The following is a 72,089-nucleotide window of genomic DNA, read 5'->3' as shown; positions in this document are numbered from 1 at the left end:
CAGACGATTGCCTGTGTTATCTGGTTGACTCATTGAGTACCTGACGTGAAGTACTTATGCAGTGGGATGGCAAAAGGATGCCAACCAACTGACCAAGAAGGCATGGATGGAGGTGGCTGCCCAGGTGAATGGGCATGATGTGGTACACCGCATATGGATGCAGTGCCGAAACAATTCAATGATCTTCTGCGCTCAATACTGACTTGGCATGGAACTGGGTATATATAGATGGGTGTATGCATCATGGGAGCTGTCAGAGTACCTTGCACAGACTTTCAGAATCTGGGTCTTGTGGTCTCATACTATCTGCATGCAGTAATAATCCTTTCTATTCAAGAAGGCACCCACTGATCTGCTGGCATCTTGATGGCCATGTGTGTAGTCTGTTGGGCCCTGAATGCAGCAGAACCCAGCAATAGCTGCAATGTTTCTGGCTGACACAGCTTGGCTGGCTTGGTCCATCCAGTCATGAATGAATGTGCAGACCCGCCTGAACAGAGCTTCACTTAAGAGCTTGTTATAACTGGACACCCCACCACAGATCTCCATTGGCCCCTGAAAATTTCCAGGTGCAAAACAATTGAGGGCCACTGTGACCTTCAGAGCCAGTGGCATTGGCTGCCCACCCACACAATTGGAGGTGACCTCCAGCCCAATCATAGATCATAGAATCCGACAGTGCAGAAGGAGGCCAATCAGCCCATCGAGTCTACACCGACCACAATCCCACCCAGGCACTATGCCCATTACCCCATGCATTTACCTTATCTAGTTCCCCTGACACTAAGGGGCAATTTTTAGCATGGCCAATCCACCAAACCCACACATCTTTGGAGTGTGTGAGGAAACCGAAGCACCCGGAGGAAACCCACGCAGACACGGGGAGAATGTGCAAACTCCACACAGACAGTGACCCAAGCCGGGAATTGAACCTGGATCCCTGGCGCTGTGAGGCAGCAGTGCTAACCACTCTACCACCGTGCCGTCTCATGTGGCATAATGATGTCACGGTGTCCCAAGAGAGGCGGAGCCTCCTGTGGCACTGGACCTTTGACATGTTGAGGTGGCTGGATCACTGCCTGTACACTCTGGCAGAAGGATAGTGGCATCTTCTGCAATGCTGTCCACCTTGTTCTCCCTGCTGGCCCTGTTCACAAAGGAAATACTTCAGAAGAAACCACAGGAAAAGATCCGAAACCTCAGCAATGAAGCAGCAGCAAACAATGCCCCCTTTTATCCCGGCCTTGGATGAGAAATGTGAAAAAACAGGATGGTTGCTTGCCCTTGTGACGAGTGTGAAATCATACGGGCAACTAAAACTGCCTTCAATTGCCCTATGAATTGCTTAAAGTGGTTGATTAATTGTTGGTGGGCCCTCTTTGACTCCTGCATATGCTCGCTGACGGTATTGTCATACAAGTGTGCGATGATGTTGGGATGTGTGTCTGATGTCTTCTCACGATATTTCACTGTCTTCTGTGTTGGTGTCATTCCCACAGCTGCCACTTAAATTCCTGTCCTAAATGTTTCTCCACAACTCACGTCCACAGAACTGCCATTACTTAGTTATAATTATGAATGACCCCCTAAGTAAAAATTCACATGTAATAGTAATAATAATGCTGACTTTTAAAAAACATAACTTGCATTATAAAACTTAACCTTCAGGGAGATTTGATTCTAAACAGAAGCAAATAGATAGATCAATTGAAACAAATTGACAAAATAATTACCAAGAAAGGATGCATTTTGGAAGCTAAACTAAAATCAGTAATCATTCACAATTACCTTGAGAACTTTTCCAGGAAAAAGGTAAAACCTTTAAAACTCAACGGCTTGTGGCCCAGTAGATTAGATGAGAACTATTTCCATTTCCAGAATCCAGCCTATACAATGTCCAAGAGATACAGCTGGGCTGTTGGGACCTTCCGTGTCGATCAGCAACACAAAGGATTGTTTAAACAGACTTCTTTGTTTATGCCAGAACAGATAATCAGCACTTGCATCAGAATGTTCTTTATTGAGCCAACTACCTAACACAAGGTTTGACCTGCTGAGGAAATCTTTTCCCAAGATCATCAGCTGCAGCTCTCTTGTTATCCAGCATGCAGATTTAATCATCAAGTGTTTTACACAGAGAGTGGTGAAAATGTGGAACTCACCGCCACATGGAGTAGCTGGCACAGACAATATAGATGCTTTTAAAGAGAGCCTTGAGCTAGAGAGGAAGAGGGATTGAGGGTGGGGAAGTAATTAGAGTGGAAGGAAGTTACTGTGAAGTATAAACACCAAATTGGCCAGTTCTAGTGCTGTAAATTCCATGTAGTTTTTTTGGTGAACTAGGATGCTGAAAACTGTGTTAGTTCCTTGCAGATCTATCTCTCCCCAATAGGCAAGGCCAATTTCAGCAATTATTCACATTTGTTATGCTTGTTGTACTTGCACTTCTTTCTCATCTAATGTAAATGATCATTATCTAGAATCTTGCTCAATTTGAAATAACGATGAATAGTTACACAGCATCTTTTTCAACCACCAGACATCTCAAAGCTCTTTAAGGGTAGGCATTCTTGTAATTAGGAAAAATGCAGTAGCCAATTCGCTCATAGCAAACATGCACAAACAGCAATGTGATAATCACAGAATCAGAACATCCTGACAGTGCAGAGGGAAGCTATTCGGCCCATTGAGTCTGGCGCAGAGTGTCTCTGAGAGTGTCTAACCCAGACCCTCTCTCCCGCCCTATCCCCACATTCATCCTGGCTAATCCATCTACCCTACACATCTTGGGATGCTAAGGGGCAATTTATCATCGCCAATCCACTTAACCTGCCCATCTTTGGGCTGAGAGAGGAAATCAGAGCATTCAAAGGAAATCCATGCAGACATGGGGAGAATGTGCAAATTCCGCACAGTTACCCAAGGCTGGAATCAAACTCAGGTCTCTGACGCTGTCAGGCAGCAGTGCTAACCAATATGCCATCTTGCCACCTCTAATAATGATCAAATGACATTGATTGAAGATTACATATTAGCCAGGACACTGAGGATAACTTCCTTAATCTTTGAAATAGTGTCGACTGGTGTTTTACAACCACCCGAGAGTGCCTTGGTTTCATAATTCATCTGAAAGAGAGCACCTCCAAGAGTACAGCGCTCCCTCAGTACCGCACTGGACTGTCAGTCTAAATTGTTGTGCCCAGAGCCTGGAGTGGCTCTTAAATCCATAACCTTGTGACTTGGAGGTGAAAATGTTACCAACTGAACTATGGCTCTCAGGAGTGCTTTACTTAACCCTGTCATTTTGTGATTTGTGCCTTCATAGCACTGCCAACATGGTACACTTCCCTCATCAAGTCGAGTCAACGTCCATTCATGTGGATTTCTCTCTCCAGGGGACAGTGAATCATGGTGGTATAAGCAGCTCTCCAATAATTCATCCAGTTGCTTTTTCCTTCATGTGTGGTCACCTGGGCTTGGAGAGCATCATTGCCTTGCCCAATGCTGTCATTGCCTCTTCTCCACACAAGTGTGCTCTCCAATTTTGTCATTTTGTCACTATTATCAGTAATCTTTTGGGCGGCATGGTGTCACAGTGCTTAGCACTGCTGTTTCACAGCTCCAGAGACCCAGGTTCAATTCCGGCTTTGAGTGACTATCTGTGTGGAGTTTGCACGTTCTCCCTGTGTCTGCGTGAGTTTCCTCCGGGTGCTCCGGTTTCCTCCCACAGTCCAAAGATGTGAAGGTTAGGTGGATTAGCCATGATAAACTACCCCTTGGTGTCCAAAGATGTCTGGATTGGCCATGGGGTAATGTGCAGGATTACATGGGCTAGGGTGTGGGGGAGTGAGCCTGCGTAGGGTGCTCTTTTGGGAAGTTGGTGCAGACTCGATGGGCCGAATGGCCTCCTTCTGCACTGCAGGGTTTCTATGACAACACGATGGTTCTATGGAAATGATAACCATTTGGCATTCAATTCCGACATTAGGTTACTATGTGGAGTTTGCACATTCTCCCCGTGTCTGTGTGGGTTTCCTCCAGGTGCTCCGGTTTCCTCTCTCATTCCAAAGATGTGCAGGTTAGGTAGATTGGTCATGCTAAACTGCCCATTTGTGTCCCACAATGTGTAGTTTAGGGAATTTAATGGGGTAAATACATGGGGTTATGGGGATTTGGTGGGGGTTGGCCTGGGTAAGACGCTCTGTCAGAGAGTCGGTGCAGACTCGATGGGCTGAATGGCCTTCTTCTGCACTGTAGGTGTTCTATGATTCTATGAAAGGTGAGAAAAAAAGTTTGCAATAAAGGGATAAGATTTCAGCCTCTCAATAATGCCACCCGTTAAAACAGCTAGGTTTTAAAAATATCACAAAAGAGTTGTTTTTTTAAATTTTGGATTAAATTGAAGGCTGACAATTGATTTTCCCAACACCTAAACTGTACTCTACAAAATACAATACCACGCCACAAAATAACATGATTATAATAATTTCCATCTAACTGGAGTGTACTTGACACAGGTCAACTTAAGGGCTTTTCATTGCCTTCTAAGGTCTAACAATTTGAAGCTACGAGGTAAATTCAATACTCCTGCATACCATGAGAAGCCATATTATTCACTGAGGACACAAATCTGAAGTAGGATGAAGTAAGAAACATTGTTCAGTGAGTAAATACCATGCACTAAGCTACGTAAAATAGAAATGACCCATGATTGATTCTTGAGGCTTTTCTGGATTAGTTGGGCCAGTGATGGTCAGCATTCAAATTGGACTTCCCATCCAGGACTATGAGGGAAGAACTGGCCGTAAGTTCTACTCGTGATCATTATGCAGTGTCCCACCTGGAATTGCACAGTTGGACATGGCTATAATGATAAATAGCCCACTGAAGTTGGTGCTAGAGGTTCATCATCATGTATGGAACATCCTCCAGCATAAGTTAACACCTTCAGGAGAGGAGGGATAAAAGGAACAACATCTTGCAGGGAAAGCTTCCTGGAACAAAAAAAGGTCTGATTTGTTTGTAGCACAATAATAGGCATTACGAATGTTAACTTTGGTATGATATGATTATGATGAGTGAATACAAAAAGTCCTTCTCAATGACTAGAGTACTTGTTTCTCCACTAGAGGACGACAGAGTGCAGGAAACACAAAGATACTTTGTTAAGGGTCCTCGTATCCACGGAAACAATAGGCTCAAACATTAATCTGTGTTGAAACTTGTAAACATACATATGGCTCTTTAAATAATCCATTTCCTAGGATGCAATAGAAGAACATTCATTCTGCAAAATACGGCTACCTAGGTCTATTAAATAAATATATGAACAATCTGTTCTAAATTTTTTAATCGGTTACTCACATTTCCTAATTTAAAAAACAAACATGACTATTATTGTTGTTGAAAAATACCCATTGGCAGGTCTGGGCTATTACCAGATTCCATGGGCTGAATTTTACCGTCCCGTTTTATGGGAATTGGAGCAGCCGAGAGGCAAGCAATGGGAAGGTCCGTTGACCTTGGGTGGGATTTTACGGTTTCAGGACGAACGAGGCCATGAAATCCCGCTCCATGGCCTGATGACAAATCTCATCCTGATCACACTCCTGTTCAAAATTCATACAGTCAAATAAATGAATGTAAAGTTGACAACTCTGCCACTCTGAGTGTAACCTGGACTGAGAAGGGCTGGCCAAATATGGAGAGCTAAGGTACAAAAGTCACCTTAGTACAGTCTAATGAATGATTAAATGATTGAGCTGAAGTGGGAAATGACTTTGATTATGGCTGGAATACCTTGACCTCGCCTGTGGCTGGGATTTTCCAGTCCTGCTGCGGTGAATGGAACTTTGGCAAGCCTGCACAGATGAACAGCGGGACCATGGAGGAGATTCTATTGGAGCCCACAAGGACCACTACCCAATTAAGGTTGGCCACCTGCCTTTCCGAGCTGCTCGGCCAATCAGAGGACTGGCAGCTTACTTGCATCCTCAACAGCGACATCAGTAGAGGTAGCCAATGGTGAGGGTGCAGACGGAGGGAGAGGGCAACTCCATGCTGAGGCAAACTCAAAGGGCTGGTGAGAAATGTTATGAATATGTCAGGACGAGATAGAAAGGCCCAAGCGATCAGAGGAATGAACATTCAGACATTAGTGTTGGAGCCTTGGGCCATTGTCACCGGAGCAACTCTGAATGGGACATGGAACCTCAGGAAAGGAAGGTCAATGCAGGAAGTTGCTGAGAAGCTGCCTATATGCACCTGACAGTCTCCCCACACTCTGGGGTCCATTCCAACACTAGGGTATTTAATGGTCATTATGAGGCCACTTAATAGGAGTAATTGACCACCTGCCTCTATTTGGTGGTGGCTGAGCTGCAGCTGTTCCTGCCATTTGAAATATCCCATGGTGGTAGGAAGATGTTGGGCTTCCCTCCCTGCACCTTCCATTTGCATTTTACCAACTCTCCCAGCTCCCAGCCTGGTGCCAGAGAGTAGGTAAAATCCCGGCCTGGGTGTTGGTCGGGTCATAGATTTCCAAAATCTAAAGGTAGTATGGTCAGATTTTCCAGCTACATGCAGAATTATTAGCTTGAGATCTGAAAACGGCATAATCTCAAATAAGTTTATTGGTGTTTTCCAATTGAATTTATGCTTCACAAATACGAAGGGAGAAAATGTTGGTGGTCACCATTTCCACTGATAGGTGTTAAAATATCTAAATGGTTTCTAAATGGAATAATATCTAATAAAAATAATATCTAAATAGAATACTTTTCTTGCTAATAGGAAAATATGCAGTGATACATTCTTAAGATAAGGCACTGAATTGATTTTTGTAGTTACTCAAAGTGACATTACTGTAACTAAATTTGCACACAATAGTCTGTATGGAACATGAAGATATCACAACTTTATATGTGCGAGTCGTCATTTGAAATATGTTCATGGTTGATTTAGGAAGAACAAAGACTATTTGAAAATATGATGTGGAGATGCCGGCGTTGGACTGGGGTGGGCACAGTCTCACAACACCAGGTTAAAGTCCAACATGTTTATTTGGTATCACGAGCTTTCGGAGCGCTGCACCTTCATCTGGTGAGTATTTGAAAATAGGCTTTGCCACACATCCTTGAATTCAGCTTATTTCCATTATTTTCTTACAAGTGAGATACAACGACAAGGTTTATGCCAGCTACCAAGACTTGAAATTGTAGGAGCTTCTGATAATTAAGTCTCACTTGGGATATATAGATCAGTTTTATCACATAACTAAACCTCTAGATTGGGCTCTTAGCATCAGGTGAAGTGGATTGACCACACTAAATGTTTCCTCAGTGTACCCGAACAGGTGCTGGAGTGTGCCAACTAGGGGATTTTCACAGTAACTTCACTGAAGTGTTAATGTAAGCCTACTTGTGACATGAATAAATAAAGTTAAACTTAGGAAATGTAAATCTCTGCTGCTCACACACGTGGAAGTGGATGTACATAACAAAGAGAAAGCATTAGTTATATAGAGTGACATTCTTTTCAACCTCAGCGTTTCCCGAAACACTTTCCAGCTAATGCAGTATTTTTAAATCTGTTGCAATGTAAAACTGAAGACAGGAAGCATAGAACAGGAATTCACCGAAGGGAAAGAAGGAAATCAGATGGAAATGAATGGAAAAAAATGAAAACTAAAAAGAAAAATAGAATAAATGAACAAGGGATGGAAGAAATCAGCAAGCAAGGTAAAAGAAGAAGGCCTGCTTTTAAATTGCTCGAAGATATGCAATATTAGCCTATTAGTGGGACTCAAAAAGGCGTATGGCCTACTTGCCTTCATCTGTTGGGCAGAGTATAAATATTAGCAAGTCATGTTGCAGCTGTATAGAACTTAGGTTAGGCCACATTTGGAATGTTGTGTACAGTTCTGGTCGCTTCACTACCAGAAGGGTGTGCAGGCTTTTTAGAGGGCACAGAAAAAGTTTACCAGGATGTTGCCTGGTTTGGAGGGTTTTAGCTATGAGGATAAATTGGACAAACTTGGTTTGTTTTGACTTGAATGCCGGAAGCTGAGGGGCGACCTGATATATGTTTATAAAATTATGAGAGGCATGGATAGAATGGTGAGTCAGCAGTGCTAACCACTGTGCCACTGTGCCGCCTCTTGCACAGCCTCAAAGACAAATATATTCTTTCCTAGGTACAGGGACCAAAAGTAAGTTTCTTTTTTAAGTTTATTTATTAGTGTCACAAGTAGGCTTACATCAACAGGACTGAGTTGAGGAGGGACTTCTTCACATAAAGGGTTGTGAATCTGTGGAATTCCCTGCCCAGTGAGGCTGCCTCATTGAATGTTTTTAAGGCAAGGATAGATAAATTTTTGAACAGTAAAGGAATTAAGGGTTATGGTGAGCGGGTGGGTAAGTGGAGCTGAGTCCACAAAAAGATCAACCATGATCTTATTGAATGGCGGAGCAGGCTCGAGGGGCGAGATGGCCTACTCCTGATCCTAGTTCTTATGTTCTTAACACTGTGAAAATCCCCTGTGTATAGCACTCTAGTTGCACTGTGTATAAGCACAGATTCTAAAGTAATCAAAATAACTAATAAGGGATTGTCTAAAAGATTAAGTACAACTTTTTCAACTTTGGTTAACTGGCATGGGCAGTCGAAAAGTCACAATGGTGCAACTGGAGCTGCTTTTTTGAGAGCATGGCAGGTTAGCTGCGGTTCTGGATGTTTGATTATAACACTGGAGTTCTGAGTTTAAAAGTTGCTCCATTCTTCAGCACATCCTCAACTTGCTAACCGCATAAAACAGAACACATCTGAAAAAAGAGAAATTGCTTCTCAACACGAGTTGCTACTTCCTTAATTAATAGGACATCTGATCCAACTGTTGTGGCAAAATTCTCTCGTTGTCTGCAATCAAAAGGAAACAGATGCAGTTCTATTTATTCATAGCCCATCTGCATATTAGAATGGCCACTAACAAAAGACTTCCACTGATCAGGTATCAAAACAGGATCATTTGAGCATTTTATTTCTCGCAATCTAAAATTCCTTCTGTTTAGTAATACATGAAATCATTGTAAAATATGCTTTAGGAAACATTCACTCTGCACTTTGTGCCAGGATAGCCAAATGAATTTCAGAGTTTTACTTTTACCACAAGGAGTAATTAGATTTCTTTCATGTGAGAAAATTAGCTGGTTTTCGCATGGTAACATGGGTAGCATGCATTTCTGGCCAACATTCAAATTTTATGGATAGTAAAAGTTTGTATGGCAAACTTAATTAAAAATGCTTTCTGAACAAAATTCTTAAACCGTATGAGCCTGATTATCATGTAGATAATTTCCCAGTCCTGCCTGCTGTTCTTCTTTTATGGTCTTTGTATCCCGCTGTTGCTATTGGGTGTCTATGTTTGCAGCTAGCAGCAAGGCTCTTTTGGCACCATTTGAATTTGGAGTTACATCAAGGTGAAAGTGCAGTCCACTTGTGCCAACTGCATGGTTGCATGCTGTGCTTCACTGAATGGGCCACTAATGCCTTGTTTGCCAGAACTAAGCAGTACATCACCTTTCCCATTGTTCTTAAGAGTCAACATGATAGCTTGGGGATTTGTAAAAGCGTTCCACTCCCCAGGGCATTATTGATTGCATGTACATTATGGGGCACCAGCCAGAAACATTCATAAATAAAAGTGACTACAACTTCAGAAATGTGTAGTTAGTGGATGATCATAGAAACAGAATTGTGCATGTTTCTTCAAGGTGCCCAGGCAGCTGTCACAGCACATTCATCCTGCACCAGCGACCATGCCCCCTAATATTTGCCAGGAATATGGTTACGTTAGCAGCCAGAGATCAAAGGATAGCTATTGCAGACATTAGCTCATGACACATTCACAGCCTTGCCACTTCAGAGGAACACCGTCACAAATCAAAACCAGGGAACCACCAGAATCTCCCTAAAATAAAGTCTCCCATATTGTAGAGGCATGCTGAGCAGTCTCGATGCACAGAGAGGCCTTCACTTTGAGGAAACACAGCAGCAGCCGTCCACATGAGACGAGGAAAACCAAATGGAAGACAAGGAAGCAGAAAAAGTAAGAGGGCCACCTGAACACTTTTCAGCAAAGTACGTGAGGGAGCAGCCATTTGTTCAATGACATTCTCATTCTCCTGCCCTGAGAATTTACATAGAAGTCCTCTGTTTAACATTCCTTTCAACCATCTCTGCCCAGGATTAATGAACATTCAAACCACTCAGGTAACTTCTATATCAATAACATAAAGAAAATGCAGATGCAGAAGTTACTCTGAAGCTACGCTGCAGGTCAAAGTGCCAAAAGTGATATAGATGATTCATTTAATGCCAAACATAGTAATTACTTTCATTCATTTCTTGCCCAAGTCTCAATCCATTGTCTTTTCTTTGAAGACAATGTCCTAACTCAGTTACTCCTCCTAAGAGGTGTCTCCTCATTGTCCTTCACCAAGCTGGTGGAAGGCGGCTGTACCTTATGTGAGGAGTCTTGAGATGTAGTGCTCAGGCTTTGTGCTGCACCTTGACTGACACCAGAGCACTGGGCCAGATACAATATGGCTGATGTTGTTTGAAGGGATGGTGAAGGAGCAGGGGTGCTGACATCTTGAGAGAGAAATACATACTGTTCACATGCAACTGCCGTTCCTCTGAGACTTGTACTCATCATTTCTGTGGAAGAGCAGACTGCAGAAGATCAATGAATCTTTGATAAACTCTACAAATGTGATCCACCAATCTGTCTAAAATAGATGCTTGCCATTTCAAGCTGGAGACTAAACCTTGTTTCAGCTTTGACAGAGCTGCAAAGTGAATATGGATTCCTGCTTTGTGAGATTGGCTGCAGCATTCCAGCAAGTGACCACACTCACCAAAATCCACTCCAGTATGCTGATACCCCCAAGTTGATATTATACTTTTGATTTGATTTGAGTTATTATTGTCACATGTATTGGGATACAGTGAAAAGTATTGTTTCTCGCATGTTATACAGACAAAACACACCGTTCATAGGGGAGAAGGAAAGGAGAGGGTGCAGGTGCGGAAAGGGTACAGACCGGAAGTAGGTTCCTCCATACTTTCAGCCGTGGTGATGAAACATTTTGGCAGGTCTTCCAATCCCTTATACATCAGCTTCTATAATGCCACCTCTTTTTACAATGCTGCGCCCTGACATCGTGCTGCTGTTAGCTGCCAAGCTTGCTGTTCCAGATGCAGGAGCCTGGGTTCCTGATCTCCATGACACCCTACTCTGCGTTGGTAAGGCTGATGGTATTGGTGACTTCTCCCCCAATTAGTTGCTCTGCTTCACATTATGAGCTGTCTTTTCCTGCAGAAAGAGAGGGTGACATTGAGTTGCTGTTGAAAAGATCAGTAAAGGGCCCATGCATAAAGTGAATGCTTCAAGAGATGGACAAGAGATAAATAGATTGAGGATGGGGAGGTGGTGGAAAGTGGAAGAAGTGAAAACAGCGTTGGGAGGTGTTGGTGGTTGCAAGTGGCAGTACATATGGAAAAAGAATGGTGTAAGTGTGTAGGGTGAAGCAAGAAGAGAAAGTCATGAGTGTGCTTGCAATGAGAAAGTTTGTGTGATTGCATATCCTTTCAATTAGCCACTTGACCACATCCTTCTCTGCAGCTCTAATTGATGCTATCTGAGAACCTAACAGCCAAACATGGGCAATACACTTTGATTCATTTGCCTAAGCTTGCTTCTGTGTTCTGCCCTAAAAGTGTGTTGGCTTCCTCCTATGTGCGCATTTGCATTCTCCAGGATCATCCTGTAAAATATGCTACAAGTTACAAAAGGAGCAAGAGAAACATTTTACTTTGACAGCAGTCCACATTGGCTTATGAAGATACTGACTTTCAAATCACAACTTGACAATGCAGACACTCAGTAAAAGGCCAGCAATTCTGAATCGAGACAGGGAATGGCAGTGTTCTTGTGCCTCTATTGGAAAGCAATCAGAGATACAGAACAGATATTCCACCCAGAGCCTCCAGCAGTGAGCAATTGACAATATTTTGACATGCATCTAGGAGCACATATCACAGAATAACAGAAACCCTACATTATGGGAAGAAATGAACATTTATCACCCCAGTGTTATTGGCTGGCTTTTTTGTGAATTTTAATGTAAATTATAATTTGGTGCAATAAACAACAACTTGCATTTGTATAGCAATTTACTTTTCAACAAATAAAGAATGATAATGCTTTTTCTTTACTTATTTGCAGGATGTGGGCATCGCTGGCGAGGCCAGCATTTATTGCCCATCCCTAGCTGGCTTTGAGAAAGTGGTGGTGAGCTGCCTTTTTGAACCGCTGCAGTCTCTGAGGTGTAGGTACATCCATAGTGCTATTAGAGAGGGAGCTCCAGGATTGACAAAAGTGAAGGACCAGCAATATATTTCCAAGACAGGATAATGGATGATTTGGAGGGGAACTTCCAGGTTGGTGTTCCTTTGTATAAGATACCCTTGTCCTCATAGATGGCAGCAATCGTGGGTGTGGAAGGTGCTGCCTGAGGAGGGTTGGTGAGTTCCTGTAGTGCATCTTGTAGATGGTAGACACTGCTGCCACTGTTTGTCAGTGGTTGAGGGCTTGAATGTTTGTGGAAAGGCTACCGATCAAGTGGGTTGCTTTGTCCTGAATGGTGTTGAGCTTCTTCAGTGCTTTTGGAACTGCACTCATCCAGGCAGGTGGGGAATATTCCATCACAGTCCTGACTTGTGCCTTATAGATAGTGGACAGGTTTTGGGGAATCAGGAGGTGAGCTACTTGCTACAGGATTCCTAGCCTCTGACCTGCCCTTGTGGCCACAGTATTTATATGGCTAGTCCAGTTCATTTTATGGTCAATGATGACCCCCAGGATGTTGATAGTGGGGGTTCAGCAATGGTAATGCCACTGAACGTCAAGGGATGATGATTAGATCCTCGCTTCTTGGTTGTTGGGCAGAGGCACAGTGGTTAGCACTGCTGCTTCACAGTGTATCCCTGGACATTGTGGGAGGCTAGGGAGGAAATTGCGGGTCCCCTAGCCGAGATATTTGAATTATTGATTGTCACGGGTGAGGTGCCTGAAGATTGGAGAGTGGCAAATGTTGTGCCTTTGTTTAAAAAGGGCTGCAGGAAAAAGCCTGGGAACTACAGGCCAGGGAGCCTCACATCTGTGGTGGGTAAATTGTTGGAAGGTATTTTGAGAGACAGGATCTACAGGCATTTAGAGACGCAAGGACTGATTAGAGACAGTCAGCTTGGCTTTGTGAGTGGAAAATCATGTCTCACAAATTTGATTGAGTTTTTTGAAGGGGTAACCAAGAAGGTAGATGAGGGCAGTGCAGTTGATGTTGTCTACATGGACTTTAGCAAGGCCTTTGACAAGGTACCGCATGGTAGGTTGTTGCATAAGGTAAAACCTCACGGGATCCAGGGTGAGGTATCTAAATGGATACAAAATTGGCTTCTTGACAGAAGAAAGAGGGTGGTTGTAGAGAATTGTTTTTCAAACTGGAGGCCTGTGACCAGCCTCAGGGATCAGTGCTGGGCCTACTGTTATTTGTCATTTATATTAATGATTTTGATGAGAATATAGGAGGCATGGTAAGTTTGCAGATGACACTAAGATTGGTGGCATAGTGGACAGTGAAGAAAGTTATCTCCAATTGCAACGGGATCTTTTGGCATTTTGGTAGATTGAACCAGGGCAGGACTTACTCAGTTAATGGTAGGGCGTTGGGGAGAGTTACAGAACAAAGAAATCTAGGGGTACATGTTCATAGCTCCTTGAAATTGGAGTCACAGGTGGACAGAGTGGTGAAGAAGGCATTGGTTTCATCAGTCAGAACATTGAATACAGGAGTTGGAATGTCTTTTTGAAGTTGTACAAGACATTGGTAAGGCCACACTTGGAATACTGTGTGCAATTCTGGTCACCCTATTATAGAAAGGATATTATTAAACTAGAAAGAGTGCAGAAAAGATTGACTAGGATGCTACCGGGACTTGATGGATTGAGTTATAAGAAGAGGCTGGATAGACTGGGACTTTTTTCTCTGGAGCATAGGAGGCTGAGGGGTGATCTTATAGAGATGTATAAAATAATGAGGGGCACAGATCAGCTAGATAGTCAATATCTTTTCCCAAAGGTAGGGGAGTCTAAAACTAGAGGGCATAGGTTTAAGGTGAGAGGGACAATTTTTTCACACAGAGGGTGGTGAGTGTCTGGAACAAGCTGCCAGAGGTAGTAGTAGAGGCGGGTACAATTTTGTCTTTTAGAAAGCAATTAGATAGTTACATGGGTACAATGGGTATAGAGGATATGGGCCAAATGCAGGTAATTGGGATTAGCTTAGGGGTTTTAAAAAAAAGGGCGGCATGGACAAGTTGGGCTGAAGGGCCTGTTTCCATGCTGTAAACCTCTATGACTCTATGACTCTTCACAGTCATGATGTGGAGATGCCGGCGTTGGACTGGGGTGAACACAGTAAGAGTTTTAACAACACCAGGTTAAAGTCCAACAGGTTTATTTGGTAGCAAATACCATTAGCTTTCGGAGCGCTGCTCCTTTGTCAGATGGAGTGGAAATGGAGAGCACATTTCCACACCATCTGAGAAAGGAGCAGCGCTCCGAAAGCTAATGATATTTGCTACCAAATAAACCTGTTGGACTTTAACCTGGTGTTGTTAAAACTCTTACTGTCTTCACAGTGCCAGGGACCCGGGTTCAATTCTGGCCTCGGGTGACTATATAGAATTTGTACATTCTCCCCGTGTTTGCATGTGTTTCCTTTGGGTGCTCTGGTTTCCTCCCACAGTCAAATGTGGATTGGCCATGCTAAATTTCCCTTTAGTGTCCCAAGATGTGTAGGTTAGGGGGAATGGCGGGGTAAATATGTGGGCTTATGGGGATAGGGCTTGGGTAAGAATGCTCTGACAGAGCGTCGATACAGACTCGACGGGCCAAATGGCCTCCTTCTGCACTGTACGATTCTATGGTCATTGCTTACCTTTTATGTGGTGCTAATGTTACTTGTCACTTGTCAGCCAAAGCCTGGACATTGTCCGGGTCTTGTTGTATTTGGACACGGACTGCTTCAGTATCTGAGGAGTCATGAATGGCACTCGACATTGTGCAGTCATCAGTGAACATCCTCAATTCTGACCTCATGATGGAGGAAAGGTCACTGATGAAGTAGCTGAAGATGGTTGGACACTACCCTCAGGAACCCCTGCAGTGATGTCCAGAAACTGAATCTGTTAGAGTTAGAAATCAAGGAATCTCTTACACCTCGCAAAGCCAAAAGTGTTATCAGTAACTTCTGAAATGCATATTTATTGTCTTAATTTGACATTGTAAAAATAGTTTATCAGAATGTTATCATATTAAACAGAAGTAAAAGTTTATTTTCTTCAGGTTTAAAGAAATGAAGAAAAATGACCATATTGTAACAATTATGGACGGGATTTTAGGCCTTGCTCGTCCCAAAACCATAAGATCCCGCCTGAGGTCAATAGACCTTTCCATGTTCCGTCCCTCGATCGCTCCGATTCCCATGGCGGGCGGGGCGGTAAAATTCCAGCCCATATCTTGAATCTGGGCAACAGATCTAAATGAGCAAACATGCCCTTGTAACCAGAATAATCATGATGATATTTTTGTCATAGCTATTAATGAACTCTGAGCCAAAAAGCGATATTGCACATGTAATTTTCAACATCTGACAAGAGCAATCCAATTTATAGGCTGCTGAGGTAATAAAATTCTTTATGTGGCACATTAAATTTAATTTTCCTTTATCTTTTTTGGCTGTGTTTTGGTTTTAGTATGGATGAGGCGATCCAAGGGCCCTCAGTAAGAACATGTAAGTGAATAATGATTTTATTAAGTATTCAATGTGTTGTTATAAAACCATTTTTTTATATTGAAAATGACTATATTTATTGAATGGGCTGAAAACCACCCGAAAAGTTTAAGAAGATTGAAAAACAGCATTTTTAATGACTTCATCAGCAGCTACTAAGGTGGCTGCACATTTACAAAACTATACCTTACAAATTACATCAGAAAGGACAGGCTGTCTGTAAGTAGCCCACCAGAGTCAATCAACTTAGATGAGTGTGAACGACTCATCTCTTACTGACATCCAGACATAACCTATGTATTCAGCTGGGTGTGGATCAAACTATTTCACTCAATCACTTCGGCAAATGGATCCTGGCTGAGAAGGGAATTCCCAGAATCTAATCATTTTTAAATAATGGATCCAAAATCACTTTGCTATGACCATGTTTGGTAACTGGCCAGTTTTGTGAGAAAGTCATGTGATTAGCAAGCTTTTTGAATTTTAAGGAACTGTTTCCCGGCCAGTCAGAGTGAGACTAGAAAGACTGAGTTGGCACTCTCTGGGCAAAATTTTACTGGCACATCCACCTGAAGTTTGTACGATCCTGCCCGAGGCCAACGGAGAATGCTGTTCCCCGAGCCTCGCCCGCCCCTGGAATCTGGACAGGCGTGCCAGTAAAATTCCAGCCTCTCTCTCTCTCCAGCCATCCTGCAAGTTTGTGCCCTGCCTGTTTTTTGACCAACCCCATGTTGCAGGCAGTGCCTCTGAATCAACCCAGCAAGTGCAGAAAAAAAGTCAGAAATTGCCTGTCAACATTTTTAAATTGTCTCAACGTAGAATCTGGAAAGACCATTGAGCCCAATTTGAAGCCATGTGAATCAGCAAGTGCCAGAATCCGTGTACAATTGACATTTTTTGGATTCAAACAATTTAACCTATGGGGGAGGTGGAAGATGTGTGTATGTGTGTTCTGGTGCATTTTGTTATTTTGTTTCGACTAGGTGTTAAATACAGTAAATGTTACGCCTTTATCTTTTAAAACTTCCAAAAAAGCCAGTCCATGTGTGTTTTTTTACCATCACAGCACTTACACAGTGAAGCACTCATTGAATTTGCAACTTAATTATTGAAAAACGAAACCCTGTTTCTTGAGGGATAGGAAAGGGGTGGAGGTGGGGGGTCAGCTGCTACCATTTCTGACCTGGACATAACAGTGTAAAGATCATGGGGATGAATTTCTGTGGGGTTTCTCCCATTTATCTGCTTTTGCTATTTTTTTCTGGAGTTTCTGCAGCTCTTCCACACAGGTGAAGGGAGATTCGTCACATTTTCTCACACAGATAGACCTCGGAACTTGTCCCGTGTTATGACGATGAAGGAAAAAACAATGGAATATATGCAGGGAAATATTGGACTTTAACAACACCTGAGTTTTATATTTTAAAATGGACACAAACCCCGAAGCTGGCTGAGAATTTGCCACTGACAAGAATGGCTGCAGGGTGTTTCTCTGAGGGATAATGGAACCCCTCCCTGTTTCCAGAAAAGGTATTTCTAAAAGCATCCAAAGACTGATTACCATCTCCAGTACAGTTGAAGGAACATAATGACTATCTCAACACAAAGACCCTAGTGTAATTACCTAGACGGACTAGTGTATTCAAGTTTCCAGTTGGCATATACAAAGAATAGGTTAAAAGCTGGCTGAGGGAGCTTGATGTGGAGATGCTGGCGTTGGACTGGGGTAAACACAGTAAGAAGTTTAACAACACCAGGTTAAAGTCCAACAGGTTTATTTGGTAGCAAAAGCCACACAAGCTTTCGAGGCTCTAAGCCCCTTCTTCAGGTGAGTGGGAATTCTGTTCACAAACAGAACTTATAAAGACACAGACTCAATTTACATGAATAATGGTTGGAATGCGAATACTTACAACTAATCCAGTCTTTAAGAAACAAAACAATGGGAGTGGAGAGAGCATCAAGACAGGCTAAAAAGATGTGTATTGTCTCCAGATAAGACAGCCAGTGAAACTCTGCAGGTCCACGCAACCGTGGGGGTTACAGATAGTGTGACATGAACCCAATATCCCGGTTGAGGCCGTCCTTGTGTGTGCGGAACTTGGCTATCAGTTTCTGCTCAGCGACTCTGCGCTGTCGTGTGTCGCGAAGGCCGCCTTGGAGAACGCTTACCCGAATATCAGAGGCCGAATGCCCGTGACCGCTGAAGTGTTCCCCAACAGGAAGAGAACAGTCTTGCCTGGTGATTGTCGAGCGGTGTTCATTCATCCGTTGTCGCAGCGTCTGCATAGTTTCCCCAATGTACCATGCCTCGGGACATCCTTTCTTGCAGCGTATCAGGTAGACAACGTTGGCCGAGTTGCAAGAGTATGTACCGTGTACCTGGTGGATGGTGTTCTCACGTGAGATGATGGCATCTGTGTCGATGATCCGGCACGTCTTGCAGAGGTTGCTGTGGCAGGGTTGTGTGGTGTCTTGGTCACTGTTCTCCTGAAGGCTGGGTAGTTTGCTGCGGACAATGGTCTGTTTGAGGTTGTGCGGTTGTTTGAAGGCAAGAAGTGGGGGTGTGGGGATGGCCTTGGCGAGATGTTCGTCTTCATCAATGACATGTTGAAGGCTCCGGAGGAGATGCCGTAGCTTCTCCGCTCCGGGGAAGTACTGGACAACGAAGGGTACTCTGTCCACTGTGTCCCGTGTTTGTCTTCTGAGGAGGTCGGTGCGGTTTTTCGCTGTGGCGCGTTGGAACTGTTGATCAATGAGTCTAGCGCCATATCCTGTTCTTATGAGGGCATCTTTCAGCGTCTGGAGGTGTCTGTTGCGATCCTCCTCATCCGAGCAGATCCTGTGTATACGGAGGGCTTGTCCGTAGGGGATGGCTTCTTTAACGTGTTTAGGGTGGAAGCTGGAGAAGTGGAGCATCGTGAGGTTATCCGTGGGCTTGCGGTACAGTGAGGTGCTGAGGTGACCGTCCTTAATGGAGATGCGCGTGTCCAAGAATGCAACCGATTCCGGAGAGTAGTCTATGGTGAGCCTGATGGTGGGATGGAACTTGTTGATGTCATCATAGAGTTGTTTCAGTGATTGTTCACCATGAGTCCAAAGGAAGAAAATGTCATCGATGTATCTAGTGTATAGCATCGGTTGAAGGTCCCGTGCGGTGAAGAAGTCTTGTTCGAACCTGTGCATGAAGATGTTGGCATATTGAGGTGCGAATTTGGTCCCCATGGCTGTTCCGTGTGTCTGGATGAAGAACTGGTTGTTGAAGGTGAAGATATTGTGGTCCAGGATGAAGCGGATGAGTTGTAAAATTGCATCTGGAAACTGGCAGTTGTTGGCGCTGAGCACTGAGGCCGTTGCAGCAATGCCATCATCGTGGGGGATGCTGGTGTAGAGTGCCGAGACATCCATTGTGACGAGGAGCGCTCCTGGTTCAACTGCTCCATGTGTGCCGAGTTTCTGTAGGAAGTCCGTCGTGTCGCGACAAAAGCTGGGGGTTCTTTGTACAATGGGTTTCAGGATGCCCTCGACATAGCCGGAGAGGTTCTCGCACAGGGTCCCATTGCCCGATACGATGGGACGGCCGGGTGTGTTTGCCTTGTGTATCTTCAGGAGGCAGTAGAGATCTCCAACGCGGGGAGTACGTGGGATGAGAGCACTGGATTGGTTGTAAGTATTCGCATTCCAACCATTATTCATGTAAATTGAGTCTGTGTCTTTATAAGTTCTGTTTGTGAACAGAATTCCCACTCACCTGAAGAAGGGGCTTAGAGCCTCGAAAGCTTGTGTGGCTTTTGCTACCAAATAAACCTGTTGGACTTTAACCTGGTGTTGTTAAACTTCTTACTGAGGGAGCTTGCCAGGGCTGGCCTGCTTGCCTGCCTGCCCTGCTGATCTTTCTGTTTGCGAGTCCTGTGAGGAAAAGCAACTGGATGTTTTTCACACTGAAGTTGTGTGATACAGTACCAGAAGCAGTGCTGCTGCAAAAAGGAAATCGGCACCTTTTGCAGGAGTATCTAAAAGCTCTGGTTGGGAATTTCTGGCCCTTTCTATTGGCAGCACAGGAAGACTGAGCACCGGCATTGACTTGGAGCCCAATTGATTCCTCAGTACACAAGGAGGTAAAATTCAACTTCAGTGAATTGACTTCTTGTTATATACAAAACCTGAATCCATCTCCATTGGCTTCGAGGGAGAGTAAAATTGGGCAGGCAGCCAATCGGTTCCTGCTAGAGGCTTGCCTGGTGAGTTGGATTAAAACTGCCCTCAGAGGCAGGTTAATAAAGTTTAAAAAAATAATTCACAGGGCGTGGGCATCGCTGGCTGGACCAGCATCTATGTCCCATCCCTAATAGCCCTTGAACTGAGTGCTTTGCCCTACTTTCCATTTCAGAGCACATTTAAGAGTCAACCGCATTGCTATGAGTCTGGAGTCACATGTAGGCCAGACCAGGTAATGATGGCAGATTTCTTTCCCGAAAGAACACAATGAAGCAGATGAGTTTTTACAACAATTGACAATGGTTTCATGGTCATCATTAGACTTTGATTTCCAGGTTTTTTATTGAATTCTAATTCCACCATCTGTCATGGTGGGATTCGAACTCAGGTCCCCAGAGCATTATCTGGATTATGCATCCTCTCCCTCCTGTCTGGGTGCAGGGGCACACTGATCATGGCTGGGAGGGCTCATAGACCATGGCTGAGTGTTGTGCTGGCACTAGTTTTGGGCTGCACTGCCACTTCATGGTTCATCGTCTTCAGGGTGGTGGAAATCAATTGCCAGAACAAAAAGATCTTCCACATCTGCTCTTCATTGCTGATGTGGAGATGCCGGCGTTGGACTGGGGTAAACACAGTAAGAAGTTTAACAACACCAGGTTAAAGTCCAACAGGTTTATTTGGTAGCAAAAGCCACACAAGCTTTCGAGGCTCTGAGCCCCTTCTTCAGGTGAGTGGGAATTCTGTTCACAAACAGAACTTATAAGACACAGACTCAATTTACATGAATAATGGTTGGAATGCGAATACTTACAACTAATCCAGTCTTTAAGAAACAAAACAATGGGAGTGGAGAGAGCATCAAGACAGGCTAAAAAGATGTGTATTGTCTCCAGACAAGACAGCCAGTGAAACTCTGCAGGTCCACGCAACTGTGGGAGTTACAAATAGTGTGACATAAATTCTGATTCTAGGATCGCATGATAAAGACTCAGGAGGAAAAAAGCAGAAATATTTATGTGAAATAGTGTGACATAAACCCAATATCCCGGTTGAGGCCGTCCTTGTGTGTGCGGAACCTGGCTATCAGTTTCTGCTCCGCGACTCTGCGCTGTCGTGTGTCGCGAAGGCCGCCTTGGAGAACGCTTACCCGAATATCAGAGGCCGAATGCCCGTGACCGCTGAAGTGCTCCCCAACAGGAAGAGAACAGTCTTGCCTGGTGATTGTCGAGCGGTGTTCATTCATCCGTTGTCGCAGCGTCTGCATAGTTTCCCCAATGTACCATGCCTCGGGACATCCTTTCTTGCAGCGTATCAGGTAGACAACGTTGGCCGAGTTGCAAGAGTATGTACCGTGTACCTGGTGGATGGTGTTCTCACGTGAGATGATGGCATCTGTGTCGATGATCCAGCACGTCTTGCAGAGGTTGCTGTGGCAGGGTTGTGTGGTGTCTTGGTCACTGTTCTCCTGAAGGCTGGGTAGTTTGCTGCGGACAATGGTCTGTTTGAGGTTGTGCGGTTGTTTGAAGGCAAGAAGTGGGGGTGTGGGGATGGCCTTGGCGAGATGTTCGTCTTCATCAATGACATGTTGAAGGCTCCGGAGGAGATGCCGTAGCTTCTCTGCTCCGGGGAAGTACTGGACAACGAAGGGTACTCTGTCCACTGTGTCCCGTGTTTGTCTTCTGAGGAGGTCGGTGCGGTTTTTCGCTGTGGCGCGTTGGAACTGTTGATCAATGAGTCTAGCGCCATATCCTGTTCTTATGAGGGCATCTTTCAGCGTCTGGAGGTGTCTGTTGCGATCTTCCTCATCCGAGCAGATCCTGTGTATACGGAGGGCTTGTCCGTAGGGGATGGCTTCTTTAACGTGTTTAGGGTGGAAGCTGGAGAAGTGGAGCATCGTGAGGTTATCCGTGGGCTTGCGGTACAGTGAGGTGCTGAGGTGACCGTCCTTAATGGAGATGCGCGTGTCCAAGAATGCAACCGATTCCGGAGAGTAGTCTATGGTGAGCCTGATGGTGGGATGGAACTTGTTGATGTCATCATAGAGTTGTTTCAGTGATTGTTCACCATGAGTCCAAAGGAAGAAAATGTCATCGATGTATCTAGTGTATAGCACCGGTTGAAGGTCCCGTGCGGTGAAGAAGTCTTGTTCGAACCTGTGCATGAAGATGTTGGCATATTGAGGTGCAAATTTGGTCCCCATGGCTGTTCCGTGTGTCTGGATGAAGAACTGGTTGTTGAAGGTGAAGATATTGTGGTCCAGGATGAAGCGGATGAGATGTAAAATTGCATCTGGAAACTGGCAGTTGTTGGCGCTGAGCACTGAGGCCGTTGCAGCAATGCCATCGTCATGGGGGATGCTGGTGTAGAGTGCTGAGACATCCATTGTGACGAGGAGCGCTCCTGGTTCAACTGCTCCATGTGTGCCGAGTTTCTGTAGGAAGTCCGTCGTGTCGCGACAAAAGCTGGGGGTTCTTTGTACAATGGGTTTCAGGATGCCCTCGACATAGCCGGAGAGGTTCTCGCACAGGGTCCCATTGCCCGATACGATGGGACGGCCGGGTGTGTTTGCCTTGTGTATCTTCGGGAGGCAGTAGAGATCTCCAACGCGGGGAGTACGTGGGATGAGAGCACGGAGGGTGTTCTGAAGGTCCGGATCAAAGGTCTTGATCAGAGTGTTGAGTTGACGGGTGTGTTCTTTGGTCGGATCTGCAGGTAACTGTCATTGCTGAACAGAGAGGGAATTGAACAGGCGATTGGTGGAAGCAAGCAGTTCCAGGAGTCTGGGCTGGCACAAAGACAATCTCCTGTTCAGCAAACTGCTAAAGGAAGAACAGACCCAGGTGTAGGAGGAGGGTATTGAAGCTGCAAGGGGGGAGCAATGGCCATTGTGCCAGCTTTCCACTCCACTCCATCTGACTTCCACTCCATCAGATTTCCACTCCATCTGACGAAGGAGCAGCGCTCCGAAAGCTCATGGCATTTGCTACCAAATAAACCTGTTGGACTTTAACCTGGTGTTGTTAAAACTCTTACTGTGTTTACCCCAGTCCAACGCCGGCATCTCCACATCATTGTGCCAGCGGCAGACTGTGCAGATAAATGTGACATTTAGGCAAGATGAGTAAGGGGATGACACAGACACAAATGGTTAGAACTTTAAAAGAAGAGAAGCAGAGAGTCTTTATGATAAGTTACTAAAGTTTATAAAAATAGAGCCTGAGATCTTAGATTTGATAAATCAAGTCAATGAGAACAAAAGCAAAAAGGCACCCAAATAATTGTTTAATGCCCAAGTAAAATATTGTGGCTATAAAATTCAACGGTAGTGGTGCTAGTTTTGGCCTTAGGGACATTGTGTTGGGAGAAAAAAATGATGTCTACGTTGTTTCTGATCATTCCCATGTGGCTTGTGCTGAATGTGATCTTGATGAGGTTAAGAGTATGGATGCTCTCTGCACGTGGTGGACACATACAGAGTAGACAGATTGTGATGTCAATCAATGTTTAATTTGATGCCAGACCTGCCATTTTGGACCTCGTCACTTAGTTTAATGCCCACATTTAAACACGTACTGCTGAATGCATGCAGCAGCATGAAGGAACCCTCCCACCAATGCTTTTAAAAGGGTCTTGAATTTTTAAAATTTGTTTTGATGACTTTATACTGGGTCTGTTGGATGTTGTGAAATTTCTGGGTGTTTGAAGGAGTTGATAACAGTTGGTAGAGTGTGTAGGGAATGGTGTTGCATTTGGGGAAAGCGTGCTTGTAACTGCAAGAGCTCTGAGCACACCACTTGCTCACAGTCATGGGCCCACCTCGGATCTCCTGGGAGCGCTCCTCCATATGTCCACTGGAGACAGATGCAGTTGTTTCAGTGATTGTGCTTGATGAAGGCAAGTGGTCACAAGAGATATATCATGTTTTGGAACCCTGACTTGCACCTTTAGGAACAGGGGAGGCAATGGCCTGGTGGTATTATCGCTAGACTATTAATCCAGAAACTCAGGGGCGGTACAGTGGTTAGCATTGCTGCCTCACAGCGCCAGGGACCCAGGTTCGATTCCCGGCTTGGGTCACTGTCTGTGTGGAGTCTGCACGTTCTCTCCGTGTCTGCGTAAGTTTCCTCTGGGTGCTCCGGTTTCCTCCCATGGTCCGAAAGATGTGCTGGTTAGGTGGATTAGCCTTGCTAAACTCTCTCTCAGTGTACCCGAACAGGTGCTGGAGTGTGGCAACGAGGGGATTTTCACAGTAACTTAATTGCAGTGTTGATGTAAGTCTAATTGTGACACTAATAAAAAAAACTAATCTTCTGGGGACTCAGGTTCGAATCCCACCACAGCAGATGATTAAATTTGAATTCAATAAAAAATATCTGGAATTAAGAATCTAATGATGAATAAAAAAGCGGAGAGTGCTGCCAATGATCATGAACGTGATCATAGTCCTCAGATTCTTCGAGATTGGCTCCTTGTCATGGATGTGCCGAGTAACAGACAGTACCAAGAATGTAACAAAAACTAACGGGCAGAAGCCACCAGCATTTCAAAACATGGTGGGATACTACCTGTAATAATTCCTGTTCACCAGTTTGGTTAATAACAACTGCAACATTTATTTACATGTAACTATAATACAGAGGCTTTCAGTCTCATGGCTGCCAGTCAGCTTCCAGAATCAAACTGATATCGAAGCCCACGATTACTAGGGTGACCCCCACCCCCCGCCCCCCCATCCCCCGCCCCCCCGGTCCCCGATTGGTTATCCGCTTTTTTATTCATCATTAGATTCTTAATTCCAGATATTTTTTATTGAATTCAAATTCCATCATCTGCTGTGGTGGGATTCGAACCTGGGTCCCCAGAACATTCGTTTTTTTTATTTATTAGTGTCACAATTAGACTTACATTAACACTGCAATTAAGTTACTGTGAAAATCCCCTCTCAGCAGATTGCCCCATAAAGGGGACAACTGCCACACGACTGGAAAGCCATGGACAACTACAAGAAGCAGCAACATTGAAAGAAGTCTCACAACATCAGGTTAAAGTCCAACAGGTTTATTTGGAATCACAAGCTTTTGGAGCGCTGCTCCTTCATCAGGTGAGCACCCAATGCGTTAATTTTAACACATCCTCTGAGTGAGGATGGAGGGAACTTCAGAGGAAAGAAATTTAGTGGAAAATCAGCAGCTGATTCTCCATGAACCTGTCTCGTGATACTGTCAATTTCACCCCCATTGTCTCCTTTAGCCTAACATTTCACAATAAATCCTTTAAGCTGCTGAATTATTTTTACAGAAATGTCATTTTCTTTTGTGAACTAATTAGAATTGTCAAGTCAGCTCGCAAATTCAGGACATCATTAAAAAATAGTGTGCATGCCCAGGCAATAATAACCAACTTGATTAATAAAATATCACCCGGTATATTTTCAAAAGTAACTCAAAACAGATAGAGATATTCCAGACTGAAGTCTCATGTCAGGATCCAGATCATGTTTATAAATCTCTCGATCTCTCTTGTGTTTCTGACTGTCTTACAAACCCTCAGTCAGATTACAGTGTAGTTCACTGCCTGCTATCTACCTCTGTATCTGAATTGGCTCTGCAGTTACTGAGCATTTCTAAATTTTGTAATTTTATCATGAAGGGTTGAAACTAGGCAACGGTGTCACGGTGGCACAGTGGTTAGCTCTGCTGCCTCACAGAACCAGGGACCCGTGTTCAATTCCGGCCTCGGGTCACTGTCTGTGTGGAGTTTGCACATTCTCCCTGTGTCTGCGCGGGTTTCCTCCGGGTGCTCCAGTTTCCTCCCACACTCCAAAGATGTGCAGGTTGGGTGGATTGGCCATGCTAAATTGCCCCTTAGTGTCCCAAGATGTCTAGTTAGGAGAATTAGTGGGGTAAATACTTGGGGTTATGGAGAATAGGTCTGGATGGGATTGCCCCTCAGTGTCAGGGGGATTACGTGGGGTTACAAGGACAGGGCCTGGGTGGGATTGTTGAGTCTTTGTGATTGAGTCTTAGTTGCCCTCTGAAATGACCTAGCAAGCTGCTCAGTTCAAGGGCAATTAAGGATGGACAATAAAAGCTGGCCATTCACATTGCAAGAATGAATTTTAAAAGTCCTCCGACTGTTTCTTTTCCTTCCTGGATTTCTCATTTCCGATCTTTGGTGATGGGCTATTCACTGATAATACAGACCCCCAGATTTCCATATCTGTTTCAACAACCTTCTTGGCAATCGGTCCTCATTGATCCACTGGAGCAAGCTGAGAGGGGTGATTGAAAAGCAGCAGTGCTGGTAAGAGATTAATTGGATTAATTGAATTGTTTATTTATTTAATTAGTCAGCTAGTGTGTGTGTTTTTTTGGCCTTTACTTTAACAGCAGTTTTTCAAGTTTAAAGTGAAAACTAGAAGTGGGCAGCAAAGGAGTCTGGGAAGGGTTTTTATTTTAACTTTAAAAGTCAGTTACCTGGGTGGTTCCCCCTCAGTAGTAGTTTTTTTTTCTCTCGGGCCCCTAGCCCTATAAATTGGTGCAGAGGAGATACCCGATCCTCTACACTGGTAGAGGATCCCACCCTTCCATCCTCCTCTAACCTAATTATAAGTGTGGGGAAGTTTTTTGTTTTCTTTTTTTTCTTGCTGGTAATGGCTTCAGGGATGGCAGTTCAGGCAGTATGCTGCATCTCCTGTGGGATGTATGTGGTGAGGAAATCCAGTAGTGTTTCAGGAGATTTTAGTTGTAAGAAGTGCATTAGATTGCAGCTTCTGGAGGAGCGTGTAAAGGAGATGGAGGGGGAGGTAGAGGAACTCCGCATAATTCGGGAGGCGGAGGTGGAAGTTGATAGGAGTTATAGAGAAATAGTAACTCCTAGAAATGAGGCTTGGGTCAATGCCAGGAGGAGGGGTAAGAAGCAATCGGGAAGACAATCCCCTGGGGCGGTTCCCCTCCATAATAGGTTTTCGGTGCTGGAGGCTACAGTTGAGGAGGAATCAACTGAGCATAGAGAGCAGATCTCTGGGGGTGAGCCGAGTGAGAAAGCTCAGGTGGTTAGGGGCTGTAAAAGACTGGGCCTTGTGATTGGGGACTCCACAATTAAGGGGACAGATAGGAGGGTCGGAACTAAAGGTAGGGACTCAGGGTTGGTGTGTTGCCTACCAGGGGCTGGGGTCCGGGATGTGTCTGACAGGGTATTCAGGACTCTTAGGGGGGAGGGAGATAAACCACAAGTTATTGTACATGTGGGGACACACGACATAGGGAGGATAGGGGAAGGGGATATTAGGCAGGGATTTATGGAGTTGGGGTGGAAACTAAAGGCCAAGACTGACAGAGTGGTTATCTCTGGACTCTTGCCTGTACCACGGGATAGTTTAGAGAGGAATAGGGAGAGGGAAGGTTTGAATTCATGGCTGAGGGGATGGTGCAGGAGGGAGGGGTTCAGGTACTTAAGCAATTGGGGCTCGTACTGGGGAAGGTGTGACCTCTATGAGAAGGATGGTCTACACCTTAATCAGAAGGGGACCAATATCCTGGGGGGTAAATTTGCTAAGGCCATGCAGGGAGGTTTAAACTGATTCGGGGGGGGGGAGGGATCCTGAGTAGTGGGGCTGAAAGTGAGGGATGCATGGATGGGGACTGCAATGCACGGCATTGCAGAGGTGGGGTGGAGCAGGGTTTGAAATGTGTATACTTCAATGCCAGGAGTATTCGCAATAAAGTGGGTGAACTTGCAGCGTGGATCAGTACCTGGGACTTCGATGTTGTGGCTATTTCAGAGACATGGATAGAGCAGGGGCAGGAATGGATGCTGCAGGTCCCGGGGTTCAAATGTTTTAGTCGAAGTAGGGAAGGAGGTAGAAGAGGGGGAGGGGTAGCATTATTGGTCAGAGATTGTATCACAGTGTCAGAGAGGAGGTTTGATGAGGACTTATCTGTTGAGGTAGTATGGGCGGAGATTAGAAATAGGAGAGGAGAGGTCACCCTGTTGGGAGTCTTTTATAGACCTCCTAAAAGTTCTAGAGAGGTTGAGGAAAGGATTGCGGAGTCAATCCTGCTTAGGAGTGAAAGTAATAGGGCAATTGTTATGGGGGATTTTAACTTGACTAATATTGACTGGAATTGTTATAGCTCTAGCTCGTTAGAGGGGTCAGTTTTTGTTCAAAGCGTGCAGGAAGGTTTTTTGACTCAGTATGTAGACAGGCCAACTAGAGGTGAGGCTATATTGGATCTGGTGCTGGGAAATGAGCCAGACCAGGTGCTAGACTTGGAAGTTGGTGTGCATTTTGGTGATAGTGACCACAATTCGGTTACGTTCACCTTAGTGATGGAAAGGGATAGGCATGAACCTCGGGCCAGTGGTTTTAGCTGGGGGAAGGGTAATTATGAGGCTATTAGGAGAGAATTAGGAAACATAGGTTGGACTAGGAGATTACAGGGACTGGGAACGTCCGACATGTGGAGTTTTTTCAAGGAGCAGCTACTGCGAGTCTGTGATAGGTATGTCCCTGTCAGGCAAGGAGGAATTGGTAGGGCTAGGGAACCGTGGTGCACCAAAAAAGTTTCTTTGTTGGTTAAAAAGAAAAAGGAGGCTTATGTTCGGATGAGACGTGAGCACTCGGGTAGTGCACTAGAAAGCTTTAGATTGGCTAAGAGGGAGTTGAAGAGCGAGCTTAGAAGGGCTAAAAGGGGACATGAGAAGACTTTGGCGGATAGGGTTAAAGAGAATCCTAAGGCGTTCTATAGGTATGTCAAGAACAGAAGGTTGGTTAGGGCAAGTTTAGGGCCAGTTATAGATGGCAGAGGGAAGTTATGTGTGGAACCGGAGGAGATTGGTGAAGCATTGAACCAATATTTCTCTTCGGTGTTCACGCAAGGGGACATGAATATAGCTGAGGAGGACACTGGGTTGCAAGGGAGTAGAATAGAGAGTATTACAGTTGATAAGGAGGATGTGCAGGATATTCTGGAGGGTCTGAAAATAGATAAATCCCCTGGTCCGGATGGGATTTATCCAAGGATTCTCTGGGAGGCAAGAGAAGTGATTGCAGAGCCTCTGGCTCTGATCTTCAGGTCGTCGTTGGCCTCTGGTATAGTACCAGAAGATTGGAGGTTAGCGAATGTTGTCCCATTGTTTAAGAAGGGGAACAGAGACTTCCCCGGGAATTATAGACCGGTGAGTCTCACTTCTGTTGTCGGCAAGATGTTGGAAAAAATTATAAGGGATAGGATTTATAGTTATTTGGAGAGTAATGAATTGATAGGTGATAGTCAGCATGGTTTTGTGGCAGGTAGGTCGTGCCTTACTAACCTTATTGAGTTTTTTGAGAAAGTGACCAAGGAGGTGGATGGGGGCAAGGCAGTGGACGTGGTATATATGGATTTTAGTAAGGCGTTTGATAAGGTTCACCATGGTAGGCTTCTGCAGAAAATGCAGATGTATGGGATTGGGGGTGATCTAGGAAATTGGATCAGGAATTGGCTAGCGGATAGGAAACAGAGGGTGGTGGTTGATAGTAAATATTCATCATGGAGTGCGGTTACAAGTGGTGTACCTCAGGGATCTGTTTTGGGGCCACTGCTGTTTGTAATATTTATTAATGATCTGGATGAGGGTATAGTTGGGTGGATTAGCAAATTTGCTGATGACACCAAAGTCGGTGGTGTGGTAGACAGTGAGGAAGGGTGTCGTAGTTTGCAGGAAGACTTAGACAGGTTGCAAAGTTGGGCCGAGAGGTGGCGGATGGAGTTTAATGCGGAGAAGTGTGAGGTAATTCACTTTGGTAGGAATAACAGATGTGTTGAGTATAGGGCTAACGGGAGGACTTTGAATAGTGTGGAGGAGCAGAGGGATCTAGGTGTATGTGTGCATAGATCCCTGAAAGTTGGGAATCAAGTAGATAAGGTTGTTAAGAAGGCATATGGTGTCTTGGCGTTTATTGGTAGGGGGATTGAATTTAGGAGTCGTAGCGTTATGTTGCAACTGTACACAACTCTGGTGCGGCCGCACTTGGAGTACTGTGTGCAGTTCTGGTCCCCACATTACAGGAAGGATGTGGAGGCTTTGGAGAGGGTGCAGAGGAGGTTTACCAGGATGTTGCCTGGTATGGAGGGGAGATCCTATGAGGAGAGGCTGAGGGATTTGGGATTGTTTTCGCTGGAAAGGCGGCGGCTAAGAGGGGATCTTATTGAAACATATAAGATGATTAGAGGTTTAGATAGGGTGGATAGTGATAGCCTTTTTCCTCTGATGGAGAAATCCAGCACGAGGGGGCATGGCTTTAAATTGAGGGGGGGTAGTTATAGAACCGATGTCAGGGGTAGGTTCTTTACCCAGAGGGTGGTGAGGGATTGGAATGCCCTGCCAGCATCAGTAGTAAATGCGCCTAGTTTGGGGGCGTTTAAGAGATCCGTAGATAGGTTCATGGACGAAAAGAAATTGGTTTAGGTTGGAGGGTCACAGTTTTTTTTTTTAACTGGTCGGTGCAACATCGTGGGCCGAAGGGCCTGTTCTGCGCTGTAATGTTCTATGTTCTATGTTCTATGTTCTATTTACTGTTTGTACAAACAAAAAATTCTTATTCCCTAACTTGTTCTAAAATCAGATTACACGGATTCATATTTTAACATTTTCATCCTCTAACATCCATCATTTTAAATGTAGTTCCTGGATCCACTGGATAACCTCAGTGTTACATTGACTCACATTTCCCTTCATCTCACCTCAGATTACCTAGTTTTTATGCATCATTAGACTTCTCTGTGAGAGGAAAGCTGTGTGATTCACACCACTGGCTCCTGCCGCAGATGCTTTAGTACTGGGCTCCTGTTTGCACAGCTGACAAAAGGCCTTTTCATAAACACCAACTGGATAAAATTGTAAAACCCCACCAAGTCTGGAATTTGTGCCAACCATTCACTGTTATTGTACTCAAGTATTTTCTTTTTTCCAATATATTACGGAGGGTTTGAGCTCATGCTCCAGTACAGTATGGAAGAAGTGATTGTCAGACTTGTTGTTTTTCAGTTGAGATGTTAACCTGAGGTTCCACATGCTAACTTTGGGTGTTTTGGTTAGATGTTACATATCAAATGAGACTGAAGTGGAGCAGGGAGTTTCCAATGGAAAATCCTAAACTACATTCCTTCCTCAACCAATAGCAACAAAAATACACACATTAGTTAGTCATTCACGAATGAGAGCCAGTAGCCATTTGAGAGAACTGCCCCATTTAGTCTCACATCCTGGTTTTTTCCAATAATCTGCAAGTTAGTCTTCTTTAAGCACATTCCCAATTGCCTTTTGAAAGATCCTATAGAATCTGATTCCTGCACCACCCCTCCAGATAATATATTCCAAAACTAACAACTCTCTGTGTGCAAACATTTCTCCCCATTCCCTTCTAGTTCTTTCGCCAATTATTTCAAATCGATGACCAACACACTGGCCAGAGGAAATAATTTCTCCCTACTTTCTCGGTCAAAACCCTTCATATTTATGAATACCGACATTAGGTCTCCCCATAACCTTCTCTTCTCCAAAAAGAACAATACAGCTCCAACACCATTACAGAACTGAAGTGCCTCATTCCTCATCTCATCCTGGTTAAGTTCTCTAAGGCCTTGACATCCTTCATGATCATCCCCAGTACTCATGCACAGTACCCCAGCTGAGGTATAACCCGAGATTTGGAAATGTTTTGCATGACTTCCTCATTTTTGTATTAATAGTCACTTGGTAATACACAACCTGAATATTGCTGAAAAGAGAGACATGTTGCTGAAGCTTTTCATCTTACACTCATCAGCACAAATGCAAGAATGCCAAATCTCAAATGATCAGAAAAATTTATACTACAGGAGAAAAAGGTGCTGACTGGTTGGCAAGTCTACCTCAAATTGATGAAGTTTTGTCATGGGAAAAGCAATGGGGAACCAAAGGCTCCCCGAGTTCCCAGATATTAAAGAAAAAGCACACGACTTGAAAATATTCCTTTTGGGAGATTGGATCCCTGCATATAGAGGCTCAATATTTGGTCAGAAATTCCGCCTGAGCTGTCAATGCGATTCACTCTATTTCTCTCGCTGAAACCGACACTGCCAGAATTTGGTAAGATCGCCCCCCCCCCCCTTCCCCTGTTGTTTTTCCGTTGTGACTGGTAAGAGCCCTTTTCTCCTGGAACCACTTTTGCAGAAAATCCATACACTTTTCATTAGAGTCTCTGTTTGCTATTGACATTAACACTTTTCTAAACAGTATGCAGACTTAGATGAAATGGAATAAAGAAGAAAGGAGATCCCTGTTGTAATCCCTGTTGTAATATGACTTTATTGGACACCAGCATTTTATCACTGAAAGGGAAAGATGCCATGTGATCCAGTCTTAGTTTCACTTTTACTCTGAGCAGAGCACACACACATAGCACTGATGCCTTTAAGCTTCATACCTATGTACAACTGTTCTCATGTGCCTAGTCTTAATAAATGAGCCCGCAGCATGTTTACCAAATTCCATATGAGCGATTGGTGCCTTGTGTCTTGTACAATAAATAAGCCCAAGGATTGCCATTATAATAACATGAGATTGCCTACTCCTTTTGGCAGCCTATATATGTTCTCTGCTTAGTCCCCAATCCTAGTATCACATGATTTCTCTCCATATTACAAAGAATATAGAAAACTAGCTCATGTCTTGCATAGCTTCCCTTAAGCTACTGTTTCATAGCTGAGATGATTCACTTTTAATGTCCCAGCCATTAACCCCTGAATGCTGCATCTTCCATTTTGATGAGATATGAAGGAGGTGCCATTTAGGGATGCCATTGTCTGTTTTGGGGCATCTCCTTGGCATGGAATGTGACTTCACAGGTGCAAATGAGCAGCTACTTCAAGTCAATGAGCGGAATTTTCCTGTCCTGCCCACCACGGGAATCGTAGCAGGTGAGGGCGGACCATGCAAAAGTCCATTGACTTTGGGCGGGAATTTCTGGCCTTGGGATAAGCGCGGCCGGAAAACCCCGTCCAATATTTTTTGTTTAGCAAAAGTGCTTTTTTTAAAAAGGCCCTTTAGGACCAGTTGATGAAATTGCAAATTAACATTCCATATAGTACATCTTGAAGTAAATCGCCAGGACAACATTGAAATGTTAGTCTGGATTATATGTTCAGTTCCCAGGAGTGTGGCAGCACTGAGCCACAGCTGACAACCTGTAAGATACCTAAAGCAGTTGGGATATCATGTACGGTGCTTAGAGTTAATAATTAATATTAACATTCTTGCAAGAAAAATGTTTTAAAGTAGAGCATTTCTTTTCTTCAGATTATCCTTCCCCGACGTGAAATTACTGTTGAGTTAAAATAAAGGTTATTTCAATATAGTAAAAGGTAGATCACTTGAGTATTAGAAATCTACTTAATCCATGCTGAATAAATTACAGGGTGAAATCGCAAACCAGTGAACGAAGCTCAAACAAAGCTTTCCAGTTTCAGTCAACATAATGTGTTCCTCAGAGCTACTATAAATCCTATTTACAAAGAAAATGGAGAGATAACCTTTAGCTAATAATACAAGAGTTCTTGCTCATGAATTCTATTCATTATTAGATAGGAAGTGGTACTGCTGTTAATCAGAGCCAAATTTGCATTTTCTAACTATAATATATTTGTATTGGTGCTTAATAGACTTCCTTTTAAATCTCTTTGCCCAAGGCATTTTATTAGTATACATGAATCCATCCTTAATGGATCACTGAGCACAAATTGCCAGCAGCTCGGACCATTAAAAATTCACCTTCGGCCTAACCATGAACAGATTTCTGTAACACTGCACTTTCATAACAGCATTTCAGAATAGAGTGTATACTGCTTGACTTTTCTGGATATTGATTGTAAAATTGATTTTTAATTTTTTGTTAATGGACACCATTGCCCACTTAAAGTTGACATCTTTCTCTGCCCCGTGCTAGATATGAACAAAACAATTCCCTAACGGTAACAATTGAATACAACAGCAGCGAACTAATTACTGTACAGTACTGTGATAAGGGAGTGCCCTTTAGATTTTGTATGTTTGTTACAGAAATCCAATCATATGCACTAATTTAGCTCACTTATAAGAACAGTCCCCCTCCAATCTTAGAAAAGCTTTTCTCACTTAAGATAAATAAAATTGTCAGGGTGCAATTTAGTAATGAAACGTTTTACATTACAAAACCTAATTCAGTTTGCTTCTGATACATCAGCAGCCATCCAAGCAACAACCAAGAACACGGTGGTAAAAACCAACAAGCACCCAGCCAACAAGCTTTACAACAACAATGTTTATAGCATGAATCATTTGAAGACTAGTCTCTTAGATCACCCTCCAGAGTGCAGTGATAATTTTTTTTATTTGTTCATGGGATTTTGTTGTCACTGGCAAGGCCAATATTTGTTGTCCACCTCTAATTGCCCTTAAGAAGATGGTGCTGTATCACCACATTGAACTGCATCGATCTGTGTTGTGCAGGTACATCCACAGTGTTGTCAGGGAAGGAGTTCAGGATTTTGACCAAGCGACGATGAAGGAATGCTGGTATTTTTCGAAGTCAGGATGGTCTGTGACTTGTAGGTGTAGATAAGACAGGTTTGAGAAGGAGCCTTGACGAGTTGTCGCAGTGGATCTTAAAGATGCTATTGCAGCCACAGCATGCCAGTGGTGAAGGAATGGAATGTGTAAGGTGGTGTATTGGTTGTAAATCCATCAGGCTGCTTTGTCCTGGATGGTGTCAAGCTTCTTGAGTGTTGTTGGAGTTGTACTCATCCAGGCAAGTGGAGAGTGTTCCATCACATTCCTAACTTGTGCCTTGTAGATGGTGGACAGGTTTTGGGGAGTCAGGCAATGCACTACCTGCTGTGGAATATCCAGTCTCTGCCCTGTTCTTGTAGCCACAGTATGTGTGTGATTGGTCCAATTGACATTCTGGTCAATGGTGACCTCTCAAGATGTTGAGGACTCCTGTGTTCCATTGGCTGGTGACTTTATCATCTTTAGGACCACAGAAAGGCAACACCAAGATAGGGTCATCCATTTTTATAGAACATTGCCTTCCCAAGGCCAGGTGCAATCAATGGCACCCGTAATGCTTTGTGGACTCCCACAGAAATCTCCCTCAATGACCTCACCCTGAAGCGCTTCCTCTGCCTCAATGTACAGATTGTGTGTGACAATAAGACCAGGAATCCACATTACCAGTTGTTAACCAGGTTTTGCTGTACAAGCTGATCCTTAAATTTAATCCTGACCATTTCATTATTTTACATGGAAAGAAACTGAGTCTACTTGGCCTGTGTCAGTTTTGCTACACTTGATGAAAATATGCACCACATTAGTGTGAGTGCTTCCCTAATCTGGGGCTCATGGGAGTTTATCAAGAATCTATCCTTAACCTCTCCAATTCTCATCTGTTACTTCTCAGTGATGTATCTTGAAAACACAGCCTGAGATTCTACCTGAACTCTGACAACACCCAGCTGTACCTCACTACCACCTCTATTGACATCTGCACTAGCTGATTTGTCATGGTGCTTGTCCAACATGCAGTGTCGGATGTACAGAAATTTCCTTTGGTTAAATTATAGGAAGACTGACATCTTTTGGTCCTCATCACAGTGACTCCAGATTGCTTTCTGGCAACTCTCTGAGACTGAGCCACTGTGTTCAGAACTTTGGTGTCTTATTTGACACTGAACTAAGCTTCCAACTCCCTATCCTCTTCATGCTTGAGTTCATATTTCTCCAATGCCTTGTCCCTCCCTATCTCTGCAACCTCTTCCATTGTCTAACTCTCCCAGATCCAACTCCTCCAATTCTGGCCTCTTGAGAATCCCTGATTTCCTTTGCTTCACTATTGGTGGCCATGCCTTTAGCTTCCTAGACCATAAGCTCTGGAATACCCGCCCTAACCCTCTCTGCCACTCTACTTCTCTCTCCTACTTTTAAGTTGTTCCTTAAAACTACCTCCTTGACAAGCTTTTGATCATCTGTCCTAATATTTCCAATGTGGCTTTGTGCTGAATTTTGTTTAATAACGATCCTGAAAAGCATCATGTTGTACTAAACTAAAGGTGCTATATAAATGCAAATTGACCCTTCCCTGGTCTTTTTCAACCACTTTGGGAATGATGCCTTCTCTTCCTGGGAGTTTATTTGTTTTGAGATCAATTAGCCTGTTTATGAATTCCAATTTTTTTTATAACAAGACCATTGATTTGATTTAGAATATCTTTATCTAGAGAGGACATATTGTTTATTTTTCTCCTTGCGAATAGTTGGAAATAGAATTCTTTTACATTACTTACCATCTTCTGCTTGTCTTCAGCTTTCAGCCAATTTGCATCTGTTGTCAGTCTCACCTCTTCTCTGCCTGCCATCTTGCAATTCATTAAGCTTCCTCTGACAGCACCTTCCAAATCTGTGACCTCCACCACCTAGAAGCACAAGGGCAGCAAATGCATGGGAACACCACCAGCTACAGGTTTCCCATCCAAGCCACCCACCATCCTGACTTGGAACTATATTGCCAATCCTTCGCTATCTTGGAACTGCCTTCTTAGCAGCACCCTCTGTACACCTAAACCAGATGGACTGCAGTGATTCAAGAAAGCAGCTCACCATCACCTTCTCAAGGGCAATTCGAAATGAATAATAAATATTCTTGCCAGCGAAGCTCACATTCCATGAAATATGAAAAAAACTCCTGCTTTTCCAGTGTTGAAAAAAGTTCCTGCTGTTATCCTTAACCTCAGCTGCACTTTCTCAAATTCATTTTCCCCTCTTTGATCATCTTCTCAACAGTTTTCTGCAAGTTTTTGCATTCATTCATTCATTCCAGTAAGATTATTTTCCTTTCTCTTTGCAGGATTTGCAAAAACCATTTAATTGTACTTTGTATTATTTACAAATTAATTTAAGGTCACATTTAAAAAAAATACTTTTCCAATTCAATCAAATCAAGTCCAATTCAGAGTCTCAACAAATTGAGACATTTCCGATCCAGGCTGACAAGACAGGGCAAGCGACCATTTACCCTGTCCTGGGCCTGATCTACATGAGTCAAGCTGATTGGAGGAGGGGCAGGACTTCCTCCTCCAAGGCTTGATCTCATTTGCATCTTAGCCAAAAGGCCAAGATGCCGCTTTTAAAAATTGCTTCATATGAATATGAAGCTTCAATGTAACCGAATGACCTCAACCAAGTGCAGCATCCAATCCATACAACACTTGATCTTAGCCAAAAGGCTGAAGGTCGCATTTTTAAAAATACTTTTCCAATTCAATCAAATCAAATCCAATTCAGAGTCTCAACAAGTTGAGACCTTTCAGATCCAGGCTGACAAGACAGGGCGAGCGACCAAACCACCCTGTCCTGGGCCTGATCTACATGAGCCAAGCTGATTGGAGAAGGGGGAGGTTCCTCCTCCAAGACTTGAGCTCATTTGCATCTTAGCCAAAAGGCCGAGATGCCACTTTTAAAAATTGCTTCATATGAAACATATGAAGCTTCAGTATAACCTAATGGCCTCGACCAAGTGCGGCCGACCATGGGCTGCCGACCATACTACACTTGATCTTAGCCAAAAGGCCGATTATTTAAGTTGTGCTTGCTGATTCAAGGAATATGTTGATCCTGCATGCCTTCCCTGACAGTTTTGACAGAATTCTACACACAATAAGGGTGATTCTCCCAGCCTGCTCAGCTGGGAGACTCAAATGGAGGCCGTTTAGCGGGCTTCCCACTGGGTGCCATGGCCTCCATGAGTCACTGAGTGCCAGATTTCCGGCGCCATCAGCTCCATGCCAGAAATTGGTGCGGAACTGTATAAATTATGTAAATGCTTATTTAAACATAATTTCCATGTAATTACCGGGCCCGGGACTGAAATCACCAGGCCTGCTAGAGTCTCCCCGCACCCCCCGCCACCCCACCCCCCCCACCCCCCATCCCTCCGTCACCGCCGCCAGGAATGTTTCACTCCAGCAGAGTTTGCAATAGTTCCCCACTTGCAGGGAGCTGGTGGCCCAACCCTGCTGGAGTGAAGAAGGAGCCATCGAAGTCCCCCAGGATGTCAGGGTAAGGGGGGTGCCCCATGGGCATTACCAGCTTGGCAGTGCCAGCCTGGCCCCCTGGCACTACCCAAGGGGCAAATGCCCAGGGAGCACCTGCCAGGCAGCCACCAGGCTGCGGGCAGTGCCACAGGGGTGGGGCAGAGTGGGGGGAGGGGCTTAATGGGAGGTGGAGCCTAATGGGGCTGGGCCTCTGGGAGGGGAGATTGGTGGGGGTAGAGGGGGTCGTGCTGCCTCTCTGCAATTGGCAGTGACAGTGGGAGGGAGGCCAGTGATTGGGGCTGGCCATCTGGGTGTGGGGCGGTGGGGGGGGTTGGCCTGCCAGGGGGTTCGGGGCTGTGGAGGGGGTGGTCAGGGCTGCCGGGTGGGGGCGGGGTGGGAGATTGGGACTGTGGGGGTGGGGGGGAATGATTGGGACTGCAGAGGGGGGGAGATCAAGACGGGCCTTGGGGCGGGGGGATGGTAGGCTGGTCCAGACATATCTGGGGGGCCAGCAATGTGGGGTTGCGGAGCTGGCCAACAATTGGGAGGCCGGCAGTGCGGGGCCACTGTGCATGCAACAATCTTGGCACTGGCCTGCTAAACGCTTTGCTGCCGGCCTCTCCAGCGGGAATAGTCCCCAGCTTTTTCATGTGATTCACGCTAGTGTACTCTGTGATGCATAGAGTGTGGAAGATTCATTTAGAAAGTCCCACTGAAAAAGACAGTGGGATTTACTCCAGTTGTCACGCAAATTCGGCATTTAGAATTTTTTTGTGAGAATCCCCCCCAACAGCGTTAACCTGCACTCGGGTTCAATACTCTTATGTTCATCATTTGACATCTGAAAGTGATCAAATGAAGGAACTAACTGCAAACAACATCAGTTGAGAACAGAAATCATTCAGCTGTTGAACTGACATAGGGATGAGTGGGGGGCATAGGTTTGCACAGAAGGTACAAGAGACCATGGGGCCAGCTAGAGGGACATGTAATTGAATGATTGGTCATTGATAGGGCATACAGATTGGGGGAGGTGGGGGGGAGAGGATGATGACTAAAATTCCTAATATTCAACCGAACAACTGGGACGAGGTCCCTGGAACAGCCCGTAGAGTACAGAGTCCAGCATCACAGAACTGCTGAACCGTGACAAAAACCATTGTATCGCCAGATCTTCTTTGGAAAGACACATTCCACAAGGAGGTGGACAATGATGTCTTCCTCACCACAGACACCTTGAGGGCAACATGCAGATGGGGTGAGACTCCGAACATGAAGGAAGGATCTGACGGGGAGAGCCTTTCTCACTACCAGTCAAGCTCGATCTTGGTACTTGTTTGAAAGTTCTGGTGATGGGGTATTCTGCCAAATGACTTTGACAGTCTGCTCGGGGAACCATTGACGTCTCCTTTTCCCACAGGGCCTCTAGGATGTTACGTGCAGACCAATGCCTGATGGACTTGTGGTTAAAGGTGCTTCTCTGCATACATTTTTCCATGAGGGACAGATGGTATGGCATGGTCCAATTACTTGGAGCGTTCCATGACGTCATGTCCAGACCAAGTATCACAGCACAGGCATATTTTTAAAAAAACTTCCACAACTTCTTTCAGCCACAATGCCTTTAAAAAATGCAGGCTGCCTTTAAGTAGTAAGAAGTCCCATAACACCAGATTAAAATCCAACAGGTTTATTTGGAATCATGAGCTTTCGGAGCACTGCTACTTCATCAGGTGTGCTCACCCAGTCCAACTCCAGCATCTCCAACTCATGCCTTTAAGTAGCGCTAGCCACTTACGATAAAGGTCCCTCTCTGCTGCATGCAGCCAATCAACATTGTCTGTAGTGCTGGTTCCATGCAAAAAACATTTAAAACAGTGGACAATACCAATTTAACCTACCAGCTGAAACACAATGAATAGGTGCAGGTTAATTTTCCAGGGTTAGCCAGTTTAATCCTTAAATCAATCACCTCTAACTCGAGACAATTTACATTATTCCAGTTTTGTTAATTGAAGTCTTTATTAAAATTACTTTCCTTTTCTCGTACACCTTCCTTATATCTTCAAAAAGCAAATTGTTACCCCTCCTTAGGCTCACTTGGTGGTCTACAACATGCCATGGGGTGTTCGCTTTCAAGTGTATTACACCAATTACTTTACCAGATGTGCCAAGTTAAAAAGGATCAGGCTGCAGAGTGGAGAAAAATAAACCTGCATTGCTCAGAGCAAGCATGAACACACTCGCTGTGATTTTTAAAAGAAGCTTGTAGCTCACGGAAATAAAATCGGAAGTGTATTTTACAGGTCATTAGTAGCTGATTTACACAGGCATAGCATATTTGATTTGGCACAAAGGGACATAATAGGTGGAATTTTCCCAAAAAATGACCACAGGCCTGATTTTGTCAGCTGTTCACGCCATGCTCCCGCTGCAACGAGGTCAGAAAATTTCTTCAGGAACTATAACTTTCTCTTGAATTTGCTGATATAACCACTCTTGGTAATTCAGCACCTTTTGGATGAATCCAATTCTTCCAAATTTAAGGCAACCCCACTTGTGGTGGAATTTGGATCCAAAATTCCCTTATGCTACATGAGCAATCCCAATATAACTGTGACCGGAGTTCAGTAGAGAGAAATAAATTAGACCTGGACTTTCATGAGTTGGGCACAACCTTATGTCAGGGATTCCACAGACTTTAGAAGGGCAAAGCTACTTTTCAGTATCTTATCAGGTCAGTGATGTAAAGCGAGTTGGAACTGATGCTGAACTGATGTCCCAATGGCAGGAATTTCCAGGTTCCTGGGCCTCAGAAAGATTCAGCATATGTTCAGTGGAATGCCTGGTGAGGCCGGATCCACCAGTTTGCCCATCGGAGATTGCAGGTCCCAACTTGTGCTCTGTTCAGGATCATTCCAATCCCTTTTATTATTTCAATGGGTTTCCCCTTAAAAAGAGGACTTTTGGAGGAATGTCAAATTTTCTTATGGGTTAAGGATCAGGGGTTGGTGGCGGGGTGGGGTGGGGGGCTCATACTCCCACTGAAACTGAATAGTTAAGCTATAAATTGTGATGGGAGGGGAAATGGACATGTGCTAATCATGTGCAATTAAAGAGACCATGGATCAATAGCATCAATCCTGGGTGGGATACCTCACTATTTGCATTAGGATATGCCATTTCATTGATTCTTAAACCTTTTGTTATGTATCTTGTCTGTACCCTTTAGGGCCTTGACTATTTCCATAAATCTACCCAAAACCTGCTCTACACCAGTGAAAGCATTTCAGTTTTTGGAATAATCCCAACTCTCAATTAATTGCTCCTTTTCTGAAGCCTTCATGTCTATCTCCTGATATAATAATCTGAACTGTGCTCGTGTTCTAGTTGGGGCTGAATCCAGTCTCTACCACCCCTCTCAGATTTCCAGAGCCCTTCATCTGATGTTATAAAGGACGAGTGGAAACCACTGTGGAAATACATCCCCTTAACGCTTTCACTTATACACTTGAACCATTTTCAAATATATAAATTATTGAAGCTCCCAAAACATTAATATAGCTTAAAATGAAACAAATATGAAATGCCCTCTGATGTGGTATTGACATGGGACATAGCAGCTGATTACATCCAATCAGAGATATCGCTGACACTCTATCAAGTGTTGAGACTGCTTGACCATTTTGATTAAAAGTATATGACTAAAAGAAACCCCATAATCCCACAACAGTTGTGTAATGAAAGAGGCAATGGCCTCGGGGTATTATCGCTAGACTATTAATCCAGAAACTCAGCTAATGTACTGGGGACCCGAGTTTGAATCCCTCCACGGCAGATGGTGCAATTTGAATTCAATAAAAAATATCTGGAATTTAAAATCTACTGATGACCATGAAACCATTGTCGATTGTTGGAAAAACCCATCTGGTTCACTAACGTCCTTTAGGGAAGGAAATCAGCCATAATTACCTGACCTGGCCTATGTGTGACTCCAGAGCTACAGCAATGTGGTTGACTCTCAACTATCGTCTGAAAAGGCCGAGCAAGCCACTCAGTTCAAGGGTGACTAGGAATGGGCAATAAATCCTGGCCAGCCAGCGATGCCCATGTCCCACAAATGAATTTTAAAAATGCTTTCAACGTGGGTAAACACACACACTCACATATATTCACAAAAAGTCATTAGTGCTTTTCAGGCTGAGGATTAAACCACAACATTAACTTGTTAGTTCTGATCTTTACTGTTTTGTTGCTATTACTTCTCTGTTGAATTTTCCATTGTACAACATAAATCTTAAAATAAAATTTCCTTTCCTCCTTTCCTCCTAAGAACCAGTCTGACATGAATCCTGATGGAGTGTACCATGAACAACTGTTTTAGGGGTGGAAGTTGGGCAGCTCTCTAAGTAATCCAACTGTAGTGTTAGTCTTCTTAAGATTCAGAAACTGAGAAAAGCCAATGATTCCTAACCATGCTGTGATTTAATGTCAACACTAAACATTTCAAAAAATTGATATGATTTGGTATCAATTATCGTCTTGTAATGCAAACATTTCGTGATCAGTCAGTGAGCTAGTGCTTTAAATGAGCGTACTGTAGCTTTTGGTATAGCCCTTACACAAAGTTGCAGTCTTGAAAGCTATTTGGCAAATATTCAGAGCCTTCAGACTGAGAGACGACAGCCAGCAGTGCAAAAAAATAAACTGAAGGGAAAATTCTGAGCTCACAGCACAGAAGGACTAAACCCACAGAATGAGAAATGAACTTGTGAAAATCTGGAGGTAGGAATTACTGATGCCATTTGGAACACTTTTTGTTCAAACTGATAAAATGTGGATAGATGGTAAGTAGACAAACATATATGGTCAATAATAAAATTAAAATAGCTTTATTCATCTAAAATTAATGGTCATAAAGTAAAGGATACAATCTTTCTGGTCACTGTCTTACACTTTTTCAGTTTCTGTGACAGCAGGAGACGTCTGGCACCATCTGCTGACCTGTGAGTGTTTTTATGCTAATTATTTAGAATATCTTTCAATAAAATTAGTTAAATAATAAATTATGGACAATTTTGATTTGATGAGCAGAATGCAGAAATTGAAAGAAACTGAAACTTCGTAAGTTTTAGAACAAAAAATGAAAAAGAGAGGATTGTTATCGCTTGTATCGTGTTTTTCTAAAATACACTGTCAAAATTTATAACTGGAAATTAATGATGGAGTGAATAATTGATAGTTTACCTATAAGCAATGGTCTTGTTAACTTAAATTCCATATAGTTACTCCATATATTTTTGTGTGCACTGATGTCAGAAATTTAATCCACTTTAAATCTCAGCTTTGAGAGTGACTGTTTATTATAATGAATCACAAATTTGGTTGTCCAAAATTTGAGACGTGTCTGAATGATATAAAATGAAACTATATGCGTTGAAAATAATTTCAGAATCAGAGAGTTAAAATAGTTGGAGGCACAAATCCCTAAATGTAATAATTTTTGCTATACTATCTATAATTGTTATTCTAGATGTGTACAATGTAATATCCAGAAATACTGTAGGAAGTTCTAAGTAGCTCAACTCTCTAGCTCTTCTTCATGTCTTTATGGCTTTGTCACTGCCTGATGCACAAAGCTAAAAGCCAGATGTGTGCTAACTGTCAACACTGTTACCCCACATACCAGGTGGATAGCCTCAGGCTAATGCTTTACTTTGGGAGAAAAACCCATTACTGTCCATTGTGAACAACAGCAAGGGGGAGCAAATGGGCTGACAAAAGGCATCCTCTTGTCCTAGCTAAAGAATGATGTGTGGGCTCAAGGACTGGCAGGGGCTAAGGATTGTGAAAGAGAGACCAAATGATGTGTAAATAACAATAAAGAATTTATCACTGAAATTATAATTCAAGAGTCAGGCCAAAACATCACCATCATGTTTTTAACCATGGTGTTACATTGAATTGTATAGTCTACAGCATAGAAACAAGCCATCTGTTGTTTATGCTCCATATGAGCCTTCTCCCATTTAATTTAATCTCTCTATATTAACATATGCATCTATTATTTTCTCTCTTGTATAATTTTCTAAATTTCCCCCGAAGTACATCTGTACTATTTACCGCAAATGTGACAGGGAGTCCCATATTCTCACCACTCTCTGGGCTGGTGCAACCAAGTGAGGAGGGGTTGATAAGCTCCTTTCTTTGCCCCCTCCCTGTTTGACTGCAACAGTTGTTTCTGTTTGAAAAGAATATACTTGACAATTCAGTGAGCACTTAACCGTTTACGCACTGTGGTAATGAAATAACCAGGACAGATTTTCTTCAGTGAAACAAAGAGGTTGTTGCATGTTATTACATATAAACCAATCTAAGTAAAATAATAAAACACATACAAACTTTCAACACAACACAAAAATACAAATTACATAATGGGAAAGATTAGGTTGGCCAAATTGGAGTCCATAAAAATGTAAAAGGGTATACAGTCTGTAGTTTGATGACTGGACTAGCTTCAGGCTGAATTTGTTGGTCTGGATGCTTTAATTTAAAGATACAGATGACTTAGTTGGTTGTTCTTTGAGAGACGATAGCGCTGGGTTTTTTAAAGAAATCTCTGGATCCTGAAGGGCATCCGTGATGATCACTGTAAGCAAATAGGGCTCAAAGCTTACTAGCTGGGTTGGGGAAAGAAGGAGGCAGGAGGCACCCCACTTAGGTCGTCTCCCTGAACTGTTTCTCCTCAGTTCAGCTGAGAAAACATGTGCTTAAAACATACAAAGGATTGGCTTGACATGTGACCTTCTTTCTCCAACTGCCAGGGGAATTTTTAAAAATGGCATTGCCCAAATGTGACTTGATTAGCTCACGCCAGAAAGCTAGCGTAGTCAGGGTCCTATTGTCCAAGCAATTAGTCTTAGTGGCCCATCTCCAACAGTTGAATACTTTAAGTGATTGCCATAGATGCTTTGCCAGTGAGACAGGAGATCTGAGTCCTTTGTACCCCCATGATGTCATTGTCTTTGATGGGTTTTTTAGACTGAAGCGATTCCAATGAATTGGAATGTGGAATGTATAGCAATGCAAATCTGGGTTAGCCATCTTGGGTTGTAAGTTCAAGCCACTTTAGTCACTCTGTTTTTTAAAAGTTTGCTTTTAAAAGTTCAATTCAGGTTTCCAGCTAGTGGATTAAAAATCATTTTTTGGCATAAAACACACCCTCTTGACAGGGTAAATAAATTTCCTCTGAATTCCTTATTAGATTTATTAGTGACTATCTTGTATTTACGGCTTCCAGTATTGAACTCAACGACAAGTGGAAACATTTTCTCCACCCTATTGAATCCTTTGTAATTTTAAGAGCTCTATTAAGCCACCTGTCAGTGTTCTCTAGAGAGAAATGGTCCAGCCGGTTCAGTTTACCTCAATAGTTAAGACACTCTCAGTTCTGGTATCATCCATGTAAATCTCCTTTTTGTACCATCTCCAGTGCCTCTATATGCTTTTGGTAATATGGAGACCATGTGATACACAGTATTGTCTAACCAAGGTTCCATATAAATTTAACAGAACCTTCTCTACGTTTGAATTCTATTCTTCTAGAAATAAACCCCTGTGCTTTGCACGTTTTTATTACTTGGCTAACCTTGTTGCCAATCTTAATGGTATGTGTACTCTACCCCTAAATCCCCTTGCACCTTTACTCTATTGCCCTTGGAGTAGGTGGCCTTCTTATTCCTCCTACAAAATGCACCACGGCACATTTATCCATACTGCAATTATTTTTTATACATGCTTATTCTGTATGTTTGTTAATGCCTTCTTGTATTTTGTCACAGTTCTCCTTGGAATTAATATATTCACCAATTTGGTGTGATCCACAAATGTTGATATTATTCTTCTGAATTCTGGGTCCAAATGATTGTGTAGAGTGAACAATAGTAGTTCCGGCAGTGTCCCTGTGGAGCACCACTTCCGCCTTCTATCAATCTAATTCCCCAACTCCAGCTTTCTGTTTTGTAGCCAGCTTACTGGCCATTCTGCTACTTGTCCTCTGACTCCACATGCTCTGAACTCTGACAAAATCACCTCCTATCAACCTGTATCCAGGTCAGTTGCACCACAGTGTGTGATAATGAGATATGGCATTTGGACTGCAACATATACTGCTTAAAATGAAGCTCAAGCTGCAAATAGATGTGACGATTTTCCATGGTAGCCTTGATATTGTGATATCAGGCTACCATGGAAGGCTACGTAAAACTAGTGTGTATAAACTTTTAAATATTGTTAACTTTCACAATTTTGTATTGGATGAATTGTTGATGTTAGAATCACAATATCCAAAATGATGATGGCTGGATTGGACAGAAAATGTTGGTCACCCAGCATAGTAGTGCCCGGATTTAGGGTAGAACCTGGGTCTACAAGGTTTCCTCTTCATATAAATCTGGGTCCACATTCTGGTCACGTGTAGAAGTTTGATCTTCCATTCTTAAGTCTTGTAGGCATGTTTGGGGAGTTTCTAGGCCAACTGAGGAATTATCCTCATTGGAGGATTCTTGTCCTTGACATTACTGCAGCAAGTAATACAGTGCGGCATCAAGGAGCCCTAGAAAAACTGAGGCCAATAGCAATCAGGGAAAACATTCTCTACCAGTTGTAGTCATAGCTATAGCATAGGAGAGGATGGTGGAGGGCAATCATCTCAGCTTCAGGACATTGCTGCAACAGTTCCTAAGCAAAGTGTCCTAGGCCAAAATATCTTTGGAAGCTTTGCCAATGACCTTCCCTCCGTCATTAGGTAAGAAGTAGGGATGTTCGCTGATAATTGCACAATGTTTAGCACCATTTGAAACATCTCAAATACTAATGCATTCTGCATCCATTTGCAGCAAGACCTGGACAATATTTAGGTTTGGGCTGATAACTGGCAGTAACATTCATGCCACATAAGTCCAGACAATGACATTCTCCAACAAGAGAGAATCTAAGTATCTCCATTTGAAGTTCATTGGCAGTACTATCAATGAACCCCATATTCAAAATCCTGGTGGTTATCATTGACCAGAAAGTTTATGGACCAGCCACATAAATACTGTGGCTCCCAAAGCATGTCGGAAACTGGGAATTCTGTGGTGAGTGAGTGACTCACCTCCTGACTCCCCAAAGCTTGTCCATCATCTACAAGGCACAAGTCAGAAGTCTGATGGAATTATATCCACTTGCCTGGAAAAGATCAGCTCCAACACCACTCAGGAAATTTGACACCAGCCAGGACAAAGCAGCCTGCTTGATGAGCACCCCATTCACCACCTTCAACATTCATTCCCTCCACCATCAGTGCACAGTAGCAGCAGTGTGTACTATCTACCAGATGCACTGCAGTAACTCACCAAGGCACCTTCAACAGTACCTCCCAAACCTGGGACCTTTATCAGAAGGATAAGGACAGCAGACGCATGGGAACACCACCATCTGTAACTTTTTAAGGTCTCACACCATCCTGACTTGGAGCTATATCACTGTTCCTTCACTGTTGCTGGGTCAAAATCCTGGAACTCCATCCCTTACAGCATAGTGGTGTATCTTCACCACATGGACTGCAGTGATTCAAGAAGGTGGCTCACCATTACCTTCTCAAGGGCAGTTAGGGATGGGCAATAAATGCTGGCCTTGCCACAAGTCTCACATTCCATGCACAGAGAGGATCTTTGTCCATTCTACCCCTGCACAGTTGATAATTTAAATGACTTTGATTCAAAGACTTAATCTGACATCACCAGAGCAACGTGATTTTCTGAGGCACCTGAGATGTGTACTTAAAGATGTGGGCTAGTCATTTTCATTGTATGGTAATGACTCCTCACTGTAAGTCTTGTGAGGCAGTGGTGGTATTGCTGCCTCTGAGCCAGAAGCTTCGAGTTCAAGTCCAGGTGCAAGACTTGGATGGCCTAGAAAAGAATGTTCATAACATGGCCAAAGAGGTTGAGTATCAACTTGTAAATTTTTCTCACAGCTGCCAATAGTAGGTGGTAAGAGCAAGAGAGATTCCTGATCAACCATGTGATGGAAAGCAATTGGAGCCTCTACCATCAGTATCGATAGCTCTGGATTACAACATGCATGTAAAAATGTATGTTGTCTGAGCAACTTGGACTCCTTGGGGAGTGACCAGTTGGCTGGATATCCTAGGACATTATTCTTAGGAACTCTTGCAGCACTGCCCTGGAACTAAGATGATTGGCCTCCCACGACCTCAACCATCTTCTCCTGTGTAATAGGTCTGATTCCAACGAGTGGAGATTTTCCCTCCGGTTCCTATTGACTCAGATTTGTGCTAATGGCTTCCTGTTGGGGTGAACTCTGGACCTGCATCTATGCCTGTCCTGTGGTGGAAGTTGTGGTGCTGTGGGTCAGACTTGTCTTTGGGCAGAGGCTGATGAAGAATGATTCCTTGGCTGAAAATTGGGACATATATGCCCTAACTATGGGCATGCAGGAATTCCACTTCCAGAATTTGAGCTCATAATGATTATCATTTAATTAGCAAGCTGCATGAATTAAAGATGATATACAGGATAAACGTTAGGACCTACACTTTGCTGTGTCTGCATGAATTACCTGAGCAACTTAAACTTCAGCATAAAGCCATCTCTACCAGATTTTATTCAGTTATGCAATGAGGACAAATGACCAGAAGGTTATAATTAAAATGTACTTTTGGCAGAGTTCAGTTTAAAAGTTTAAAGTTTATTTACTAGTGTCACAAGTATGCTTACGTTAACACTGCAATGAAGTTACTGTGAAAATCCCCTAGTCGCCACACTCCGGCGCCTGTTCAGGTACACTGAGGGAGAATTTAGCATGGTCAATGCACCTAACCAACACTTCTTTCGGACTGTGGGAGGAAACCGGAGCACCCGGAGGAACCCCACCGTGCTGTCTACAATAAGTCAATATCATGAAATTGATATGTAGCTCCTGTTTGCAAGTTATTAAAAGTTTTATTTTTCTACGTTAGTTTTAATAGTTTATTTTTTGGCAAAGTCACCTGTCAATTGCTTTGAACCACATGCCTCATGGAAAATATTTCTGTGTGTGACGTTGCACGCTTTCACCACAAGAGGGATTCCTCCACCTCTCCATCCACTGCTTTAACCTGGTTGTAGTCAGCTGCTACACACTATCGTGTAATGTGGCTTCGGAGAAATACCTAAAGGGGAAAAAAAATCAAGGACAGACAGTGCGGTCAATGTAATGGAGACAATTTTCATAAAAATATAAAAGTCACACTAAATGTTATTTGTCAAAAAATATTTCTCCTTTCGCTGCCTTCAAAAAGTTACATTGTTTTCTTCCTTGGCAATTTGCCATGTCTGCCAGATTTTCTCCAATGGTCTGGTTTGTTTTGAATCAGACCCATCAAGAAAGGTTTTTTTAAGCAACCTGTTCCAGTTTAACTGTTAACCAACAAAAGCTGAATCTGTAAAATGCTAATCATGTGAAAATTGCCAAATGTAATGAATATAGATGGACGATAACTGTGCCGTGTTTTTGGTTGTAGAATGCCTTTGTGGCATTTATACACTGCAGACTCAAATTCCACATAATGCATGCATGAATGGAAGTTCACACAGCCCCTATAAATATTGGAATCAGTCAGGGCAAGCTGCCTTCGTTGATCGCAAGGACAACCAAGCAACCAGTGAAATATGAACACTTGTTATCCAGAACATACTCGGCTTGGTGAGATGTCTCCCTTGTGATAAACTTACAAATATTTTCATATTGGGGTGGAGGCTGCCGAGGAGGAGAGGCTATGAGCAATGCTTTTTGCTGGGGGAGGTAGACATGTTTCAACAGATCTTGGCAGATATCAAGGAGCTCAGAGAGAAGAAAAACTTTGGTAGGCGTGTATTATAGTCAAAATGATTTAACTGACTGAAAGATAGTCTGCACATGGTTGTTTTTAACTGGCTTTAGGAAGCAAGTCACTATCAGGATGTGGATGGAAAGCAGTCACTGGCTGTCATCCTTGAACTTTAATGCTCCAGTCTTTAAAAGTCCATTGAATTCCTTTGTAGTTTATTGACTCAGACCCACATTGATGAACTAATGCCAGAACATGAACAAATTTTTGATCATCTAAGCTTTGTCTTGTAGCAGATTGGAGCAGTTCTGCGATTGAGCAGTAAGCCCGGTCTCCAGTTTTCCATTGAAGCCCCTCATGTAGTGGTCAGTGTGTAATAACTTCAGTCGGGCCGTTGAGGTCGGCCTATTGGAGTATGAGCTCCCTGATTAAGGATCCAATTGATGGGCCAATCAAGGAGTCTTTGCCTTGTACTTAACCAGGAGTGTCAGTTTCTCTGACACCCCCCCTCCCCCCGGAGATAGACCGCTAACTACGAGCACTCTGTGTACTGCTTTTAGAGTTTGTAAATAAAGGGATTTTGGGTGAAGGGACTTCTGCCTCTGAAGACTTATGACACAGTTCATACAGATTTTCATCAAATTTGTATTCTCATCAAAAGGTTAAAAACGAATCAGGTGTTTAATTCTCCTGGCAATGCTTTGCCCCCCCCCCCCCCCTCCCCCCCCCCCCCCCCCCCCCGCCGAAAAGGAAACAGTTGTCACAGGATACACATACTAATATGTCTGAATCCCCTGCACATGAACCAGACCACCACTGTCTGGTTTTGCAAAAAAGCTTTCGATCAATCTCTAATATAAGAGGTGGTGAAAGTGAAATTTGTTTAATCTTTATCAATGCCCTCTAACAGTTGGGACAGTGTTGGCTTATTCTCTCATTCTCTTTGCATGCATACAGATACAAAATTGTTGCACACCATTCCTACTGCACAGTGCTTTTGGGCAATCTTTTAGGCAAGAAGGGCTATCTCAATCTACTGGGTGGAATTTTAAGTGTCAGCTCAGGCGGTAAAAGCGGGATGTGGCCTGTCGGCTTCTCCCGCCATATTTTTTGACACATAGTCAAAAAAGATATCAAGGAGGCAGGCGGGTGCCACAATGTCGGCCTGTCGGGAGGCTCTGAGTGAACCCATCCCACCAGCAACTTTGGATCCTGAAAGATGGCACTGCCCAGGCATGACACTTTACCCCTGGGGGTTGTACGCACCTGTGCACCTCTGGCGGATTCTGTTCGCCAGGTACATGTCATGGGGATCCTGTGGTAATTTATATCGGCATGAGGACATAGTCCAGTGTGGGGGGGACTATCAGGTGTAAACATCTGATCTGCATATTAGAACAGGTGCAAATGGAGATCGCGATATTTAAAAACAGGATTCCCGTTATGTCATTGGCAGGGGATAGGAACATTCAGGTGGGGAAATCCTACCGGTGTAAAAGCCATTTTGGGACTCCCACTTGATTCTCCATCTCCTCTGCCATTCCTACCCGCTGAAAACAATGGCAGAAATTTCCCTCACTGTCTTTTATGTAATATAAAAATATTGCATTTTAGAAACTATTACAGGGTATTTGTAACAACTAATGCATGCTTATAGTGCCAGGGACCCAGGTTTGATTCTAGTTTCTGTGTGGAGTTTGCATGATCTTCCCATGTCTGCGTGGGGTTTCCTTCCACAGTCCAAAGATGTGCAGGTTAGGTGGATTGGCCATGCTATATTGCCCTGTAGGGTCTGAGCAAGATACTCTGTCGGAGTGTTGGTGCAGACCCGATGGGCAGAATGGCCTCCTCTGCACTGTAGGGATTCTATGACAAATGTTGGATAAAGGTAAACCAAATTCCTCTCTCCACATGTGTGGTAATGAAAACCTGGAGACACCTGCATCTAAATGTTTATTGAAGTTCACATCATCTCTGCATTAATCTATTTACAGGTCATGCTAATTTATCTGCCCTGTCAGTAATTAATATTATTGAATAATTACTGTCACAAATAAGATGATGCTAAAGTTAAGTGTTATGGACACGTGTGGGAGGTAGAACTCCTTTATTCTCTAATTTTTCATAAGTAAAGTTTAAAAAAAAAGGCTGTGGTACTTGTTCCAGAAGCCCTTGGAATGTGTAGCACACAAGCGGGCACATAAACATTAGAAAAGAGGAGTTTTTACAACTATCAATAACTTAACAGTAAAAAGAACCACAGAAATAGATATCAGTTCATGTGATTTCCAAATTCTGGAAAGTCCAAATTGAGAGGTTATACCCAATTTCTAATTTAGGTAAGTTCCTCATTGAAGGCAGAATGCCTTTAAGATGATACCACAGTGAGCTGAGGTTGACTCATCCGTACCATCATATTCAGAGACTTGGTCTGCTTGGCACACAGTTGCCGGTGGCTTCCAGATAAATAGAATTTAGGGAGTGTTTGTTGCAATCTGCTTGATCAGCCTGGGGTCTTACTGCTTGATGTTGGCAGGTTGGAGATAAATCATCAGACAGGCCTGCTTCTGAGTTCTCAATTTTATAAAGAGATTAGAAAATGGTCACTGGAATCACATGACCTCCTTCCTCTGCAATGATTTCATAAAGGATGCCTGGATTTGGCTTTTGATTTGTGGCTTATTATGTCCCAGTCATTAGCTTTTGAAAGAGTGACCCTAATCAGGGGAGCTATTATTTTGGTAGACCCTTAGATTCCACTACAGGGGCAAGCTTATAAAGATGCAAATGCCATCCATTCTCTTTCATTAGCTCCCTTTTGAAATGGACCTTGACAGTCCCAAGTGTGAGATTCCATGAGCAACATGTTGGGGCATGTCTTCAGCACAATTCATATAATGTCATAGCGGTCACCTTACAATTCCAGATATCAGATGACTTGTGGCAGCTGTCTTTTCTTTCAGTAAAGTTCATTCTTAAATAAGGGAAAAAAAAGTTTGATTTACATAATTAATGAAGCAACAATGTTGTATAAATTTGCCTTTGGCAGAAATGTGTATCTCTGAGAGCAAATCACCAGCCCATTTAAATGCTGTTTAACAATGAAACAAATCAAAAAAATAAACTTTCAAAAATACACATAGCATATCACTATTGCTCAAATGAGTTCCACAGAAAAGGGAATAATTTGTAACCCTGTTTTCCCCCCAATTCCTTTCATTGTCCATGGAAGCTTCTTATCCATCCCATTACAAAATAATACTTAATTTTAACAGCTTACCCATCCAATCTTCTAATGAGGTCTCCCTCTTTCCCTTCATCTTGGCTCTGTATCTCAGTATATTCAGATTGTTGCATGTTCACCCTTCAATGTTAATTGCTTATGCTGCGCAGTTGGTTCTCGGAAGTACTACGTTCAACTATAATTTCATACTACAAGAAACCAATAGTTCCACATTTAAGATCAATTCATTCTAACAGAAAAAGGCAGCAGGTGTGAGATGAGGATATGGAACAAAATGGAAGTGTAGAACTTGCTAACACGTGGGACGATTGTGGTGAATAGCAACCAGGTGAGTATGTAAAGAAGAAAGAATTAGAAGCAAATACTGATTGGGTGGCTGAAGTAAGCTGGGAGGAGTGTAAACATTGTATAAAGCTGTTGGGCTGAATGGTCTGTGTCTGTGCTATACACCATGGCCGGAATTCTCTGGTTGTTCACGCTCCGCCATCACTGCCAGAGAGGACGGAGCCCAGTCAAATCTCCATTCACTGCAGCGGGATGGGAAAATCCGACTGGTGTGAATGGCTGGAGAATCCTGCCCCATGTGTAATTCTATGAAAACAAAGTAAACCTGAGCACATACAAACATACAAATTAGGAGCAGGTGTAAGCAACTTTGCCCCTCGAGCCTGCTCCGCCATTCAATAAGATCATGGCTGGTTTGAGTGTAACCTCAACTGCACATTCCTACTTACCCCCAATAACTTTTACCGAGAAAGAAAGAATGAAAGGTCGAATAAAGCCAAAGAGGAATAAAATATGGCCACAGAAGATTAAAGTAAGGACTTGCATTTTTATAGCACATTTCACAATCACTGGACATTTTAAAGTGCTCTACGAGCAATAAAGTGTTGTCACTACTGTAATGTAGGAAACATGGTGGCCAACTTCCACACAGCAAGCTGCTACAAACCACATTGATGTGGAGACACCGGCGTTGGATTGGGGTAAACACAGTAAGAAGTCTCACAACACCAGGTTAAAGTCCAACAGGTTTATTTGGTAGCACAAGCCACTAGCCTTTGGGGCCACCGCTCCGAAAGCTAGTGGCTTGTGCTACCAAACAAACCGCATTGACAGGAGGTGAGAAAGCTGCACACTGAGTCAGGATTGCTCTAAAAAACAACTCAATTGAAACAAAAGAAAGAAAGATAGAAATAGAACAAGGGAAGTAGTAAATAATAAATGACAAAGGAAGAGACAAAAATAGATTCGATTTTACATGGCATTATAACATGCTTCTGAAATATCTTGAAGCTTCTGCAATGGAAATAAAAATTCAGTCGTAAAAAGTTGGTCAATTCGATATCACGTGTTCCCCCCAAACTTTTGTTGAAAGCTTTGGCCAATGCCTCTCTCGTCGGAGACTAAACTAACTGTTCAAAATAGTTTGCAGAATCTGGCTCTGTGCAATTGCAGCAAGTTTCATCTGTGATGTATAATATTGTCTTCAGTCCCTTCTGAAATAAACTTGCACATTGTTGGGAGTGTGGATTGCAGCAATTAGGAGCACTCTTTCAGGAGCACTAACAGTTATGACAACCTTTAACTTTTTAGGGTTTCACACACCAACATTTAGTGAAAAGGGGCCTGGAAAAACTGATTTGATTTGATTTATTATTGTCACATGTATTAGTATACAATGAAAAGATTCGTTTCTTGCACGCTATACAGACGAAGCATACTGTTCATAGAGAAGGGAAGAAGAATGTAATGTTACAGTCATGGCTAGGGTGTAAAGAAAGATCAACTGGACTGTTGCAGCCCTTTTTTGTAAAGCTGGGTGGGGTTTAGCCATAGAACAACATCTGTCAGCACTGTTGAAGAAGCATTAGTTTACATCCATTAAAATTATTGATTTCTGCATCTGAATTCCCAATGTGTGCTCTCCGTTCAATGATGATGATGGAATAGAAAATTCTTAATGTGTACCCTTATGTGATAATAGACATGGTTTCGTGACAGGCATCATATCAGAGCCTGATCATAGAGATATACAGCATGAAAACAGGCCCTTCGGCCCAACCTGTCCATGCCACCCAGGTTTCCTAAACTGAACTAGTCCCATTTGTCTCCGTTTGTCCCATATCCCTCTAAACCTTTCCTATCCATGTACATGTCCAAATTTCTTTTAAATGTTGTAATTGTACCCACCTCTACCACTTCCTCTGGCAGCTTATTCCCTATATGCACCACTCTCTGTGAGAAAAAGTTGCCCCTCAGCTCCCTTTTAAACCTTTCCCCTCTCACCTTAAACCTATGCCTTCTAGTTTTGGACTTCCCTCCCCTGTGGAAAAGACATTGGCTATTCACCGTATCGACACCCCTCATGATTTCCGAAACCTCTAGAACATCACCCCTCATCTCCCTACGCTCCAGGGAAAAAGGTTCCAGCCCATCCAGACTCTCCTTATAATTCAAACCTTCCAGTTCCCATCAATCAATGTCCAAACACATAAACTTCGAGCAGAGGCTGTTGAAAAGTGATAAACCTGGTGAACCTCCCCTATCCTGATTAATCGAAGACTACCTAGGGTGATTGTAGCAGTAGCACCCTTATGAGATCACATAACTCAGCTCAAAACTGGAACATTCCTAGAATTTATTCCTCAGTTCATCACAAAAGAATGAGTTTTTAAAACTGTGATCATAAAACTAAGAGAGACGAGTTCTGAGCTGTGTTCAGCCTTCAGTGAGTTGACCTGCCCTGTCTTACACTTGGCAAGCATCTAGCCTCCACTGGCTCTTTGCCTGCCAGTACAGTGTGTAAAACTTGGGTGCAAATCCATGACCTACCTTTCTGTGCAGCATTAGTTCTCCACTTCTCCACACATTCTCCCATGGACTGTTCCATTTACGGTAACTGTATGAATCATGATTAACTATACATGTTACAATTCAGCGGGGAAACTTTCATTGATCAAGTTTCAGATCAAGATATAAGCTTATTTTTGAAACAGGAAAATGCCATTTGGCCTAAGTAGCCTTCTCCTTTAAACCTCTGCTTTCAATGCATTCCTGTTATGCATGAATAAACACTCCTTTTTGGAACAGGCCTGAAAGATGAAGGAGAACTTTATGCCAGTCAACAAAAAGCTTTTTTCAATTCCACTTACAGTGTTTGAAATAGAGAATCAAAACACCAGTTCTTACAGTGACGATGCACTGACCTCCCCACACATCCTCTTCTATTCCTTTCATACACGTTCAACTTGTTGCTGCCTCTGTAAACTTCGAAGGTTCTAATTCCAAGTCTCCTGAACATATAATGCATTGTGAATTCCTTTGTTCTCCAGAATGCCAATAACCACGGATTATTGACAATACTTTTATTTCATTCATTGGAGCTTAAGCGAAATGGTAGTTTGAGGAAAATGTTGCCCTTGGTGCAATACATAAAAGTTTCAATTAATTCACAAGGGCAACTAATGTGAGCTTGACCCCTTATCTCTCCAGATCTCCCAGCAGAACCTCATAACATTCCTTCCATCCCCTCTCCAATCATTATCAACAATTCCCTCCCATTCCATGACTTCCTTTAGATTACAAACACAAAGGTCCATTGCAATACTTCTCTTTCTACTTCCAACCATGCTCACCTATTCTTCTCTTTTTATACAACATATTAATGCAAATATCTTCATGCAAGCTGTCTGCACATCCACCAACTCTTCCCAGCACATTTTTCTCACTTCACAGTACATACTTGTCTTTCCATTTCTCACCTCCATTTGCTCATTCCATCTTGTTTCTTCCCATTGTAACACATGCATTATACGAACAAGTCAAACCGATTTCCACTCTCTTATCCACAGCTATCCATGCTCTCTTTCTGTAGGAGAAGACACTCATACTGTAATGGAACAAGATGGGGGAGGAACTGGCACTGTTACCAACCACAGCAAAAAGAGCAGAAAGTCATGGAGTTCAGCAGAGCCAAGCAGAACGGCAATGCTTGGGATTAACCCCAGCTGAGTGTCTGTATATTGCGTGTAATCTTTCATTATTTTCTACAAAGATGTAGCAAACTGCAAAACTTCAAGCTGCATTATCCAGGCTATCACCTGAAAATGCCCAACTTCTATCTTCTACCTTAACTCTTGCCTCTTTTCTCTTTCTTCTAGGTCGTTCTTGACAGCAAGAGACTCCTGTACAAGAAAAGCCTTAAAGGACAATCCTCCTGATAATGCACCATAATGGATTCATCGCTCCCAGGCACCGGCTTAGACATTAGCATTCACCATGAACAGTGAGGCAGAGGGATTTGCACATGGTAAAGCATGCAGCATGAATGTGCAACTGCAGGTTTTGGTTGCCAAGGCAGCACAGGAGACAGGTAACCACTTAGCTGAGGACCACAGTGATAAGAACTTCAGGGATCGAATGATAAGATAAAATGTCTGAGTATCACACAAACAACTGCGCCAGGCTTTGGAAAGGCGTTGGTGAGGCCACACCTGGAGTATTGTATGCAGTTTTGGTGTCCTTATCTGAGGAAGGATGTCCTTGCGATAGAGGGAGTACGGCAAAGGTTTACCAGGCTGATTCCTGAGATGGCAGGTCTGTCATATGAGGAGAGATTAAGTCAGTTAGGATTATATTCACTCTGGAGTTTAGAAGAGTGAGAGGAGATGTCATAGAAACATATAAAATTCTAACAGATTTCGAGAGGGTAGATTCAGAAAGAATGTTCCCAGTGGTGAGGGAGTCCAGAATTAGGGGTCATAGTTTGAGGATAAGGGGTAAACCTTTTAGAACTGGGGTGAGGAGAAATTTCTTCACCCAGAGGGTGGTGAATTTGTGGAATTCACTACCACAGAATGTAGTTGAGGGCAAAACATTGTCTGATTTCAAGAAGAAATTAGATATAGCTCTAGGGGCTAAAGGGATCAAGGGATATGGGGGAGGGAGGGGGGATCAGGATATTGAATTTGATGATCATCCATGATCAAAATGAATGGCGGAGCAGGCTCGAAGGGCTGAATGGCCTACTCCTGCTTCTAGTTTCTATGTCAAGGTATTCAGCATTATGGCTGAAAGCATGGAGGACTCCACTTCCAGCTTACCTGGCATCATCGGCACGGTATCGGCACTCTGCCAGATGGGCATCTCCTACAGCTGAGCCACCCAACAGGAATTTCCGCTCTCAAGCTTTGCAAACCTCTGTGGAAGCTCAAACTTGTGCAGAGTTGGAGAGGTAGAGATCCACCTTGCAGCAATTGGTAGAGCAAATGGATGATGACTTTCAAGGAGTTAATCATCTTTTTCAGCCCTGCTCCCCAGGTGTCAGTGGTATTTTGGAGCATTACTGATGTGCTGAGGTCTCTCAGGATGTCAACACATCTGTTCCTTTGTCATACCCTTCACTTATACCTGCCATGGTACCAGTTCATCAGCTGAGTCAGACTGCTCGGGAAGAAGCTGAGATAAAGCAGTCTTCAGCCAGGCCCTGACAGGAATGAGCACCCGGAAATCACCAGCTATAAGTACCCCAAGGGTCCCAACATTAGCAACATCAGCCTTCCATCAACTTCGCTGAGGCTACCAAGGAAGCACCTAGTAGGAGCAGTAGATTTAATAACCTACCTGTCTATGTCAGGTGCCTAACCTATTACCAAAACAGCACCATTAAAACGGCGGCTGCTGAAAGCGCAGATCACCATTTTGTCTACCAGCACACCCTGTTTTCATTGAATTGGCAAGGTTAAAATTGGTCCTTATAGAACAATTAAGAGGCTGGGATTACCTTCAAATTAGGGGCAGCAACCCACCCACAAGAGCTACTGGCCCAATCAGAGGGTGGAAAGCTCAATGTCGCCATCACCAGCTGTGGCCGGTGTTGAGGGTGCAGCTCCAGCCTGAGGGTGTCTAAATGGTGAGACATCCTCCGAGACATGTAAATATTTTTGGGGAAGCCGGAGCCAGGCAGACAGGCCACAAAAACCAGTGATGGAGGTGATGGTGGTCGGGGCTAGTGAAGAACTGGCTGTGCCATTGCCACCATGCAGCCATGCCAGGGGCACCTCCAGGTGCCACAAACGATAATCAAGGAGGTTTCCTCTACGGAACCATCAGGTTTACTCCACGTGACAGCGGGCCCTCCTGACATGATGCCCTCAAAAGGCATTAATTGGCGAATTAAGTGGATCAATTTATTGTCTGGTGGGTGGGCAAGCTGCCAACACAGTGGTGGCCAGTTGCTGGCAATGTGGCTTGGCAGCATAAAGACACCAGTCACCCCTCCCTACACCTCTCCCTCTCATTTTGCCAGCCCTCTCCTCTCCCAGCTTGCCCTATCGCTTAATGGGCCAGGAAAATTTAGCTCCAAACTTGATGTTTGTGTATTAGATTTTCAGCACCTGTCAGCATTTTTGTTGCTTTTGTTTATACAGTATAATCTAATCTTGGTTTTATGACATCATTTGAATTTCTTGATAAGAATGCGGCCCTGTAATCATTCTGAAGTATTCTCTATATAAAATGATATAAATTGCTGGCTGTCCTATTGAATCTGCCACTGTTTGTTGTCAGTTAGTCAATGAATGACAGCTTTTGTTGCTATCTACTGACTCATGTTGTTTTTATATAATGACTTTAGTTTTATCACAATATGCGATTACGGAGTGTCAGTGAAACTAGGCCAATTTAAGACATGTGAAGCATTGGAACATTAACTCAAACGTGAAGATATATTTAAATCTTAAGACTCGGAAAAATTCTCCATGTTATACAAATAATGTTTTCTGAAACTCGACGGACAATTCGGCAAATTGCAGGCAGCTCCCTGGGCTGGAAAACATCATGGAAAACTGAGGGCAGGACTTTCCTTTCAGTGGATGGTGAACCCAGCTATCAGGTTCAAATGTGAGCCGGAAGCCTGTACAGTGTGGGAAACAGTCACTTGTGATTTTCTCCAGTAAAATAAATGGTATTTTTCAGAATATTATTGAATTAGCAGGCAGTTTATGATGCCTCCTGGCAAAATGATTCTTCACTCTGTAAAAATACAAACGGTCCTTAGCCGTCAGGGACTGAGGTAAAAAACAAAGATAATGACCAAGGAGAATGAGATTTCTAACAGGACCGCATAAAGGCCACTCAACACTGTAGACATTCCTGAACTGATAGCAGGGAGTCGTGTGACGCCTTGTGTACCCTCTTATCTACACAAGTCTCCAGCAGGAGTTAACAAGTGGCACCCAGCATGTATGATAAGCTAAAAGATGACCTTCAGCCAGAACGATGGACAGAGGGGAGGAAATACCTGCCCTGGGTCATTGGTCAGGTGGACATGAACAAACGATTGACATTGGCCAAACAACCAGAGCCTAGGAATAAATGTATGTATCTGTTTGGGGGGAGGGGGGGGGGGAGACTTCTGCCTCACTAGGCAGAAGAAGACTGGGAAAAAGCTTCCTAACACCTCCACCAGTTCGTGAAGACAAAGAACAAAGGGAAGAAGACTGCTGTAAACAGAACAAACAAGAGATTGCCACTCCAGCTGCAGAGATTGGCTGCCTCCACTTGTCCCTTCTCCGGGATCAGTAAAACATTCTCATCTTTCACAAGTCAAATGCCTTTTCTGTCTATTTAGCTTTGGCATCATAGTTAAACTGTTGTTTCTTAATAAATTCCTTTAAAATCACTTTAAAATCCCTTTTTTTGAGTAATCTGTGACCACTGAACCTACACCACTCCATCTGACGAAGGAGCAGCAAGCTCCGAAAGCTTATGGTATTTGCTACCAAATAAACCTGTTGGACTTTAACCTGGTGTTGTGAGACTTCTTACTGTGCTTACCCCAGTCCAACGCCGGCATCTCCACATCATGACTACCACCTACACCTTACACCAGGGAGGCGAGAGGATGGGCTCACCATTCAATTAAAGATGGTGGGCCGGCTCTCAAAGCAAAAAGGTCAAACAGAAGCCTTACCCCATCAAAACAGCAGCAGGAGTCAATAAAAGGTAAGTGAGGGAGTGCGGGCTTAAAAATGGAAGTGTTGCCTATGTTTAAAAACTTAAAATAAATAATGGCTTTTGAGACTACCTCTTCGTTGGGGGGTTGAGAGAGGGGGCTGCCCCTCTGCAGGGTGGTCGACAGCTACTGCTGCATCCAGGGTGGTGGAGGGGGCCTCCAGGCCTGCGTGGAATGCTGATAGCCTCTGATTTGCCAGTGGGATCCTGAAGGCTGACTGGAAGATTCTAGTTTGCACGCATTAATAGGCCCTTAATTATTTGGATTGGCCACCCCACCCCGTCCTCCAGTGCCAGTCTCTGAAAAATGCCCTGGAGGTGGGATGATTTCAAGAAAATGGCATGGAGGCTAGTGGCACTATCCTTAGCACCCACCACCAATCCTAAACCCAGCGGGGGCTATAAGCCAAGCCCTTACTTCTTGAATACATGCCTGATTTGTCGGGCACCTGATTTTTTTTCAATGGGTGAGACCTTCTATAATGAGTTGCACATGCCTAGGGTTACCAAACCTCCCCCAGTGTCCCAGAGTGTCCTATAATGAAACATTAATCGCCTCTGGCACAGATGGGAGTTGTGACAAACACTCTGACACCACTTAGCCAGCCACATCCTCCAATCACACCCACCTTTCTGCCTTCACAATCAGGCATCACAAAATCAATACTAATTAAAATATCTTTATCTTTGAAATATCGTTCTCAATTTTTTAAATAAACAATTTAAAAATGAAAAAAAAACAATTGCCAGACAGTTGTGATGGTATTAAATTAGGCTGTGCTCTTGTATTGATTGGCAGTAATATTATCCAATCAGACCACCACCTCAATTTGATTGACAGTGGTGCTGCCCAATCAGTAATAACTCTTTGTTAACAAATCAAGCAGAAACTTGTGGGTAGGGAGACAGGAAATTATCTGACTGAACCTTCCAGAATATGTCCAAAGATAGTTGGTATTATTAGCTATGGTCTCATGTGCAACTCCATTAAAATATTAAAATTTTGAGATAGATTCACGAGAATTCCAGAGATAATTCTGGAAAAGGTGGCACGGTAGCACAGTGGTTAGCACTGCTGCTTCACAGCTCCAGGGTCCTGGGTTCGATGCTCGGGTCACTGTCTGTGTGGAGTTTGCACATTCTCCTCGTGTCTGCGTGGGTTTCCTCCGGGTGCTCCGGTTTCCTCCCACAGTCCAAAGATGTGCGGGTTAGGTTGATTGGCCAGGTTAAAAATTGCCCCTTAGAGTCCTGAGATGTGTAGGTTAAAGGGATTAGCGGGTAAAATATGTGGGGGTAGGGCCTGGGTGGGATTGTGGTCGGTGCAGACTCGAGGGGCCGAATGGCCTCCTTCTGCACTGTAGGGTTTCTATGATTTCTATAAGGAACTTAATTTATGCAGATAGATTGAGAAGTTGGCCCCATGCTCCTTTGAAAAGAGAAGCTCGAGAGCAGGTGTTCAAAAATCATGAGGGGTAGAGGCAGAGTAGGTAGAGAGAAACTTTTCCTATTGGTGGAAGAATTGAGAACCAGAGGACACCGATTTAAGATGATTGGCAAAAGAAGCAATGGCGACATGAGGAAAAGCTCTTTATGTGCAAGTAATTAGGCATCCAAAAGGATGTGGCCATGGTGGAGGCAGGTTCAATCGTGGCTTTCAAAGAGAATTGGATCATTATCTGAAAAAAGTTACACCAAGTGTTGGGGGTGGGGAGGGGTGGGGGGTGGTCAGCATGGTGACACTAGTTAAATTGTTTTAGCAGAAAGCTAGCACAGACATGACAGGCCAAATAGCTTCCTTCTGTGTTGTAACCATTCTATGAATCTATGAGGCAGATTCTCTGGCTTCCTCGCGATGTCCTTCTCATGGTGGGAGGCATCGTGCCATTAGCTGGCCAGCGTGAGCAGCCAGAAAGTTCTGGCCTATATCTTTGGATGACAGCAGGAGCCCTGCCCATGCCCTGCCCTGACAAAGGGTCATCTAGACTCCAAATGTTGGCTCCATCCTCTCTCCACAGATGCTGTCAGATCGGCTGAGATTTTCCAGCATTTTTCTGTTTCTGCCCAAAATATACCTGGCACAATTTGTCACAAGGGGGTTAAAAAAGACTGACATTTATGTAACAATTTTCATGACCCCTGAATGTTTCAAAGCCCTTTACAAACAGTGAAGTAATTTTTGAAAAGTTGTCCTGTTTGAAAGAGAGGAAGTGATACTTGAATTGTACAGAAGCTTTGTCCGATCAGGAATATTGCATTCATTTTAGGTACTGAACCTCCGGAAAAATATATCAGCCTTTAGAACAGTGCAGATTCACCAAAATTATACAAAGGATGAATTATGAGGACAGGCTTGTGTTGCCTTGGTTTGTACTCCCTTGAGTTTTGAAGATTGACGGCCTACCTTATTGAAGTGTATAAAGGGATTTGATAGGCTTCAGCAAGAGATACTGTTTCAAATCATCTTTCTAAAAGGATTCCAAATGTCACATGACTATAGAAATGTTATGCTTGTCCATGGCTGTTTTCCATGAAGTAACTATGATGCCGCCACCGTGCAGCAGTCCACAGTCCACATATTAATTGACTGGGAATCAACTGTGTGCGAAAGCAGTCCATGTCCAAATGCAGCAACACCTGGACAATATCCAGGCTTGGGCTAACAAGTCGCAAGTAACATTCACGCCACACAAGTGCCAGGCAATGACCATCTCCAACCAGGGAGGATCTTGACATTCAATGGCATTACCATCACTGAGTCCCCCACGATCTACATCCTGGGGGTTACCTATGACCAGAAACTCAACTGGACTAGCCATATAAATACTATGGCCGCCAGAGCAGGCCATAGGCTAGAAATCCTGAGGCAAGTAATTCACCTCCTGACTTCCCAAAACCTGTCCGCCATCTACAAGGCACATGTCAGGAGTTTAATAGGATACTCTCACTTGTCTGGGTGGATGCAGTTCCAACAATACTCAAGAAGCTTGATACCATCCAGGACAAAGCAATCCACTTGATTGCTACCCCTTCCACAACCATTCAATCCCTCCATCACTGACAAATAGTGGCAGCAGTGTGTACCATTTACAAGATGCACTGCAGGAACTCACCAAGTTTCCTTAGGCAGCATATTCCAAACCTATAACCACTACAGTACTTCTTAGTGTCACGCTGTTCATTGAATACTTCCTTGTCAAATAAATGGCCTGAATTCAAGAAATCTGACTCTGGGGAAAGACATGTTGTTTGTTCCTTTTCAGAATGCACTGAGCTGGGACAGTTCCTGTTCTGTGTGTACTGGTGTGCTGATGTGTCAGAATGTGTATGTGACACAGAAACAAGAAGGAACTGCAGCTGGTTACCTCTGCATAAAAGACAAGCAGGAAAAAGATATATATCTCTCTCTCTCCCTCTGCTACTGGAGAAAGCTTAGCAAAAGCCACAAGCTAAAGGAAATTGGACAGATTTTCAGCCACCCTGCAGAATGCAGTATCTCCAAACAGAGTGAACTCTACTGGAATCACCCAACTTAACAGCCGCAACATATCGCCATCACGGACATGCCAAAAATTGATTTGTATTTTTTTTATTACTTTTATCTGAACTTTTAACTTCATTTGATCAGAGTGTGAAAGTGTGTGTTGCATTTTTTCCAATTTTTCTTGTGTTTTTTTTGTAACTAATAAACTTACTCTTTCTTCAACTCAGGAAAGTCTGGTTAACCTGTCTCCTTTTAGAATGTAAATACATTTAGAAATGGTACACACGGGGGAGGGATTCAATTTAAATTAACCTTGTTGTGACCAACAAAGGGGGTGTTGAATAAATAAAAGGATCCAGCTATATCCTCCTCAGCTGAGGAGGTTGGGGGCTGATGGGTGAGGGGTACGGGTAGGGGGTGGGGGGGGGTGGTGCTGAGGTGGAGGTTGTGGAAGTGCGTCTGGCGTGGAATGCAAAATTAGGTCTTGTTTTGGAAGTTAGCAAATTAGGGGACCTCAGCTGGGGTCTGGTCATTACACTTCTCAGTTATTAACTAGAAATTAGAAAGCTCTTGTAAACGTTCTCGATCTCCACAGGGATTGTAACAAGGGTTCAAACTCTACTATAGATATTTTGATGATTGGAGACTGGAATTGGCCTCTAAATGTCATATTTAAGTTGGAGTGACTAGTGGCTTAGTGTTAACGTTTATGTTGCAGAGTCAGATGGTTTGAGTTTGACTCTCACTCCAGACAGCCCCTATGAGTGAAGAGCAGAATTCGGGTTGTGAAAACTTGGCTAATGCCAGCACGGATATTTGCAGACAATGGGTGGAATGGTCCCCTTCACAAAGGGTAGGTGCGGCTTTTAGCATTGTTTGAAGTCTGCCTAGAAGAATGAACTCACAGAATAAAAATCATGAGAAAGACAATGGGAATTCACTGGTAAGTTGTTCAGGAATCCTGAGTTGAGACATACCCTAGGTTAAAACAATGTAAGAACTGACTTCCATCCTATAAATGTGAAGGAGGTATGCAGTGCTAGGAATATCATTGTTGATATGTGTGAATTATTCTGCAGCATCACGGCATTTATGGCATGGTGGCACAGTGGTTAGCACTGCTGCCTCACAGCATCAGGGATGTGGGTTCAAGTCTGGCCTCAGGTGGCTATCTTTGTGGAATTTGCACATTTTCCCCATGCCTGTGTGGGTTTCCTCCAGGTTCTTCAGTTTCCTCCCACAGTCCAAAGATGTGTAGGTTCGGTGGATTGACAATGCTAAATTGCCCACTAGTGCCCAAAGATGTGCAGGTTAGCAGGATTGACCATGCTAAATTGTCCCTTAGTGTCTCAAGATGTGTAGGTCAGGGGGGATTAGCGGGGTAAATATGTAGGGTTATGGGAATAGGGCCTGGGTGGGATGCTCTGTCGGAGAGTCGGTGCAGTTTTTATGGGCCGAATGGCCCTCTTCTGCACTGTAGGGTTTCTATGATTCTGTGATCTTCATTGCTGACCTCACCTATTTCCTGGTTTGCCAGTTAGCTTCATGAAAGAAAAGTAACTGCTAGAAAATCTTTTACTGGGAAAGACAATAAAAATCTATACAGTTAGAATCATTCTACTTGAAACAAAATTAACAAAATTCCATTTGGTCAGGTGACAGGCGTTTACTGGGATATACTTTGTCAGGAGAGTGATTGGTCTTAGCCGCTTGCGTTTTATAGACGTTGGACAAAGAACTTTTAATCAACTTTACATTCCGATAGGATGGTTATGGCTGGAGGACCTCATTCTTTTAAGAAAAAGGCATTCAAGTAGAATGGTGATTTTGTATATGGATACTTTACATGCCGCAGTAATTTCTTCAAGTATTTTGTTGACTCTAATGGTATTATATTCCTATGGCTATTATAATTTTGTTCCTCTCTCAGGATTCTTTATTAATGGATCAGTAATATAAAAATACATAATTCATGGCAGCATATGATTTAAAATTAACCATATTGAAGACAAGAACTATTGGCCCTTCTCCCTATCAAGGCACAGAAAAATAAATCTAGAATCCATACCTTACGCTATATTTAATATATCTACTGACAGCTTTAGAAATGTATGCAATCTGCTGTCTTCTGTGGACATGACTAATTGAGAAAACACTCTTTGACTTCAATAAAGATTTTTGGCTCCAAGGTGTCCCTTTGGAAATAACGTTTTAGGTATACAGATAGTGGGGAAAATGACATAATTTTACAGGACATAAATCATTTCTCCATATTGTTTTGCTATTCCACTCTCATTTCTAGATGGTTCTGTGAACATCTGGTAGCAGATGTTCATAATGAATGTCCATTCTGTTAATTTCCATCACCACAAATTAGTTGATGCATCTCCACTGTTGAAGTAGTATTCAAAATATGTAATCATAAAGTGAAATATATTTACATTGATGTAAGCAAATTCCAAATACCAATAAGTTCTTATTGAAACCGCAACTTGATTCAGATAGCCAGTCTTGTTCGGAGTTAATTTATACATAATTTTCTGTTTGACCTCTTACATGTAATATTCCATCATGCATCCTTTCCCATAATGGTAGAGGTATACGTTGTACGTTGTACGTTGCCTATTTCTGTGATCTGATTTTGCATGTCTTGTGCAGCTCCTCCCCCTCCCCTTCGGTAGCATTCAACATTAGGCTACAATAACCTGATTTTTGTTGCTTTACCGAAACATAGTAATGCACTTGAAATCTTCCAGGCCACAGAAGGTTGATCCTTTTAATAGTTCTTCTTGCAGGCATTATGGTCATATTGTTGACTACAATGCAGAAAACCATTCCTTTTTGCAGTGTCATTCTCTGTACTGAAAGTTTGTCCTTTCCTCTCTCCATTCTCACAGGAAAAATAATAATCAATAGAACTAACCTATCAAGCTTACTTATTTACTTTAGAAAGGTCAACACAAAGAATCATGACAACAGGAACCAGAATCTAAAACAGTCCAGCCTGATTAGTTAAGACAGAATTTGTTATACTTTAAAGCTTTGTAAACCCTATTCTTGCCATGCCTGGAACAATTGTGGTCGTCTGATCTAGATAAGTCCATCTACAGCTCAAATGTCAGGACAATAATTCATTTCCTTTTGCTGAATGACTTAAAGCAATATAAAAATCCTTGTCAGACTAATGAAGGTATTATACAATAATGTGCACTAATGCCCATTGAGAACTTTGAATCCATTTATTTATTTATTTGCTGTTATTGTCACAAGTAGGCTTACATCAACACTGCAATGAAGTTACTGTGAAAATCCGCTAGTTGCTACACTCCGGTGCCTGTTCGGATACACCAAGGGAGAATTTAGCTTGGCCAATGCACCTAACCAGCACGTCTTTCGGATTGTGGGAGGAAACTGGAGCACCTGGAGGAAACCCGCATAGACACGGGGAGAACATGCAAACTTCGCACAGTGACCCAAGCTGGGAATCGAACCTGGGTCCCTGGCGCTGTAAGGCAGCAGTGCTAACCAATGTGCCACTGTGCCACTGATTGTGCTCTGTATGAGTAACAATCTCAATCTCTCACTGTCTTTCTTACTGAGATTCTATCCTGCAGGGAGCTAGTTGAGTCCTGATAAAAGAGAAAAAAATGAGTCAGTCTTTAGCTTGCTCATGAGCTTAGATGGAGGTACGTAGTGACTGTTAACTTGGGTGATTCCGGTAGAGCTCACTTTGGCAGTTTAGCAGTTAGTTTGGAGACACCAGGTTGTGCAGGAGAAGTTGCCCAATTTCCTTTTGATTGTGACTGCTGCTGAGTTTTCTTCCAGCGACAGACAGCGACTTTCACCTGTAGCTGCAGGGGTGACTGACAGCTGTTTCTTCTTGTTTCAGTGTCACTCACACACTGGCACCCCAGCACACTGCGGCTAGCATTTTGACCCATTTCCCCTGTGTTTTCCTGGAAGGGGAAAAATTAAACATGTCTTTCGCCCAGGGTCCATTTCCTTTGAACTCAAACCATTTACACCTTCTGAGACCTAACTCACCAGGAGATGGGTTTTGGATGTCTGCTGAGACTTGCATTCAATCTTTTGTCTCCACAACCACAGGAGATTAGAGTTCAGTCTTTTGCATCTTGCCTATCTCCCTTTCAAATCTCTATCTGGGGGCGTTCCTTTGGTTGGGAGTTCCTGCTGGGGTTGTAGTCCCTTGGGGAGGCTGGGGCAGTTCTGGGGAGGGCAGGGGGAGTCCTGTGTGGGAAGTTGACGAGGGTCTGTGTAATAGTTACCCAGAAGTTACAAGAGGTTTTAATTCTTCTAACTTTTCCTGGGTAACTGTTGCTATAACATGGTTGGAATTGTCCGTAGTTTGAGATTTAAATCACATTTTTGGTTAGTTTCCAGTACAGAACAGTTGCCCAGGGGAAGTTTGCACTCTGGGCAATTGCAAGGGATTTTCCAGCACCTCTTTGGGGCATGCCCCAAATACCCTAATACACCAAGCGTTTCTCCAGTGCCACTACGGCAACATACAAGAGGCAGGAATTGTACTCAGTCCTCAGTGTATTTGTAGTTGTGTACCTTATATCTGACAAAGCACCTCAAGGAAATCCATATCAAGATACATCTAGATATTCAACATAACAATACAAACCTTATTTTTACTGTAAATCTTGATTGAATAAATTATTCTTTTTATTTATAGCCTGATTACATGGTAGATATTACCAGCCTCTTTTCAGAGCTTAAGCACATCAAGATAAATTACATTCTAATCTGTTTTAGTGATTTTGGTTGAGCAATAAAAATTGGCCAGGGTCCCATAAGAATTGCCCTGCTCTTTGAGCAGTGAAATGATATCCTCTGTGTCCACCCAAGAGGGCAAATGGGGCTTTGCTTAACATTTAATCGAAAAGACTATACAGCACTTCCTCAATAGTGCAATGAAATGTCAGCCTAAAGCATGTATCTTTTGAGTAGGGCTTGAACCCACAACCTTCTGACTCAGAGGCATAAGTACCATCAGGCAGACACATAAAAATTAGGATTTTTTGCTTCCTTTCTTTAAAAACATAATAAGAAGGAACTGGCATATTGGCCTTTATTGCAAGGGGATTGGAGCACAGAATTAAAGAATTCTTGCTACAACCAGATAGGGCTTTTGTGAGACCATATCCAGAATAATGTGCGCAATTTTGGTCTCTGTATTTCGGGAAGGATAGACTTGCGTTGAAGACAGTATAGCAGTTCCTCTCCACCTGAACTCTCACCAATTTTATGCTGAGGTGACCTCACCCACTCTTGCCCCAATTGAGACCCTCAAATGACCAATTATTGACTACTTAAGGGCCACTTCCTGCCCAGCCTCAATTTTGAGACTGGCAGGAAGATTTACCTGGCATGGCGAAAACCCAAAACTTAATGGGCTTAGGCCTGTGTGCAATGGGAATGCGGGAGTGGGAGGCGGGCAGTGGCACTTCCATCAGAAGCCCTCTTCTAACTTCAAACTTAAGGTCCGGTGGCTGCTGAACCTCCCTCCCCCCACCCGAGCCTCTCCCCCAAAACGCCAATTGCCCACTTTCCACCCCCCACCCCCTCTCAGGCCTTTCCTATCTTCCCCGCCCTGGGATCCCACAAACATATTGTGCCATTCAGACCCATGACCTAGAGTCAGGTATCTTCCTGAACTTCCTGTTCTGTCCAGTGCAGGGATTAGAGAGCTGCTGGCCAAGCTGATTAGCCTCCTGAGACCTCTCACCTGCAGCCTATTGACGCGCAATCGAGCATGAATTAGCTGTGGGACAGTCAGAGTCATTGGGGATGGCAGGAAGAGAAACTCCACCATCTGAAATATTCAGGCCTACAAGTTAATTTGTCTAAATGCAAGTTTTCCAAATTACCTGGAGATAGCACTCTTTGACTCAACATAGAATTGTTAGAGCACAGTAGAAGCCATTTGGCCCATTGAGCCTGAGCTCTTGTTTATAATTGGAAAACATTAGCTCACACCCACTGAACAGTAAGATTTCCACAATATCATGTTTTCTTGATTATAAATTGCAATTGAATAAACATTATAATAAATGCATCAATTAGATTTATACTTCATTGACTTTCTTATTTATAATGATTGCACTTAAATACATCATTATTTTAAGTAACAGTCTTAATCTTTAGTCAGAATCCTCCAGGGAGGGGACGGAGAATTTGGCGCTCAACCAAATCTCCTCCATTCACTGCAGGGGGATGGGAGAATCCCGCTGGCATGAAAGCTGGAGAATCCCGCCCAATGTTTAATATTGAGCAACTGCAAACAGTCATCCAGAAGATTGATGCAGCAATGAAACAAACCTTCCCTTCTGGTTGGTGAATCTGTCTGTTTTCTGTCGACCCCTGACCCAAAGGTGGAAGGATTATTGACAATTGTCACCTGGTGCTGCAGAATCACGAGTTAGGAAATATACTGATGGGCACCGTGGTGAGGGGGTGGGGATGGGGGGTTTGGGCAGCTTTATTGACCCCCTTAACCACATCTTGATGTTCTAAGTTTTCTTTTTGATTTGTTTTTGTTCAAGGCAGTATCCCTTTAAGGAGCTGCCCCTTTAATTTACCCCTCAGTTTGTTTAATTGGTTAACACAAAATAGGGGTAAGGAAATAGAACTGGTGGGAGTATGAATGCTCTTATTATGCAAAGGTAATCTTTGTATTATGTAGAAGTGTTTGTGTTACATTGATGTAATCAGTATTTAAAATATTTAATTGATTTTTCTGTTTATAATCTCTTCTGAAAGCCAAACAGCATCTTTATAAATTTTAGAATTGTTATGTTGCCTGTTCCTCTTTAGGGCCTAATAAAGAATCATGGGGTATAGGAGTTCACTCTCATTTCCACAAAAAATAGTTTGGACAGTGGAACTAGAGAAACTTCTGGAAAAAGTGCTTACTTTGCTGTCTAAACAATAATTTTTATTTGACATAGATTATTGACACCAGATGGCATGGATATTTTAAACAGCTGAAACGAAAGGAAGTATAATTTTAAAATTAAATGATCTTTTTTCATACTCAAGCTAACTTTTGGTGCAGTTTCAATTCTTAACCAAATGACGGTGCCAAATGTACAGTACCACTGTCACCATTAGTTCACAAGTTAAACTGCAAACGCTGCAACTACAGTCATGTATCTTCCATTCTGTACTGTTCTGAAGTTGCAGAATTATTAAATAGTTTTGTTCCATTTTCCTGTAGCTT

General features: G+C 43.3%; 2 long non-coding RNA genes across 2 annotated transcripts in view; both read left to right on the top strand.

The window, feature by feature from the left end:
- The window catches only part of LOC144490128 (uncharacterized), a 22,573-nt gene extending 6,659 nt beyond the window's left edge, over nt 1-15,914 (top strand). Inside the window, exons 2-3 of the long non-coding RNA XR_013497161.1 lie at nt 6,964-7,101; nt 15,877-15,914. This is a non-coding gene — a long non-coding RNA (uncharacterized LOC144490128). The remainder of the gene's footprint in view (nt 1-6,963; nt 7,102-15,876) is intronic.
- A 26,979-nt stretch (nt 15,915-42,893) lies between these two features.
- On the top strand, nt 42,894-64,920 carry LOC144490112 (uncharacterized). Its single transcript, XR_013497157.1, has 3 exons — nt 42,894-43,009; nt 57,507-57,718; nt 64,620-64,920. It is a non-coding gene; the product is annotated as an uncharacterized LOC144490112 (long non-coding RNA).
- Nucleotides 64,921-72,089: the final 7,169 nt, after the last annotated feature.

Source organism: Mustelus asterias, chromosome 3, assembly GCF_964213995.1.
Source record: "Mustelus asterias chromosome 3, sMusAst1.hap1.1, whole genome shotgun sequence".
In the NCBI taxonomy this organism is placed as follows: Eukaryota; Metazoa; Chordata; class Chondrichthyes; order Carcharhiniformes; family Triakidae; genus Mustelus; species Mustelus asterias.
This window is presented reverse-complemented; position numbering and strand designations above follow the sequence as displayed.